This window comes from Mustela putorius, unplaced genomic scaffold, assembly GCF_011764305.1.
Source record: "Mustela putorius furo isolate JIRA1106 unplaced genomic scaffold, ASM1176430v1.1 tig00000460_pilon_pilon_pilon, whole genome shotgun sequence".
In the NCBI taxonomy this organism is placed as follows: domain Eukaryota; kingdom Metazoa; phylum Chordata; class Mammalia; order Carnivora; family Mustelidae; genus Mustela; species Mustela putorius.
Window position 1 is genome coordinate 23,292,188 of NW_025421389.1, and position 71,202 is coordinate 23,363,389.

General features: G+C 51.7%; 1 long non-coding RNA gene across 2 annotated transcripts; it reads right to left on the reverse strand.

Moving 5' to 3' along the window:
• Positions 1-7,250: 7,250 nt before the first annotated feature.
• On the reverse strand, positions 7,251-42,567 carry LOC101685276. 2 transcript variants are annotated; one of them, XR_001178990.2, is made up of 4 exons: positions 40,769-42,567; positions 35,668-35,783; positions 31,934-32,079; positions 7,251-9,511 (listed from the first exon to the last, which is right to left on the reverse strand). It is a non-coding gene; the product is annotated as an uncharacterized LOC101685276 (long non-coding RNA). The 2 variants fall into 2 exon arrangements; XR_006606900.1 differs by lacking the exon at positions 7,251-9,511 and adding an exon at positions 29,835-31,382.
• Between the last annotated feature and the right edge of the window lie 28,635 nt (positions 42,568-71,202).

Genomic DNA, 71,202 nt, shown 5'->3' on the forward strand with positions numbered 1-71,202 from the left:
AGTTGAGCTTCTCCTGAACAACCTTTTGTCTGCATTCTCCTCGGCTCTCTCCCTTCTGTCCGGCCTCCCGCTGTCTCCTTCTCCCTTTCCTCCTTCCCTCCTTTCCTCATCCTTTCTCCGATCTTACAGGCACGATGACCTGTGAGGGGGATCCATTCACCTTGGTCAGGTTGGCGGTAGGGCTCATCAGGGGAGGTGTCCAGCACCGTGAGCTCTGCAGGCCTCCGTTACCCTCATTTCTCATCCCCTGAGACCTTCCTTTTTTCCCCCTTTCCCCTTCCCGTTGGCTTCCAGCGGCGCGCGTCGCACTCCGTTTTTCCTATCTGTGTGAGCCACCACAATGCCTGTCTGGCACCAGGCAGATATAAGTAGGAACGTTAATAAATTAATTAATACAGCTCAAACTGTGCTGCACACACGAATTATGTTTACAAAGGAGAGCATTTACCAAGCTGGTACTGGAGAGCCTCCCAGACCATATGGACCTTGAGCTCAGCGTCTTGAAAGAGGCGTAAGATACAGAGCAGCAGAGAGAAGCTTTTAAATTCTGCCCCTTTCACCGAAGTCGGACCCAGCACCCTCTGCTCTTCTCTCAAGGACCCGCGGAGCTGGTCTCCCGGAACTTGGCCCGGTCTAATAGCCCTTTGTGAACTTGAAGGCATGGAATTTAAAAAAAAATAATAATAAGTAAATTGGAATCAGAACATTAGGAAGGTAAGCCCTTGAAGGAACCAGAGAAATCATCGCACCGAAGCCCTTCGATTAGCCTAAAGGAAATGAAGGACCAGAGCCGGCAGGTCCAGGTCCTGGATCACTTGGCCACTTTGAGCAGATTCTAGAGAGAATCCAGGGCTCCAGCTCCCTGCATGTCCACACCCTTTGTTGAAGCCCCGGAAGCTCAGGACTGGCCGGACCCCTTAGCCGGGCCCCTTAGCTGGCCTGAGCTTCCTACAGGCATCCGCAGGCACTGACTGTCTGTAAAACAGAGAAGGGCCAGTGGGACCGCCCCTCCCATAATCTCATCCTTCTGGGACGCTTCTGCCCAGGCAGGCCTTTGGGCACATTCCTTAGCCTCACGGGGGCCTTTGCTGCCTCACCTGTAAAATGGGGATGATAAGACAATTTCTCTCAGGTTGCTGTGAGAACTGAAGCCGCAAATGCATGTGAAGGACGTGCCAAGGCATAGGCACTCGCTAAAATGAGTTGCGACGGTGCTGGCGGTGGTTTGCTTGTCTTGGTTTACAAAGGAGACACAGCAAATGACAAGGCAGTCATTTGACCAAAGGAAGAGCAGACCTCCGGGGCTGCTCCAGAACTTGTACTTTCCCTGCTTGGAATCACCAGGTCGGGGGGGTGGGGGGGGTGGCGGGCGGACGGCTAAAGAGTGCAGGCGCTTGGATGTCCCATTTCTCGTTCCCTCCGTCCCCCATCTCCACCTTACCTCTGGCCTCCTCTGGTTCCGCAGCCTGCCGCTGCCTGCCAGCTAACACCCTCTTTAAGGATACCATCTGCCCAAATGCCAGCACCAACACCAAGATGCCTAAATCAAGGTTAATGCCAGAGATACTTACCAAGGGCAATTGCACCATCTCTTGGGGGCTCTCCTATCTGGGACAATTGACGTGAGATTCTGATCAAAGGAAGGGGGACGGGAACCAAGTCATTTTCTAGGCATCTCTTCAGGCTAAGGACTCCAGCGGTTCTGTTTTCTTCCATCCCAAGCTTAGGCATCGAAATCTTGTTTTGGTGCCTGGGGTAGAAGCAGGAACATCTGGAGCCCTTGCTGAGTTCGCACTTCAAAGCCTCAAAGCTTTGCCTCGCACACCAGCCTGAACTACTTTGTTCATGTCTCCTGCTCCTCGGCTTGAGACGTTGGCTCACGGGAAGGGAAAGGGGCAACCCAGTGGGGTAAGTGGACAGGAGGCAGGGCACAGCAGACCGCGGGTATTTCTCAGGTGCTCGAGGACTGCTGTTCATCTTTACAATCAGCGAAGGGGAGAGGGAAAACTGGCTGTTGCTTGGATTTTTGTGTTTACTTCATCGGCACCTATTTCCTGAGACCTGACTGCATCCACTTCCCCCACCTGACCACCCACCTCTCAGAACCGCAAAAGCTGGTTGTTTGCCAGCTTTTCAGATGGTCATACCGAGGGCCCAGGGTCCTGGACTGCTGAGTTGTCCTGCCCCAGGCCAGTATACACGGTGACGGACCAACAGTTAAGGCTATAAACCATGAGTGATCTTGGACTAGGTTAGACCCCCATCTTTCCCTGGACATCTTCCAGCCCCCAGGCAGCCTGCACACGAAGGTGCTTCCAGTTCTCAGCACGCTCTGCACTAGGAGTGGCAAACGGCTGCCGAGGAGTTTGGAAAGACTGTAACTCCATCCTGCTTGAGTCTAAGAAGCCCAGGGCAGCAGAGGCCAGCCTAGTTAAGCAGGGATGTACATAGGAGCACAGGCATTGCGTGAAAGGTCTTTAAAGGATGCAAACAGCCTGGCCAAGGGGAAGATGGAGGGTCTGAGAAGTCCGGCGGCAACCATTGCATAGGAGGCCCCGGACCTTACCTCACACCATAGACAAGATGCAACCCCAAAAGGTACATAGACCTAAATGCAAAACCTCCAGCTATGAAACCTTCAGAAGGGAACATGAAAGAAAACTTTCTGGACTTTAGGTAACACCAAAATCATGATGCATTAAAAAAAAAAAAAAAAAAAAAAAGGAAACATTGGATTTCATCAACCCTAACATCTTCTCTTTCAAAGATACTGTCGAAAGACTTAAAAGGCAAGTCCCAGACTAGGAGAGAATATTTCCAAGACACATATCTGACACAGGATTTCAATCTAGAATACACAAGGAATGCTTAAAACTCAACAATAAGAAAACAAATCACCCATTTAAAAAGAAAAAAGAAGTGAGCAACAGACATTTTACTGAAAAAGATTCACAGATGGCAGACAACCCCATGAAAAGACACGCAATATTTTTAGTCATCGGAGACATACAAATTACAATACAATGAGATACCACTGAAGACCTATTAGAGAGGCTAAAATCAGAAATACATAAATGAATTCCAGGCAATACCAAGTGCTGGCGAGGACGTGGGACACCCGGAACTTTACTTCTGTGGTGAGAATGCAAAGGATTGAGACATTTTGGAAAAGAGTTTGGCCGTTTCCTATATAGTTAAATATGTGCCTGTCATATGACCTAGGAATCCCGGACTGAGTATTTACTACGGAAGGAACTTCTGTGCACACAAACGTGTGTGTGGAGGTTTATAGAAACTTTATTCATTATCACCCTAAACTGGAAACAACCCCAATGTTCTTCCTCTAGTGAATAGAAATACAAACTGTGGTTTATATGCAATGGAATCCCACTCAGCAATAAAGAAGAATGAATTACTGAACAATGGGGATGAATTTCAAATATATTCCTCTAAGTGAAGAAACCAGACTCAAAAGACTATATACTATATAATGATATTTATAAGATATTCTGGGAAACGCAAGCTATGAGGACAAAAAACAGATCCGTGGTTGCCAGGGGCTGTGGGTGGGCAGTGGTTAAATGACAAGGGACGCAGGGGAACTTGGTGGGGGTGGTGGGGGAGGGGTTGATGGAATTGTTCTATGTCTGTACTGTGGAAGTGGTTTTATGCATTTGTCAAAACTCATAAATCTGTGCTGGAAAGAGATCATTGCACTGATGTAAATTATACTTCCATCAAAAGAAAAATCAAAGGAGCTCATTATTCTTGACCAACATAACGCGTAAGATGGGTACTAAACAGGATTATTCCCATTTTACAGATGAGGAAATAGAGGACAAGAGGGATGGATTTGTCCAAGGTCAAGAGCAAGCAAAGGGTGGTGCCGTGACTGACATCCAGGCTCCAGAGCTCTAAGGGGATTATGGTCTTGGCCACCAGGCCATACACCTCTCCCATTTGGGACTTTTCTTTATTCTTGACTACATTTTAGCTCAGCCATTGGATTTTATTCAATTTGGAGCTATTGTCTAAATCATAAGCCTCTTATTTGTATTTCAAATACGTGGGAATTACTTAGATATGTTGTATCCTTAAGAATAATCAAACAATAAAAGAATTCAGAGAACAGAGCGCGAAAGTCCCCCACCATCACACCTGCCCCTGACCATACCCCGCTCTAGGGATGGTCCGTTGACAGCTGTCGGATCACCTTGCACACCAGGGAAATACAGACCTACAGAGGCACATCACCTGCGTTTCCAGCATCCTACTCCATCTCCAGTCATGGAAGCCTGCTTGACTTGGGACTGATCAAAAGCCATAATAGGTTCAAACCCTCGCTTTGTCAGAGACTTCGCTGTAGGACCTTACCGAAAGTAGGTCACATCTATTTTCCTAAAATAATATCCATTTTTAACAAGGATGATTCCTCATCACATCATTCCACTCCAGTAAATGCTGTTTAATCCAAACATGTGGGTGATTGGATGCAGCGGACGGCCGCTGAGACTGGGAACACCAGGCTTCCATCCAGGCCACCCCACTGGAGGAAGGTGACTCTGTCCCAGGCATGTCTGCTTTCAGCACCTATTTTTTAAAGAATCCACGACACAATCCTAACAAGTCGTCTGGGTCCTATGTCACTCAAGGTATGACGGTGGGAATCGAAGGGACAGGAAATACTTAGCCTAGAGAAGCAAAGGCTCTTCGGGGATGTGAGCATCACTTTAAAGTATTTGAAGAGCTGTCATAGAGGGAGAGAAGGCAGATTTGTTCTCAGTTGCTCCAGGGCAGAGCTGGAATTAATCTGGATGCAGATTTTGTATCACAGAATGAAATTGTCCAGCGAAGGAGGAGGGGCCCGCAAGGCAGTGGGCTTCCCACCACTTTTGGGTAATCAAGCTGACACGGTGCGATCATCTGTGAGAAGAGCCAAGGCGACACCCCTGCAAGCGGATTTGGAGATCCTCTGCCACTCAATGCAGAGGTGCCCATCCTCAGCACACACGCAGGCATGCGTGAATCCCGGCAGTGGCAAGCGTGTCCTGTCCATCTTCCCGTCGTCCCCGTTAGCTGCGCCGGTCACGGGGGTAAGTGAAGTGCGTGCAACACAGGAACGAAGGTATGCCGTACAGAGATGGTTTCGTCGGCTGCTCCTGCCTTTAAGAAGGGGAGCAAAGGAGAGACTGTCCTGCCCTCCAAAAATGCAGACCTATTTGGATCTTGTGTGAGGTCCCTTGGCAGCTGACACACAGGCCCATCTGTCATGCTGGCACTGTGCCCCCAGCAAAGGGAGCTGGGCTGCCTGCTGGTGGGTGTAGGTTCCAGGTGGTTGCATATGCCTGAGGAGGGGGGAGCTCTGTCCCACCCGGCACAGGACACTCGCCACTCCTGTGCACACCTTCTGCCCCGCTGACCCCCGACCAGCCCCACTGGAGGCACGGAGGGACCCAGGGGTCGCAGAGAGTGGGAAGGGAGAGCCTGGGCACTGGAAGGCTTGGGGCTGCCAAATGAACAGGCCTCGCCGCATCCAGCACGTTGTGGAGCCAAGACCACCCAAGGAACAACCAAATGGGCACTTGGAAGGAAAGGCCAAGGTGCCAAGGGTACCAACTCAAAGGGCATCACGAGGGGTTTGGGCCCTTGACGGGGAGAGGAGATGTCACAGGATGCCTCCAGCTCTGTCCGTCTTCTCCAAGAGTGCAGAGGAAGGGCTCTGAGGAAAGGATCTTCATGGTTTTCTGCGTCTGGCCTGGGCCGAGGACGTTCACCGGTCTCGCTTTGGACCGCAGCGTGTGAGCCTGGGGTCGCGTCCGCCCAGCTGTGGGGCAGCCTGTCCGCCCCACGCTGGCTCGGGTGTGTGTCGGTGTGTGCAGGCCGGCATCGGCCCGAGGGCTGCAGTAATGGCATAGTGCTGATGCTGCAAAAGCACGGAAAGGCCGGCCGGCTAATCCAATCATTCATGCTTCCCTTGTTCCCACTCTTGGATCTGATAGATAAAAATACCCAGGCAAATGACCAGTTTCAGGGACTGTTTCCTCTTTTGTCAATACAAGGAATTGCGAGCTGTCATCTTGTCCCTCCTCTCCGGAGAGAGAACTCAAATATTTATGACGAGCTTTTATAACATTAATTGTATTTCTAATTATTTTTCCCTCTCCGCAGAGTCGCTCGCCTCACCCTGGTGATGCTGGGCAGTTCTGGGGTTTATGAAGAGTGGCTTGTCACCAAGGAAATTCAGGAGAGGTTCTGAACGAGGCGGCCACGTTTCCTGCTTAGTGGCCCTCCTCTGTTCTGAAGCGTGGGCTCTGGCTGGACGCCAAAGGCGCCGGACGCGTCCGCCGGGCCCTGCAGCAAAGACGGGCCTCCTCCTCCCCAGGGATCAGGAAGTCAGGGAAGCATCCAGGGCAGCTCCCTGGGCGCCCAGCATGGCCCTGCCTCGATTTCTTCATCTGGAACATCTCTCCTCCTTCCTCCCAAACTGCTTCTGCATTTCTTCTCGGCAAAGGGCCCACTCACTGGGGTTTTCTCTTAAGGCTGGAAACTGATGTTTAGATTTTCCGATCAATGAACGTGCAGGGATGAGAGAGGTATACCAGGAGGCGTGTTTGATAAAGAATTGGGAAAGTGGAGATCTAGCTAGTTAATTATTCATTCATTCATTTATACATCAAACATGGACGGGAGCCTCCTGCGTGAGAAGCCTTGCCCTGTATCCAGGGAATAGACCCTAATGCTTCCTGCACCCTTGAAGACCTCTTGCCTCTCAAGCCATAGCTGGTTCTTCTACAAAATGGAAGCAGACCCCCCCCCCCAAGACACTGTGAATCCCAAGAACATTGCATTAAAGAGCCACCTTTATGACATTCCAAAGGACAGCTTGGGGACCCAAGTAAAGCTCCAGACCTAGGGCTGGGGAGATTCTGTTTGCTTCTTTCTAGTTCATGACCTGGGACAAGTCACATGGACTTCTTAAGTTCTGGCTTCTCTGTCTGTAGGACAGGAATAAAAATAATCTCATACCCCACACTGATAGTGAGTAGATGGATAGCGCCATGAGGAGGGGGAAGGCTCTAGGTAAACTACATGTACAACTATCTAGAGAAGTAACAAATCAGGGGTGCCTGGGTGGCTCAGTGGGTTAAAGCCTCTGCCTTTGGCTCAGATCGTGATCCCAGGGTCCTGGGATCGAGCCCCGTATCGGGCTCCCTGCTCAGTGGGGAGCCTGCTTCCCCCTCTCCCTCTGCTCTTCCTCCCCACTCCTGCTCCTGCACTCTCTCAAATAAATAGGTAAAAGCTTTAAAAAAGATAAATAAGTAAGAAATCACTATTAATAATAATCAGAGAGCCCCAGCTAACTCTTCTGGTATCCCCATGCAAGGTATAAAATGAATAGAAGGAAATGATGTTGGAGGAGGATTGTATTGATTGCTCCCCCCTTTCCAAAGGAGGTAGAGAAATCTCTCCTAAATCTTGGAGCATCTCCCCTGAGAGTTGGATCGAACTCGCCATCCCTGCACAGGTAAGGGACTCAAGCTTGGAAGTAATTAGAATCACAGTCAAACAGAGTTTAATGGCTTACGGAACTCATCCTGGGGAGCAGTGTTTGGCTGTGTGTGAAATACGCTTCCCCAGCCTGGGGGAGCTAATAAGGGTCACAGAGCCCCAGATCTGATGCCCAGCAATGGTTCCAGGGAGCTGGTCAGTGAACTTCACGACCATCTCTGCAGAGGTCTTAAAGGGACAGATGCGGGAATGGCGGCTCCTGAAGGACTGTCCCCAGACCGGAAAAGGATATTCCTCAGCTGGAGAGGGAGGAGGTGCGGCAGCAGAAAACGCGATGGAGAGAGGGTGGCTACTTTCGGGGCCTTTCTGTGCCGCCTCCCGTCTGCCCTTCCACCAGAAGCACTGGACTTTATCGGTGATGATGGTCATATGGGAGAAAGGAAGTCTCTAAGAGGGTTTGCTTGGGAAAGAACATTAAAGCATCTCAGCATGGTTTGCCTAGAAAAGACATCGGGTATCAGCTATCCCAAATCCCGCCCTGGACAGAGGGACCACGATCTTGAACAAGCAGGGGTTGAATTCGGACAATCTGTGTGACCTTGGACCAGCCTCAGGATTTTACTTCTTAATTGGCAAATAGGTAGTAAAATACCAACTATTTCATGGGGTTATGTGGATCCCATCAGGTAGTACGACAGAAAGTCCTTCACAGAATGGTAAGGCCTAGAGGAAAGCATATGGGGCTTGAGGTCGCTGGACTTGGATTTAGGACTCTCCTATGCCCTCTGCCTGAGGCCTTAGTGAAGTCCTTAATTTCTGAGTGGCATTCTCTTTATCTGCAGAGTGGAAATAGTGAAATGATATCCACCTCAAAAGGTGATGAATACCAAGTAAGATCATCAAACCCTTTGATGAGCTGGAAATACACTTCAGTATTACTGATTGCCATTCTGATGAAGACACTGAGGGTCTGGGAGGCCCCCTGATTTGCCCAAGGCCCACAGCTACTGTGGAACCTGAATCGGCTCAGAAGGCAGCAGGACTCTGACTGCCAGGTGGTCCCCTGTTCAGCCCTGGCCCCCAGGGAGAAGCCTGCCTCCCCGGACAGCCCGAGCTTGCTGCACAGGCCTGCTGGCGGCCACCCTAAGCAAATGCAGTTGGGGTGGGGGTGCATTTTACATCGATTTGAATGCTGTTGTTTATATTTGTCTTCCCTCAGGAGTTAACTACACTCCTTCTAGCATTGATTAGCTCTATCTGGTTTCCTAATGGAGTAAACACAGGGCCCCTTGGATATCGACTAGAATTTAACAAATATACCCCTTCCAACACCAAAATTGGCCACAGGAAACAGCATTTACACATACAGGCCCCTTCTGTCTGAATCCCCAGGTGGGATGCCCCTTGACTTCCCCTGGGGCAGCTGCGGAGCCACTCCAAGCAGAACTCAGGAGTCAGTGGGACCGCTTACAACTCTTCCTTTTTAATCTTGAGGCGGGACTGAGTGATTTGAGCCTCACTGAGTCCAGAGACCAGTACCACAAGACATAGGAGGGGCTGAGTTCCTGCCAACTCTGGGCACCCTCAGAGCTGCTCTGAACTGGTTGGGCTCCTTCTGGGGACCTCTCCCCACCCCCATGCCAGGGGTCACTCCAAGCAGAGGTCTTGAACCCACACCTCAGGCACACTTGGGACAGAGCCTTCCAGCCTTCCCTACACCCGAACTCGAGTCTCCTTCTCTGCGGGTCAGCCTTGGACCTTGTCTCCCTCCGTGCTCCTTCCCCTCTGCCTCCCACCCAAGCCTGTGGCAGTCCCGGCCCCCTGTCCCCCCTCCCCCTGCCCAGCCCCAGCCACTGGCCTTTCAGCGGCTTGCTCCAGGCGGTGTCTTGGGGCTTCGGCTCTGCTCTCAGAAGACAGAGCAAGGTGGAAGAAGGCTGAAGGCTGGGCATCTGTCAGACGAGCTGGGGTGGTCTCCACTCTGCTCTTCTCGGCTGCCATTCACCTGCAGAGAAATTCCAGGTTAGGTCCGGGACCTATGTTCTGACCTCCCCAGCTTTCTGAAACCAATCATTTCTTCATTACACCTTTGAGTTGCTGGTGTGTGTGTGTGTGTGTGTGTGTGTGTGTGTGTGTCTGTCTGTCTGTCAGAATAGCAATAAAATAAATCAGCAGGGGGACCCCCACTATCAGTAGGCTGGGAGGAACCTTTGGCTTGACTTCTTCATGCGTTGGAGCTGAGCTGGGAGAAAGCAGCCCGGCTCTCTTTCAGGGACCAGCACGTGGCACCCATCCTTTCTAAGCACACACTCCTTCCCGAGGCCGCCTCCTCTCATTCGGAGCCAAGCTTCTCAGCACGTGCAGGTAGCCGGAGTCTCCTTCTGGAAAGAGGCACGGCCTGGAGGATGAGAGCAGGGAGGACGTTGGGGGGAGGGGGGGGCAGTGATGTGCACCTCTCTGCCTGCGGCTGCTTCAGCAGGGCCCCCCACAAGCCCTGCCTGGGTTCCCAGGTCTGCAGGCCCCCCGAGCTCTAAGCCACCCCCATGGTTTCCTGACGAGCCACACAATCGCTGTATTGAGCGGAGCTATAAATTTCAGCACGGCTGACCCTGGGAGGAGGCAATTAACTTCTGAGGAGGCCCCCTCGGGACTGACTGCTTTCCAGCACAAGGGGGCCTTTCATAGGCCCACTCGATGCTGGGCCACGGGTTACGGGGCGGCCCGTGCAAGGGAGGGTGCTGAGCACACCCCAGCACCCCTCGTCTCCCCGCCGGCGCACCCCCCACCCCGGCCCAAGAGGGCAGCGGTCACACGAACAAACACTTGGGCTCGGAAGGAGACTGTTCGGATGGCTGCTTCTTTGTTTCCCACAAGTTTTGGCCTCAGCCCAAGATCGAGTGGAGAGTGGAGGGAAGGATGGAGAAGAATAAATAAGCATATCACGCAGGCCTTTTTAAAGTTAGGACACACCAGGAAACGTGGAGAGAGGGGGAGGGGGAGAAGTAGGGGGGAGGGAGGAAGGGCCCCTTTCCTCTTTACTGGGGGGAAATTGCTACATTTTCTAATAACAAGTAACTAGAAAACAACTGAACCTGAAAACTTCAAACTTCAATCAAAGTCACTCTCAGAGAGGAGTGGGTGGTTTGCAAAGGCTAGGAAATAAGGAGAGAAAAAAAAGAACAATTGGTCTGGAATTAATCAAGATATTAATATTAGAAAAGGTAACAGGTCAGACTGGCCGTCCGAAGGTTGCTGTGGTGGGAAGAGCCCAGAGCTGGGCCCGGGTCTGCTCTGGGCTCCCCCAGCCAGCCTCTCTCCTTCCCCTTGGAAAGGTGCACACGTCAGGGCCAAGACCTCGTAGGGCGAGAGGTCAGAGCCATATTAAAAAGACTCCCCTCTCAACAGCCAGCCACCTTAGCCTTCCTACCCACGCCTCGTCTCCGCAATGACAGGCCAGCAGCGTGGGTGGGGACGTCTGTCCCCAGGGGCAGGTACCCATGGGGCCACGTTGACTGACAAGCTCCAACTTACAAAGGGACTTGTTTGGTGGGGAACAGGCGCTTGGGCTCCCCGTGGCTGTCAAGCCATTCCCTGGCTCTCAACACATTTAAACTAAAAGCCCGAGTATATTTATTCCCTAGTAGACCTGACACACTCCAGTGCTCCTGCCAACTTGCTTTGCAACTTTGTACACATCAGATCAATGTGTGCAATTTAGCAACAGAGAAATGAAGACTTTGGTGAGTTTCCGGGAGGTAGGGAGGTAGGGTGGAGGCAGACCCGCAGGGGGCTGGGCTCCCCCTCAGACGCCCCCCCTCAGACGCCGCCCCCCTCAGACGCCCCCGTATTCCCTCCTGCTAAAACTCACTTACCCCCACCCGCCCCGTGGTGATGTCTGAGCCTTTACAAGGAGAGGGTTTTTCAGCCGTGGACATGAAGGACGGCTCTGCCACGTTCACCTTGGCAAAGGGATTGGCACCTCTTTTCATGTGCCTCACGTACAGAACGTAACCGCGACCACAAGTTCATATAAAATCCCATCTGCGTGTTCTGCCCTCAAGGGCGCCACGTCAACTCCTGTCCCCACCCCCTCCCACCCCAAAGCTCCAATGCCTCAGCAGACACAGGAAACTTGGGGACAGGTGACATAATGTTGAGCAAATACAGATGCTATTTACCTTCCATCCATTTTCCTGACTATTCTTAGAGGACAAAAAAAAAAAAAGTTGAACTCATTTCTGTCGTGGAAGGAGGTTGCCGGATCCCCTGTGTTTCCGAGAGTGATTCTAGTGGCTTGGGGGTTCCTTCCTCACAGTCCCAGACTCTCTTTCACGGGAAGAACTCAAGGGGAGCAAATGGACTCTGCTCCGCCAGCTGGTGTCCGAACAGTAAGCGGAAACCGTATTTACCAAGTTCTGCCCGTCCACTCCCCCAACACCAAAGAAGAGGCTTTTGCCCACGGTCACGCACACCCTCAGCCTGAACATGTTCCTTCCCCCACTGAACTTGACCTTCATGCTGTCTTGGCCTGATTTCACTAGAACAGTGACACCAGGGAGTGGGGTGTGGTGAATTAGGCTGGGAGCGCCACACCCCTGCTAGGAAGGGCAGGAACACCTCCCAAGGTTTAGGCGAAGCAGAATGTATTCTGCACCTGCTGCGTCCAGGGCTGAGTTAGTGGTTTTGTGATCAATTCCACAGCCCTGCACCGGCATCACCTTCTCCACCGCCACCCCATCCCACGAAAGAACTGATGAAAACATCAGGAACCGGCTAGACTGGGTGATTTTCCCAAGGTCATTTCCACTGCTAGGATTCAAAACCCGACTCCCGGACTCCAACATGGGTGCTCATTCCCTGAAAGCGCCGTGATGCCGAGGAAAGAAAGTGGAGCTCGGGACATGGTCAAACACGGATTGGAATCCTAGGTGGAATCTGGTTCCAGCACTTGGTAATGGCATGACCTTGGACAATTAGTCTTCCTGTGTCTCAGTTTTCCCATCTGGAAAACAGAGGACATAGCAGCCATGCCCTAGTGGCAGTTGGCAGGGTCATTGGGCTTGGCTCCTGTGCGGTCTGGCACGGTGGCGGGCTTGAAGGAGGACTAACAGAAGCCCCTGCCCTTTCCCCTCGCTTTTCTCCACTTCAGATGTTTTAGGGCAGTTTGTTGAGGTGGAAGAATGAGCCTTCACCAAACGTACGCATCCATGTGCTCAGAAACTAGAGCAAGAAACAAAATCTTTGCGTTCCCCCACCTCCCCCTGAGGCTCCCCTTCCAACCCTATCCCTGCTCCAGGGGAACCCATCTCCTACGTCACGCCGTAGGTTAGCCTTCCGTGCTTCCGAGTCTTCTGCAAATGGAATCCTACCGAACGTTCTTTGTCGTGTCTGCTTGCTTTCGTTCTCCGTGGTAGCTGAGAGGTCCATCCACGCTGCTCTTGGGCCACCGTTCATTCTCTCCCTTCTAGGGACGTATCCCCGAGTGTGGGCAAACTCGCTGTACTCACGCATTCCACTGTTGACAAACACCCGCACTGTTTTCAGCACTTGGCGTCTAACACGCCGCGAGGAACATTTTGTGTGTCTTTTGATAAATGCACGAACGTCTGCTGGCCGTAGGATACGTGCGCAGGTCCTGCCATGCTGCCTTCCAAAGTGCTTGTCCAGTTCAATCTCCCGCTGGTCGTGTTTCAGGTGATTGTTCCACACCCTCTCCAGGACCTGCTGTTGTCTCTTTAATGTTAACCATTCCGCTGGAAATGTGGTGATATTTCAGCGATTTGAACTTACACGCCCCCGATTACCAAAAGTGTTGAGCACCTTTCTGTATGTTTATGGGTCCCTTGGAGACCTTCCTTTCAGAAAGGCCATTTCAAGTCTTTTGCCCATTTTCTCATTGAATTGTCTGCCTTTTTCTTATTGACTTGGATGGTGCTTCACATAGTCCGGATATGAGTCCTTTGATAGATACATGTTTTGCAAATACCTTCTCCCACTCTGCGGCTTACCCTTTTGCTTTCTTAACTTGTGTTTTTGATTAATTAAAGTAATTAATTTTAATGTAGTTCAATTAATCAATTTTTCCCCCTTATGCTTAGGGTTTTTATGTGCTGTCTGAGAGATCTTTATCTAGCCTAGGTCCTGAAGATACCCTCCTATGTTGCTGTTTTTTTGTTTTTGTTTTTGTTTTTGTTTTCCTAAAAGCCTTAATCAATGTACCTTTTTCATTTAGAACTAAAATATGTCCGTGTGGTGTAAGTTAGGGATTCAAATTCCTTTTGTTTGTTTTTTCTTTTTTCTCCTCCCCGTAAGGATATCTGCTCGGCTAAGCATCATTTAATGAAAAAGGTCCTTCTTCCCCCGTGATGCTGCAGGGTCCTCTCTGTCATACACAGGCTGCTGAGTACGTGTGGGGGCCCGAGTCTAGCCTGTGCTATGCAAATTTCATGGGTCTGTCTTCCATTCCATCTGTAGAACATTATCTTCATTATCAGACTTTTATGTAAATCTTGTAGATTTTTTTTTAAAAACTAACAGTAATATCTTCCCAATCTAGGCATTGGAAAAATGGGTGCCCCCTTCCGGGCCCCCGGGAGATGGTGCTGGTGCCGAACCATCTGGCCAGTTAGTGGGGCGGGAGGAGGGGTGCGGTAGGGAGAGAGCAGAAAAATACGTTGTGAAAGTTTCACTTTTTGACCAAGTCAGATTGGGGTGAGTTGCCATGTGTCCTTCATGGTGGGGAGAACCCAAAGATGTTAGAATGTTCACGAAGCGGTGGGAAGGGCATGGGCTCAGAATCAAAATTGCTCCGTTCTAGGCTCAACCATGTCTTCTACTCACTGTGTGATCTCGAACAGCCCTGTTCCTCTGTCTGGGCCTTTTTTCCTTCTTCCGTAGAAAGAAGGGATGAAATTAGACGTCCTCCAACATCCCCTCTATCTCTGAGAGTCTAGAACTGTGACTTTTAGCCAAGAAAAAGAGCCACTGATTTAGGAAATGACCCTCTAAAACCCTAAAGATACTTTTCCCTGAGAGCAATAAAACCTTTTCCTGTTGTCATTCATCCCCAATGTGGTATCTCTCTGGAGGCGTGGACTCTGCTGAGCCCGATGTCTCCCTTGTATTCAAGGCAGAGTTGTCAAGATGCCTTCCTCGGAGCTAGGATTTGGTCTAGCAGGAGACACGCGTGTGGTTGTGGTGACTCTGTAACTCACTTGCTCCTTGACTTTGGACCCCTCATTCTCCCTCTCTCAGACTCAGCTGTTCCGAATGTAAAATGGAGGCTAAGCCCATTTTCCTCCCTTATGTCCTTCTGCCCCCCTAGAAAACCTCCATCGGGACACACAACTGTTTATGAACTACGGGGTGGGGCTGTCGGACTGAAACTGCTGGTCAGGTATCTGGTCAACCTCCACCCTGTTCAGGGGCTTTACCGCTGTTCCTCCCCACCTGCTGGAGGCCAGCCAATGGTGGTAGCAACACAGTCATCATTCCCCAAGGTAACCCACCTGCTCAGAAATTACCTGGGTTTATTTTTGGTAAAAGTTCCCAGATACTTCCCTCCAGGCGAATGTGGTTACCAGTGTCTGTAAGGTCAGAGGAGGGCTACGTCATCACTCAGAGTATTCATGGAGGAAACGTGACTGCGTTCACCAAGTGCTGAGCCCAGGGCCTGGCAGACGTAATGGCATCTGCTGGTGTTTCTGTTCTTCTTCTTACACTTGTTAAAGGATTCTTTCTACAGGATTCCAGCCCTCCCCCTCCCCCACCACCAAGCCAGTGCTTGGTTCCAACCAAACTACCTTAAGTTATTTTGTGGCTAGGAGGCAGAGGAAAGGACAGATGGGGGGGTTGGGAAGATGTCTTCTCTCCTTTCCCTCTGTGTGGTGGTTCTAGGGAGCCCTTCCTTCCCCGTGGAAAACAGGGGTCTCCTGTAGCCTGGCCCTCCACACCTAGACGGTCAAAGTCCCCTGTGGCCAGAGAACGGGCCTCTGCCCCATCATTTCCACTGGTCAAGAAAGGGCCATTTTTTTACCTTCTCCGCTCAAGTAGCTACAAAGATGACTGCCTACTGCCGCACAATGTCTCTGCGCCAGGATTGCCCCCCAGACCCAGGCCAGCTGCCGTGGGGCCCTCTCAGACATTTCAGAGGCTCTGACTGTCTCCCCGGGTGGCTGGAAGGGAGCAGGCCGGGTGCACAGGCCCTCAGCAGGGTATAAGAGCAGATCTGTGCCTCGCAGGGGGTTCCCAGCACATTTGCTTGATCCGTGTCCAGGTTCTTCTCTTAGACATTTGCTTCTAAGCCGACAGCGGAGCATAAAAGCAGTCCCAAGTGGCTGTTTTCGGGTCTTCAACACTGGTTAGTCGCAGTTGGGAAATCTTCTTCCTGGTGCCCCTAAGTGAATTATCACACGTTATCCAGTCAGAGCTTCGGGGTGGCCAAGACTTGGCTCTGCGGCTTGTTTTCCGATGATCCATCGCCCACTGAGTGGGTCACAAAGATGTTCTCCGCCTGAGAGCCCACATCTGTCTGCGGCTGTGCTGTCCCTCTGTCGGGGGTGGGGCGCCGCGGTGGGGCACCCGGAGCTTCTGTCCCACTGGATGTGGGAGCCGCGTACTCTGTCCCACTCCCTTGGCCTGCCGGGGATCCCGGACCTGATCACCCATCCCACCTCCAGTCCGCACCTCCTCCCGGTCATGGCCTCTGCACCCACGCAAGCCACTCGAGAAGAAACATCTCCCAACCCTGGCCTCCCAGAGCCGGTGACGCCTGCCTGGCCTGGTCCCCCAGAGCTCATGTTCAAGGACAGACACAGCAGCCCCTCCCTGCCCCTCGGCGACCGGGTCACCCCTGCTGCCCTCAGCCTCTGGCCTGCAGAGGATTAGATCGCACATGAATAAGCAATATTCACTTGGCTCTGAGAGTCCAGAGCAAATCCCTTGAGCCGATACACAGGAGCCACGCAGAATTTCCCATCTTCTCCTCCCTCCGCTGCTTCCCCCAGCTCCTATTTCACTGGAAGGCCTTTGTTTTTTTCTTTTTCTTGGTATGTATTTGAAGGTGGGTCACTATATTAAACCACACCATCAAAACACAGCTTCTAGAGCAATAACACAGGTCCCTGGCCGTAGTCACCTGATTAACAATGAGAAAAGCTACTTGAGGAGTATCCCCCTAACCTCCCAGAGCCTGTCTCGCCTCTCCCTCCTTTGCCTCCCACACAGGCTCCCTGGCCTGCTTGTCATGAACCCCAGCTGTGGACGTTAAAGCCATGCTGGGGTGTCATAAGGGCCACGCTTTCTGGGAAGATCCTGCCCTTCAGAAAGTTCTGGAGAGGCAAGCACCCCTGAAGCAGGACATCTCCGTCAGCTCAGTTGCTATAACAAGATAGCACAGGCCGGGGGCTTAACCAACAGACGTTAGTTTCTCTCCGTTTTGGAGGGTGGGCGTCCAAGATCAAGGTGTGGACAGATTCGGTTCCTAGTGAGAGCCCATCTCCTGGTTTGTAGATGGCCACTTCCTTTCCCTGGTGCCTGTGGTGGAGAGGGTCAGATCTTTGTCTTCCTCTTCTCACAAGGGCACTGATCCCGCCAGGAGGGTCTCACCTCCTGACCTCATCTAAACTAAATCACTTCCTAAGGGCCCCTTCTCTAAAGAGCATCACACTGAGGGGGAGCGAGGAGGGGAAGGGGACAGGGGGAGGGTAGAGTTTCAACAGGGGGATTCTGCTGGGGACCCAAACACCACCCCACAACATAGGGAAGGTGACCGCCCCCCCCCTTTTCCCCAACCCATAGTGGGTATTCAGCACACACTGTGGAAGTGAAATCCTACCCCCCGCGTCCCAGTTGTGCGTCCTTAGGGAAGTCACTTCATCGCTCTTTGCCTCATTTTCCCCACTATCAGCTGAGAAATAATAACGCTCTTGAGTGACATGCTGGTCACAAATGTTGAGACACATACTTGACCCATACTACCTGTCCCTTCTACTCCTGTCACCTGGCCAAAGGCCTGCGGTTATGCCAGCGTGGCAAGAGGGGATGTTGGAGAGAGAACGTTTATTTTGTTGTCTTGGATGAAGAAGCACCCACCAGCCCTCTCGATGGTTCTTCCCCGGCCCTGGGAAATGCCTAGTAAACCCACTGGCCTCCAGCCCATGATGGGCGCTCAATCTAGCTCAGGAGAAGAACAGGAGGGAGACAGCGGACGGCACACACAGGAGGGGCAAAACTGAGCTCCCTGTATCCCCTGCACCACCCCCTGCCCCCAGCTCGCTTCCCCTCCTCACTTCCCTGTTTCATCAGAGCTATTATCATTTTCTATTGTCAGAGGCTAAAACCTCAGGGGACTTGCGACTCTCCCCGCTTCCTTGGCTCCCCTGGTGGAGCCGCCCACTGACTCACGGTCACTGTCCCTGTTTCTCAGACATACTGTTCTCCTTTCCTGGCTACTCTTGCGTTCATGGCTTCACGACCTCCCCTCCCCATAATCTTCCTGCCTCTCATCTGTGTCCCCACAACCCATTTTTTTCAATGCTTCCAGATTAATCTCTATAAAGCACCATTCCCATTGTATTATTCTGTTTCCAAACTTGACTGTGATTTCCCTTTCCCAGGGGCCTCCATGTCATTCCAGCCCCGACTTCTCTTCTCTACAGAGATCCCCCGTCCACCCTGATCTGTCTTCTCTTTGCCCAGGATGTGTTAACTGCACATGTATCATGAAGAATTTCAGTGAGATGCTAGGCCACCAGCCATATGTGGTTTTCAGGCACTCGGAAGTGTGGCCAGTGCTGCCAAGGAGCTGATTTTTTTTTTTTTACATGTTATTTAATTTAAATGAAAAAGCAGAAGAAATGTAAAATATTTTTTGCATTAGATACTTCTTTATTTTTTTGATAGAACCACACTTCACTTGAGCCACTGTATTCTGTAAGATATACTGTTGTACTGTGATACACGTATTGGGAAAATGCATCATTTCTAGCATTAAGAACGCACCACGGATCACATAGGAGTCAATGGATTGATCCAGAGTGACGCTTTTTGTTTTCGGTGTGGCTATATACCACTGTAATGTGATTATTTCAATATTTCATGCAAACGGCATGAGTTACAGTGGTACCTGTTCCTTTTTTTTTTAATGGCCCTACTAAAATATGTAAAATGCATATGTGGCTCCCATTATATTTCCATTGAATTGCTCCGTGTTAGCTCTGGGTGATATCGTGCTTCTGGAACTTAATAGCAAGGGAGGCATAGGAGGCAGGTATGGCCACCTTCAGAATGAACTGGCCTCTAGAAACCGGCAGCTCAAGGTACACTGTGAACCTTCAGGAAACCCTGTCGAAGGCAATAGGGCGTGTGGAGTAAGATAGGCTTGGCAATCACATGAGCACTGAATTTGAATCCTGGCTCTGTCTACTTGATGACTGACTATGGGCCTCAGTTGGAAAACTGCTAAACTGGACTGTTAAACATGGCCATGTCAGAGGGTCGTTGGCAGAATGACATGAAATAATGCTCTTAACCTGGTCCTCGTAGGTAATGAGTGCTCCGTAATGGTTAGCTACTAGGCAATTGGGTTTAATGGAATAGCAGCAAGAGGTGTATAAAATTACTTCTGAAGGCCTGTCGATTTCTCTTTCCTGATTCCCAGTCACATGGTTGCTACAGAGGATGACCTTCTGACTCACAGAGATGAGGTTCATTGCAGCAATAAAATCAGCTCATAGAGAAGTATTTTTTACCCATCGACTCAGCACAAAATGCATTCTCAAATGTCCATCAACTAACCACAATGACCTGTCCTTGCAAATCCCGTGATTAGCTCTGAGCTCCACCTCCAGCCTCTCTGAGAGGGGTGCAGGGTAGCAGGAGATGGGCTCTGTTTCTAGTTAGTTCCTGGGTTTAAAACAATAATAGGATGCCTCCCTGTCCTCCCAAAACGTGCCTCCAGGCTCTTTCGAAGTCAGCTGAACCCCCAGGCTAGTTGACACCAGAAGTGTGGTATGAGTGACTCCCCAGAGGCATTGCCAAGGAGAGCCTCCCCCGCCCCCAACCCCCGCCTTAGTCCCACCTTGCTCTTTGCCAAGCTGAGAGGAGGTGCTGATCCTGGCGCTACCAGGCAGACAGATCAACCATTCAGAGGCCTCTCCTGGGCTTCTGCCAGGCAGGAGGAAAGGAAGCCGCTGAAAAGCTTGAGTCACTGGGGCTCAAGTTCTATCCCAGCACTTCAGAGTGGAGAAGAGAAACAACAGTGATTTCAGACAACGCTGGAAGGAATGAGGAAGCAGAAAGCAATTCCAAGTTCTCTGCAATGTTCCGGGACGCAGAGCCAAGGGGAGAGCCACAGAGTCTTGGGTTTAGGACCTACAGAAGCAGGGAGCAGCTCCAAGGGCAAAGGACAGAGCACCACATGAACCTAGACAGGAGCCTGTTCTCTAGTTAAATTTACCCATAGGCCTCCGGGGTCTGGTAGCGTCCCTCGCTACCGGGTCAAGTGTGACATTGTGAGTACCCTGGGGCTCTGAAAAAGACCTCTCACTACCAGTGAGGTTCTCTATTTCCCCCATCGGTGTCACCGGGCGCTCTAGAACCGTTTTAGAGGAGAATATCACAATCCTTAGAGTTATGACTGACACTTTTTTAATAAAAGGCAGAAAAGAAGGAATTTATTAAAAGGATCCTGAATATTTCCCATAATCAGAGCTAAGATTGAATAATCAAATGGTAGGAAATGCAGAGATGCTACAATGGAACAGTTTCGTCCTTGTGACAGAATTACTCCACGTGGCAGAGATTACTAGTAGCCCAGCCCCACAGACATTCTTCCTTTCTTCCTTAGTGACAGAAACATAGTTTTATTGGACAGCATCAGTCCCAGCTCAAAGACTACATTTCCCAGGTATCTTTGCAGCTAGGCTTGGCCATGTGACTAAGTTCTGGCCAATGAGATGTAAGCAGATGAGTTACTTAAAAGGGAAGTGTAATTTTTTTCCCCCTCCCTTGAGTCCTTCCTACTACCTGGCATGCAAATAAGATCACTAAGATCCCTGCACCTTTATTGACATCTTAGATGACTCAAAAGGGGGACACTGCACGGAGGATGGAGAAGCAGAAAGAGAGAGTGACCTTGGAGCTCTCTGGCTGACCCTGCGCTGCCGACCTCTAGACTTCTTTACATAAGGGGGAATATATGTTTGTTTTATTTAACCACTGTTTTTTGTTTAGTTATTTCTGTAGCATGTGAGGGTGGGGTGAGGGGGGCGAGGGGGTTCAGTTAAATGCAGCAAATTCTATTATTAACAGATATAATACAGTTAGGATGTTCCCTATTTATAGCATCTTTAAGCAGAGACGATCTGACTAGCTTCCTCAGTCCTTGTTAAAATTCACGGACAGTTCTGATTGGCCGAGCCCTATCCCTAGACCAAGCAGCTGTGGTCGTGGGCACATGACCTCAGAAGGGCCAGGAGCTGAGTTGGAGACAGGACTTCTCCCACACTGGTCACTACCTGCAGAGGGAGGGGTAGTGGGTCTCAGGTGTAGACAACGCCCATGAATCTACTATTAGAAGGGATGGGTTTAAGGTTCCTTAATCTCTCCTTTTCCAGCACATATCATCGCTATCTATAAAGATAATACTTGACTTTGCATAAAGCTTTATGCTTGTGTGGCAAATTACAACATACAAATCGTTTTCACAGCTGTTACCTCATTGAATCGTCATCACAATTCTGTAAGGTGGTTATGCAATATCCCCATTTTACAGAAAGCAAAACTGAGACTGAGAAGGTAAATAACTCACCCAACGTCTCACAGCTGGGGAGCCTCAGAGCTGGATCTCCAGTCAGGGTGCATTTCCTACCACACCAATTAACATTGTAGCTAAGCAATTACCGAGTTTCCCTTAGAGAGAACTGGATTACAGGTGACATACCTCCTCTCCTTTCCCTGCTTCTGCTCCCCTAAAAAAAAAACACAGCTCTGTAGTCATGACACTTAGAATCCAACTGGCGGTGTGGGAGGGGCCGGTGCAACTATTTAAAATTACAAAACAGAAAAGTAACTGTAAATTACATAATGTCTCCAGGAGGGAGGGATGTGTAAGTACTTCCCTGGGTGTGAAGTTAGGAGAGTGGTCAGAGCCTCTGGGAAACTTGGCCGTGGTGCTCGTTTTAGCTCAGAAATCTTTGAACCTGGCCATGAAGCTGGGAGAGCAACAATATCTTCACTGGGACTTTTTTTTTTTTTTTTTTAAGAGCTTTTGATTAGCCTGAAATATTAGTGTGACTTATTTTCTCGGCTCCGGTAAATATTTAATTATCAAAAATAATGGTTTCTTTCTTTCTTTCTTTCTTTCTTTCTTTCTTTTTTTTTTTTTTTTTTACCTTTTTGAATCTAAATCACAGCAAGAATTTTATAAAGGCTCTCTTGGCAGTGAATGGTATCCTAGTGTGGCATCTTTTAACTGACATCCCTATAATTAGAAGGAATTGTCTTTTCATACCACAAATTTGAACTGGTTAATTACTCGATGAATATTTAGCTTGTTACATAGGCAAATATTGTGGGAAGAGGAGAACTTCAGTGAATGAGTATTCAACCCAGAAAACTACCCAGGAGCCAGCTGTGGCCTGTTCTAGTTGAAGTCTTCTCTACCACCCCTTACTCCCACCGTCACCCCCACCTCTGCCATCTCAGACACATATGCACCACATTCTGGCACTTCTGGGGGAAAGCCCATAGGATCTCTGGTTGTTGGGTGGATTTGCACATTTTGATTCTGTAGTAAAACATTTCTTAAAATATTTTAAGCATTCAAAAATTTTAAAGAAGGGTGTATAATACATACCCTTGTACCTACCACCTCGCCTAATACATAAAACATGATCAGCAAAGTTGGATACCTCCGTACCATAGCATCCCCTCCCTCGAAAGCCTCCTTCCTACCCTGTATTCCCCCTCTCTTGAATTTGACCATCTTGAATCTGGTGTTTATATTCCTATGTATTATTCATCAACAGTACATAGTGTGGTTTTTGCATAGTTTACAGCTTGTCTAAGTGGTATCACAGCATATATATTCTTTTGCAACTTGCTTTTTTAGCTCCATAGTGTTTTATGGGATCATCCACATTGATACATGTAGCTCCACTTCCTTTACTTTTATTACTGGAAAGAATTCCATTGGATGAATATTCTACAATATACTCATTTTCCTGTGGGTGGAAATTTAGGTGGTTTCCTCTTGTTTTTTTTGTTTTGTTTTTTGTGGGGTTTTTTGTTTCTTTGTGGGTTTTTTTTTCTTTCTTTTTTTTTTTTTTTTTTTTTTTGCTATTATAAACAATGCTGCCGTGATTCCTCTGGTGTATATCTCTTTCTGCACTTATATGAGTTTCTCCAGAACATATGTCTAAAGTAGAGTTGCCGGATTGTAGGGAAATGTATCTTCAATTTTACTAAATGTTGCCAAACTTTTGCTGCTCAGGGAACAGACAAACCACCCAAGAAAAACTGATCTTTTTAACTGGCCTTTGGAGGACTATGTCAGCATTCCTTCCCAATATAGTCCCCATGGCTCCAGTCACTTTCCAGAAGCTTCTGTGGTGTTCTCTTCACATGATGCTAGTCTGGGTGGACCGCCTATTGAAGGCACAAAGCCACGGCCCCAGGGAGAAGACCAAGTCGTCTTGACCTGCTTCATTTTCAAGCTGGTGTCTGAGCCTTCAGAGACCTGGAGCGGGCGGAGGGGCACCAACTGCCTCTGAGGATCCTAGACGCGTACCTCAGCTTCGCGGGAATTCCGCAGGAACCACGAGGCCTTGGGAAACTCAGAAATAGCTCCAAGGGGGAATATCTTGGTTCTACTGTCCTAAGGGAAGACTGGAGAAGATAAGGAGTTCCCTTGTCCAGGGACTTTCCAGATCAAAGGAATGAACAAATCTCTTCTGAAGGACGAGCAAGCACTGTGAAGAGGGGAGTGGGGGAATGATTTAGGGGGCACAGGCTGGCCTGGTTCCCAGGCATCACCTATAAGAAGGTGCGGCGCCAGTCCCTCATCAGACTCTCAGGCACGCAGAAAAGGGGTTCCTATGTCTGAGGCGTCTGTCTGGTCTTGTTGTGGGGAGCGGGGTGGCTGGGCCCTAGGCAGCTGGGAGGCAAAGTGGTGCCCCTAATCCCAGGCCTGGCCACCAATTCTGGGAGGACTGGTTCCTCACCCCTTGAGCACACTGCCAGGTCCAAGTCTACCAAGGAACTTGCTCAGGCCTCTAGGGCTTTGGGGAGCTGAAGGCCACCCTTGAATAAATCAGCCTGCTCTCCAACACTCCAGGCCAAGAAGGAAACAGCCAGGGTGGACCCACTCTGGGGGCCTCCCACATGAGGTCTCCAGGGAGCTTTGCAGCCTTGAGACCCTCCCCCGACACATGTCTCAGTGTCGCAGGCCCTCATCCTTCCTCCTGCCAGGGTGATCTCTTTATGGATCTGGTGACCTCACATGTAGCTGTCTCTTTGTAAGCCTGGTGAGGCCAAGGCAGAGCCCTCCGTCACCGAGTACTTACTTCTGCTCGGAGCTTGGTCCTCATCTGGTCCTTCTGACCGGCGCAGTGAGGCTCAAAGCAGAGGCCAGTTCCCAAGCCATCGCTGTGTCGGGATTTGCTATCAGAGCCCCCTCTACAGAGAGAGGAAGGTGCCAGGGTACTAAGCACTAAACGCCAGGGGGGTAAGCGGAGCCAGGCGCCACCCCTGGCTGTGCGGTCCCCACCCCCGCTTGGTTCCACAACAATGCCTGAACTCATTCCATCCAATTCTACTTTAAAAAAGAAAACCCGGGAAATAATTACTTCAGTCAGACATTATTTACTTAAGTAATTCTTTACTCAAACGTCTTTAGGCTTTATTTTACTAATACTACATAATTACGTAATTGTGTAATTAGGAGGAAATTAAATGACAAATGTTTGCTGAGAACAAACGGAAAAAAAAATAGATCTTTTATTTCCCTGAGTGTGCTTGGCTTAGTATGTTACATCTTCTTCCCCCTCCTCCGGGCTCTGCCCCTGGTCTCCTCAGCGCCCAGCTGCCCCACAGCGGGGGTCTAGCTGGCAGGGGGGGTGTACCTGGGCAGGTAGCAGCAGGGGAGGGTGCCCCGAGCCCGGGGCAGAACACAGATGCCTGTAGAACCAACCCGTGAGTCTCTGCACAGGGCCTGGCCTCCCTCCCATGGTTGGAGGCAGCTGTCAAGCTTCCTCTGCTTTCCTGCTGTCTGTCTCTGGGCCCAGGAGATCCATGGGGTTCCAATCCACAGCAGTGCGAGAAAGGCAAGTGCACCTTGTCCCGAGGTTTACCCTCCTTCAGTAAAGGCCGATTTCCCTCACAGGGCGGCCGGCTTCTTAGGGTCCACCAGGAAAGAGGGGAAGGAGCACCTTGTGCCACACACAGTGTCTGCCTCGAAAATCTACCCAAGGAACAGGCATGGTCGGCACTCCAGGGCTGCCCTGCCCACTGGGGGACGCATTCACACGGACCACCACGCCTCCTCCCCTCCTTCCTTTTTCTGACCTCGGCAGCTGTGGAAGCCAGTGGAGCTTCCCGCAGGTACGAAATTCAATCAATCCGCCACCCACCCAACACCCATGGAGCGTGTCTTTTGTTCCAATTCTGAGGGGGACACAAAAGAGCAGGCCACAGTGCTACTCATTAGTACGTCAGTGCCTTAGAACTTGGCATGGACAGCAGTGCTATTCAGAGTAGAAAGTTTCCTAGGCCAGCTTGCCAATTTAAAAAAAAAAAAATCACTTATAACCATCCCCAGCATCCAGTAGCAAGAAGTAGGAGTCTGAGCTGTGCCCAAGGTTGTGGGGGTCCGTGCCCTCTCTCCAACATGTCCATGCTGTGCCCCTGGACAAATGACTGATCCTGCTGTGTCTCTATTTTCTCATCAGCAAAATGGGCACAAGGCACACCTTCCAGATGAATGTGACGATGAAACGAATCGGTAGCAATAAGGCATCAGAACAGCACCAAGTGTCCAATAAGCAATAACCCCAGTTGTCAAATGGAGCAGAAAAATCAGTGCTGCGGGGAAGAGAGGGCACTGCAGGGGAGAGGCCGGCCCGCCTCCCCTCCCTAGCCTCATCTACTCTCAGCTGATGATGACTCATGATCTTGGAGCAGGGCCACAGAACAGAGAAGCTGGGAAATAATAATAAAAGTATTAAAGAAACTCAGATCCCAGGGAATGGGGCATGGATCCTGGAGAGGGACTCTTCAGAGAGGCTCCTGCCTAGGGGCCCAATTGCGGAAAAAGAAAAAAAAAAAAAAAGCCCTGTTTTCAAATCCTTGCAGAAGATACTTTCTGAGATTTTCTTTCCCCCAAAAAACAAGGAGGGTTGAGGGATTAAAGTGAAGTCCTCCAAAATCTATATTCATTAGTTTCACAAGAAACAGACAAAAGCCACACATGATCACTGGTGGTGGGTCTTTGGTTATCCATTAAGGGGACGTACTTTGCACCAAGACCGAGAAACCAAGCTCTGGCCATCACAGGCCAGAGGTGGGACTGGAAGGGTAGAGAGGATGACCCCTGCGGGCAGGGTCCCTAAGCCCTTGTGACTCCAGGAGGAGAAGCCCAAAGTGATTCTTCCCTGCTCCCCACATCACTCCAGACCTTGGACAGGTTGTCTCCCCAAGCCCCATAAATACATTAAATCATCCTTCATCAGATAGTTAGAAGGATTACAGGAAAAAAAACGCATTTTAAAGCACTTAGCTCAGGGGCCTATCACATATGAAGAACCTAATAAATTGTCATTCATTCATTATCATTATTATTTAATAGAACGGTTATTGATCCTGCTACCACAGAGCCAATCCTGGAGACCATGTCGGATTTGGAAGCCGAGGGAAGAGGCGGGTCTGGGCCACTGCCGGCAGTAGGCAGGTCTGCAGAGAGGGGACGGCGGCCCAGGGAGGCGGGGCATTAAGGGACATTCTAAGCAGTTGCAGAAGACGGGGCAGCTCAGAACCCCAAGGGTCATATTGTCCCTCTTGGTCAGATCCAAGAGGCAGTGAGATGAAGTGATTTCTGCATAAGACAAACCTCCACCCAGCAGGGAGAAAATTCTACCCTTCTTATTTTAGGCGCCCCTTTGAGGTCTTTAAGTTATAATCCACTGGGGTAAGAGTCACTCATTCTGTGTCAGAGGACAGCCTCGGAGAACTGCATTTTTCCAATTTGCCTATACTAACGCCCGGCCAGCCCCGTGGCCTGCGCCTCACCCCACTGCCCTCAGCCCCATTCAGTCTGACAGGCTCCTGTCCTCGGGGCTTGGGCCAGCTGTGTTCTGTATGAGGCTAACCAGAGCTCTTGCTCAAGCTAGGATCTAACCCTAAATTTGCATTAAGGCTGGGTTTGGTGGCCTGTCCATGCTCTCCCAGCCCCTGTGGCTCCCAGCCTGGCCATTCTTTTGCCTTTGCTGCTGCCTCTCACGGTGGACCAGCGGGCTCCCAGAGGCTTTACGGACCTCCTAGCTGAGGGAAGTCCTCCCTCCCCCCACCCTGTGCTCTCCTCCTCCTCAGTCAGCTACAGGCTTGAGCAGCAAAGGATCCAGGGAAGCCAGAGCAAGGTCAGCACCATCCTCTCCCTGTAGGTACAAATTCAAGCTGAATTCCGTGCAAAGGATATTTATAGAGTCTGTAACATGGGAGAGCTCAGAGCCAAGTGTGTGTGAGTGTGAGAGCGTATGTGCATGAGTACTAGTGTGCATCCGTGTGTATGTGTGTGTCCTGGAAGGGAGTCTTCCGACGGGATAGATGGAGAGCCACCTTTGTCCGCTCATCTCATATTCTTCCAAAATCGAAATTCAGCTCTGCTTGGAATGTTCTATAGAACACACAGCAGCCAGTCCATATGGACCAACAAACGAATTGAATTTGTGAAGCCAGGGTTTTTGCACAAGTTTGGGTCCCGAGGGCCCAGAGGAAACCCTGCCCCACTGGTCTTCAGCTGCTCCCGGTCTCCTCACGAAGCCTTGGCTTTGGCTCCTGTGGCTGCCGGCAGAGAGCTGGTAGTAATCAGGATAAGTCTGCAATTAACAAGGGCTCCCTCCTCGTCTAACCTTAACAAGGACAGAGACAGCCAGCACATAGCCTGCCCTCGCCGCCGCCTCCTCCTCCATGCTGTTTGTTAGCCTCGCAGATTATTATTAGAGGCGCCGTGGAGCTAATCACCTCCCTGGTGGACACCCCGCCTCCCCTTGGCTCTTGCTCCTGCATCGTCTGCATTTGACCTGACTTCCCAGGGCTCCCGGGCTGTCTGCTGGCAGCTCCCGGGGAGGAGCAGAGGTGAGCCCACCTGGGCAGGACTGGGGGGACTGTTTCCCCCAGGAGGGTGACCTCTGCCCCGAGCCCCCAAGGACAGGGACTGGTAAGGCAGAGGAGCGGGAGAGGGAGGAGGAATTTGGGAGAAGCACTGTGAGCTAAGGCTGCCTTGACACTTACTCATCTCTGGTTAAGCCCTTGTTAGAGTATCCAGAGGGATGCACGGAGGGAAAGGCAGACCAGGGGATGGCAGAGCTCCCCTCCTGCAAATCAATGCTGGGTAATGGAGGAGAGTCATTAACATTTCTCTCCTTCCCCCAAAGACTGCAGAAGAGAAAACAAACTAAGATTCCAGCAGAAGAAATTCGAGTAGCCCAGAGGAAGAACTTCCACAGGCCAGGAGGCTTTGCTTCCCTGGGTAATCTGCAGCAAGCTTCTGCAGCCCAGCTGGTCCTCACCAGCCTTCCCCTGCTCGGCCCCGCTCAAGCCCTCTCAGCAGCCTCCGTTGAGCTGGGAGAGGTAACAACACAGGGGCCCGACGTTCAGGCCAAACCTCCCACTACAGGAAACTCTTGGCCCGCCATGCCCCACTCTTCCTGCAAAGCCAGCTCAGGGCGGCTACGGCCATGGCCACAAGCGAGAGCTGTCCTCCTCACTGCGGGCTCACCTTCCCCTGGAACCCTGGCTTCCGGGGTGGGGGGGTCGGGAACGCTGAGCCGCCCCACACCCAAGTTCACTATCATATGCAGAAAATGCTCGACAGAGGGACACACTGTTCTTACCACAACAGACGATGTAAGTCCTGGTGCTGTCACAGGCAGGACATTACAATCGGAGCTTTAGAATAACAAGGGAAGAAGAACAAGAGACGGAATCGTTAATGACCACAACTGATGACCTCATTTCCTCCCTGTGACCACCCTACTGGGCAGGCATTAGGAGTCCCATTTCATATATTTGCAAACTGAGGCTGAGAGAGGTCAACGGCCCAGGGCCACATAGCCTGTGAGAGGCAGAGCTCTGGGATGTGGGGAATGAGGTCTGACCCCACAGACTAAATTCCTGTTCCCATGCAAAACTCCCTTTGATGTGAGGTCGGTTTGACTTAAACTTCTTTTATTATTGTTGTTGTTGTTGTTATTTTAAAAGATTTTTATTTATTCATTTGAGAGAGAGAGAACAGAGGGAGAGGGAGAGAGAGAAGCAGGTTCCCCACCGAGCAGGCAGCCCCATGTGGGGCTCGATCCCTGGACCCTGGGATCATGACCTGAGCCAAAGGCTTAACCAACTGAACCACCCAGGCACCCCTGACCTAGCCTTCTAATAAAGAACTCGAACAGGATCTGCTAAAAGGTATGGCACACGGGATATCATGTTTCACATCACATCGCTATCCACACCCCCTTGTGGAAGAATCTTATTTCATTTAGTGATTTCTGGGACTGAAAGGTATTCATTGAACAAGTGTCAGTAAGTAAAGTGAGTGCATACTCTGTGCCAGGCTCTGTAGGTGCCAGAGACAGCCCCAGCCCCCACAGCAGCCAGAACTCGGCCCTGCTAGAGGCTCCTGGAAGTCATGGTCAGGTCTCCGCCCAGGGAAGTGAGGGACCCCCCTCTGCTTTCAACCCCCGGATTCTCCCAGGCAAGGGTTTGTTGGCTTATCACAGATCACCCTTGCAGGGGCACAGGTGGGTGCGTGCACACGGGTAGGGGCCTAGGAAAGTGCACATGGGCAGTGTCCTTCCCCGAGGACTGCTCGATCTAGCCAGCTGCCTGCAGGCCATCACACAGCCCGGCCTCTCCCCAGAGGGCCCACCTGGTGCTAATTGTGTGCTGTTCTGCCGCAGATGCAGCTTCCCCACCAAAGTCCTCTCTGTCCAGATGTTGTCATCGGCCAACCCCATCAGGCAGGGCTGGCCTGGGGTCTGGCACTCGCCTGTCAGTCCTGACATCTTCAGTGGATAATGGAACGCAAGGATGTGAGAGGCAGAGCAGGTGCATGCTAATGAGGAGATCAATTTTAATTATGATTTTAATTAAACACCCGATCCAGTAGGAAATATGACAAGAAGTAGGCTGGGGCTATGCAACCTGGGAGGAGGGAGGGGTACAGGGGAGGGAAGGTGCCTCCAGGCCTCCTCAGGATTTAGAAGAAGGAAAGGGCAGCACCGTTGGGAGTCACAGAAAAGCCTGTGCAACCTGAAATTGGCACGGAGAAAGCCTGGTCCTCTAAAGAGCGCTCAGGCAGTGGGACTCCCGAAAGAGGAAGTCTTAGAGATGAGGAGGCCTCGGAGGTCAAGGGGCCCTGCCCCTCCATGCACATGAGAAAACTGAGGCCCAGAAAAGAGTGTCTTCCTCTCCTCTGCCCCCACAACGGACTGTCCATGCCTCTCGCTGAGTACTTACCACACGACACAACCATTACCTCTTCGCAGCCTTCCTATCAAGTACTCATCCAGTCAGAGAGTCGTTTGAGCAATGCCAGCCCTTCAAGGGCAAGGCCACCTCTGCAGAGCTCTCTGTGCCCATCGAGCAAGTAGACACCAAAGGGGGTCACCGATGCTCACAGTGATGGTGCCTCCTCTCACGGCAAAGGAACTGTATATAAGAATGGATCTTCCCCAAACTCTGTACTCCACTAGTGCTCTGAACAATGCCTAGCATGTAGTAGGCATGCAGGAAATGTGTATACAATATGTAATCACAAGAAGTCCCTAACGTTTCATGAGAAGTCAGAAGCAACGCCCAATTAGGCAGCTGTTGAGACAAGCCATACGCTTTCTCTACACTGTCCTGACGGAAGAGAGTGATGTGTGTGTGCTCTGTGCCTGTGGGCCCATGCACTGTGTATCCGCAATTCTGCAGGTCTCTTGATAACAGCGGATCACAGAGTTCACGTGATGGCCTAAGAGGAAGCCGCCTTAGAGATGAGTGCTGTCCAACAGTAACGCCTGCAGTGCAGGAGATGTTCCATAGCCATGTTTTCTGACACAGTAGCCCCTAGCCATGTGTGGTTATGGAGCATTGGAAACGTGGCTCATGTGACAGAGGAGCTGAATTTTTAATTTAATTTAATTTCACTTCATTCAAATTTGAATGGCCACATGGCACCAGTGGCGACCATATCGATGTGGATCATCTCATCATTCTTTCTTTGCTTGGCCCTGGAAACTGAGGCCCAGAGAAGCAGCCCTTGGACGTCACCCAAGCTCAGATGTTGGCCTTCACAGGCAGCTCATTAAGATTCAATCCTGTTATGGCTTTCTGGTACATAAACAGCGCCTGTAAGGAGCTTCCACTTACAAAAATGTTAACAGAGTCCCTACACACGGCCCGAGGACAAAGGCCAACGATTCTCCCCAGTTCCCTGGATACGCTTGAGTCACGAAGAGCTGGAGGTCTGGCCAAGACCTCGGGTAATGACCCAACTACTGCTTCTGCCTGTTCCGCGCCCACCACCAGTACCGGGGCACGCGGGGCCCATCTGGTTCTTCCCACCTCGCTGATGTGAGGTCTTCCCAGCCTCTCTGCCTACAGCTAACGTCTTGTCACTGGCGTGAACAGAAAAGCGGAGATTAAAGATGGTGGCAGAAGTTAATTGGGATTAGACGCGCATGTTCCATGGTTAACAGAAGCACAGATGCTCCAGCGCCGCTGCTGAAGCCAGATCGTTTTCTAAATGCCCTCCCTCCTTCCTCCCTGCTTCCTCCCCACCCGCCCACCCCCTGCACTCCACCACCCGCACCCCCAGGTGCCCCAGAGAGTATCGATTGGGCTGTTTCTTCTTCTTGCACGTTATGACTCCATATCAGTTAAACCTTTTCCATAATGAATGAGGTCATTTGTAGGAGGAACAGAGAAAACAGGCACTCCTGGCCTCACTCCGACACACCTATCTCCCCTCCTCTCTTCTCTGCTGTCTGCTTTGTTCTTTGGGCCACTGATAGAGGAGGCAAGGTCAGGGTACCCACACATCACCCCTTATCATCACAACACAAAGAATACCCATTGTCCAAACACATTTCAGGATCCCAGACGGGCAGGGATAGAGAATCAGGGAAAAGCACGAGCACTACATCCCCCGAGAAATTCCCCAACCTACCCCAAGGCTCCTCGCTGTTGGGGCAATTGAATTCCAAGCTTCAGAGGAGCTGTGGTTCTCAGACTTGGGGAGCTAGCTCACCAGAAGCACCCTCTCAGGAAAGATGAGTTCAGAATTCTCTGCTCCTCTCCAGTATGTAAGGGATCCTGAAGGACAGAAACATAAGCAGTTTCCATCTGTGATTCAAACGCACTTTTCTTCCTCATCCCCAATCTGAGGGGTTCCCTATCAGCCACACCCTGGACAGTCCCCACTGTCCCCAGAGTTGACTCTAATCCACGCATTCAGGAACCCCCGAGGAGGACAAAGGCAGCTTCTCAGTGGACACAGCAGTCATTCCGGGAGGCAGGGGCCCTGCCTGTCCACAGCCTGTTAGCTGAAACAGACATAAATATGAGAGACTGCCTCCTGACCTACTGGGGAGACATGCTGGGGTGAGAAGCGTGTGGGGCAGGAAGGCAACCTCCCGGTGAGGTGGGCTCTGTAGCCAGCAGAGGGGGAATGAGCCAGGGAGAGACAGGGCCAGTAACCTCACTGAGCTCACCCTTTGCACTCCAAGTGGGCTCTCGGTTGGAGAAAGAAATTCTCTTCGAAAGAACTGACAGGGTGGGTTTGTAATTCCCAATCGGCGATTCCTGGGGCTCCTTTCTTAAGGAAATTCTCCCAGAAGGCAAGCCGTTGGAGCACTGGAACCCAGAGCCTGCACCTTCTTCAGTCCCTGTCAGCAAAGTCCTTGAGCCCCTACTCTGTGCTTTCTTCCTCTTTCTCTTCTCCGCGAAGGACCTCTTCCCTTGCAGGAACCACACCTACTTCTCTTCGACCAGGACTCCACCTCCGGAGAATCATGCTCTGGGTCGTGAAGGAGGAGGAGGAAGGAAGTGGTGGAGGTAGACATTGAAGCCAAGGAGAGGATGATGGTTTAGGTCTCTCCGTTGGTGTTCTGGCTCTTGCCTGACTTGGTTTCGTCCCCAGCATTAGCCTGTCTCCCATAGTGCAGCTGGCACTGGATGACCTTGAGGGTCTCTGAAGGTGAGAGCGGAGTTACAGGAGAGCTGGCTCCCCCCAGCTCACTTGCATTGACTTATTCAGCTGGAGAGGACTCTGGACCCCAGATGAGCGCCAGGTGGGTACGCCGGCTACATGTTTCCAGGGCGCCACATTCAAAGCTGAACAAACCCAAGACACATTCACTGTTATTTTGAACTGCATGCCCACACAGCGCTTCTAGGGAGCATCTCGGATGGGCAACCAGAGGAGGGGACACAATGTCAGCCAGGTAGATGAGGGGACCCACGTCCTGTCATGGAATCTGCACAAGCACGTTCCTTCTCTACCTCGATCTGCCTGCCCGGTCCCATTCTTTGCCCGCAATTAGCAAGCCCCAGCCAACATACTAGAACCTATTAGCACTGATCCCCTCTCCCATCAAGCCAGGCCTTTCTGCCCAAGGTCAGCTCAGATCCTGCAGACGGGAATCCCCTCCTGGCCCACTCCTCGGGGTTGTGGGGAGGGCTGGATGGAATCGCTCCTCTCTCAGATGCAAGATGTTGCCATCCAGGCTCGGAGCTTAAGGAAGATGCTGCCATTTAGAGAACAAATCCAGGGGAAGCCTTGGCAGCCTCACCCTTGAGCTTTTCTCATATCTACTGACTCCCACAAATCTACCAAGCCATGTTTAGTGAATATCTATTATGGAAGATCCCCCACAGAAGACTCATGGGTGTGTGAGTCTTCTGCCCTCCTTCCTGCCCTCCGTACTTTTGTGAGGAGACACATCTGGGGCATGGCAGCAGCTACTGGGGTGTGAACAGAACAACTCCAGGGCACATGCTCGTGGGGAGCACAGCACATGGCCCTGGGCCTCATGCCCAAGACCGTGTTACTCACAACTGGAGGAGGTTTACGCCAGGTGCTATATAAAAATGGTGGGGTGGGGGGAGATCGGGGTTACTGTGGGACAAAGGGATGGAAAGGCATCACCAAATTCAGGGGCTTGAGTTTAGCTTAGAGGGATTTGGGTTTAGTTGAGAGGAGATGGGTACGGAAGACGTCACAGGTGGGAATATCCCATGAGCCGGGAGGTGTGGTCAAAAAGGCCCAGAAAGTGCTCAGGAGACACTGCACAAAACCCTTTGGTGGGGAAGGAGAGCTTGTGTGGAACGACAATGGGAAACACCACTGAAGATCCCCAGGCTGAATGCTGTCCTATCAGAGAACATGGTTCTAGCTCTTCCTACAGGAGAGAAGGATCTCGGGTTTGAGTTCATGGAAAAGGTTCAGACCCAGATTTGTGGCAAAGCACCTCCAAGAGGGGCCCGCCCTCCATGGGCAGCAGAGCTCCATCCCATCTCCCTCCCGAGGACCCCTCCCCATTTCTCCTCAGTCAGAGCCTTACCCCCACCACATAAGCAGGACAGGAACACGCGTTCCCTTTGAGCGCACATCCACGCTGTACAGAAGAGCCCTGCCCCTCTTTCTGCCTCCAAACCCCACCCCTTCCCTGCACCTGTGCCCGTCCTCTCCTCCTACCTCCCATTCCAGGGGAGGGAGAGGCCAGTCCTCTTACCTGTGCTGCTGATCCCACTGCCTCAAGACAACTTCAAGGGCCTGTTGCATTGACTCTGTCCTCTTGCTCTCAAGTTTTCAACTTCCCCTCTCCACCTGGACTTCCCCGTCATTTGACTATGCTCTAGAATCCCCCACCTTAAAATCAAAATCTCCATAGGCCCCACACCCACCTCTACCCCCCATCTCTCCATTTAGTCTTTCCCCACCAAGCTGCCCCCAAAGGCTTGTATACAGATGCTTTTCCCATGTTTTTACACCGGTCCATTCCTCTGTGTCTGCCACCACCCACCTGCCCACCACACACCCTACATGTCATTGACACTGCTTTTGCTAAGACCACCAGGGACCCCCAGGTCACTAAATCTCCTACACCCTCTCTGGCGTCTCCACCGCGTCTACCAGTCAGCCCCTCCCTCCTTCCCAACGCATTCTCCCTCGGCTTTGGGTGAGGTCACATTCTCTGGGGCCTGGTCCGCATTTCCTCTAATTCCGTTGCCGTGTTAGTTCGCAGCCTCCTCCTGGCTGAATGACCGTTATGGACTCCTCATTATTTCTCCAGTTCCAAGCGCATTATATTTTTAACTATTTTCATTCTCAAAACAGTCCTACGTTACAGATGCTATTTTCCTCCTTTGCAGGATGAGAACGCGAAGACCCATAGAACAACGTTCCCCTAGCTCACTGAGCTAGAAATCCGAGCGAGAGACAAGAGTCAAACAGACCTTTTGGGTCGTGATCTATGCCGCCGATCACTGTATTACGCTGTCTGTGTACCTGACTGTATTAATAAGGGTAGGAAAGACCACACAGCCATAATAAACAAACCAAAATCTCAGAAGCTTCAATAACAAGCTATTATTTCCATCCTGTGCTCTGTATCCACGACATCTCAACAGGGAAGGGGCCGCAGGTAGTTACTCAGAGACCCAGGTCGTAAAGGCTCCACCATCTTGTAAGTGCAGGAAGGAAATGGAAAGGCAGAAAAACCATACATGGGCCTTCCCTTGTCATTTTTACAGACTGAGTGTTATGGCCCCTCTTAACTATAAGAGAGGAGAGAAGTACCAGGGAGCGAATGGCAGGTCTGCTGAGATAAGCCGTACAGACAAGAACAAACTTGAAATTGGGAGCTTCTCCAGCCTCATCCTGTGTCATTCCATACTCACCCATTCCCATGGCTTTAGCGACTTTCCAAATGGATGTCTTCAGCCCAGACCTCAGCCTCACTGTCGAACTCCCATCTTGTCGGCGTAACTGCTTCCTTGACATTTTTCAAGAGCTTCTGAAATTTGAAATATTCAAAACAAAACCCTTGGAGTTCCCCCTCATCAAAACCTCTCCCGTCCCTCAACCTGTCCCATTTCAACAAGTTCTACTTCCATCCATTGAGCCACTTCTGCCAGAAACCTGGGAATTTTTCCTGCCTCCTCCCCCTACTTCCATATTCAACCTATCACCACGTCTAAATGAGTCTATCTTCAAAATAATGTCAGATCTGCCCAGCTAGTGCTAGCCCTGTCACTCTTGTCAAAGACACCATCATCTCTTGCCTAGACTACTGCCACTGCCTCCTTCCTGCTCTCCAGATTGCCTCTTATTGCCTTCTAGAACATTCTCCAAAGCACAGATCAGATCACGCCACTCTTTTTCCCACTCAGTGGTTGTCTACCTTGCGCAGGGTTGTGTCCAAAGTCCTGAAAGGGGCCACAAAAATGCTCACCACAACCTTGCCTCTCCAGCAACAACCTGTGCCATTCGTCCCCTCACGCACCATGTTCCAGCCACACATGTCTTCTGGGAGGTCCTTGGCTGTGCTTACTCTTACCAGATGCAGGCTTTCAAACATGCCATTCCCTCTCCCTGAAATGCTCATTTCATACTCTTCGTCCACGAAGTTCTTCTTATGCACGACTCTCTGGCTCAGTGTCACCTCTCAAGAGACCATTCATGAAACTCCCAATAGAAATGAGGCCCTCTTGTGTATGTTCCCATCACACCCTACTCTTCTGTTTTACAGCGCTCGTGGCAATTTATAATTATATATCTATTTGGGACTTTTTGTTGGGTATCTGACTCCCACAGAACCATAAGCTCCATGACAACTATGGTGGGATACTTGTTTGCTCACCATTGTCTCTCCCACACAAAGTATCTGGTGTAAAATAAGTCACCAGCCAAAACTTGTTAAGTCCAATGAGAATATAACCTCTTGGCCCATATGGCTTCCATGATGAGCAGCTTCTGCCTGCAGAAGAACGGCGTACCATGCCCCAACCCCTGGCTCCCTGCCAGTGTGATTACGACCAAGTGACAAAGATCTTCTGTTTCCAGGTTTGTTCTCCAAAGAACATACAATCTTGGCAGTCTGGAATAGACCGGTTGTGCCTTCTCCTGAGGGCACTTGGGTAGCATCTCCTAAGGCTGAACCACTCTGGGTCTCAGACAGACTCAGCAGAGTCGAGGTCTCCTTATCCATTCTTTAAAATGGATTAATCAACAACTGAACTCCAGAGTCCAGCATGCAGGGCCTTCCTCAGGCTGACCCATTCTGCTTTCCGACTCCGTGGCTGCGAAAACCAGTTGCCACAAATGTAGAGGCTTAAAGCAACGCAAATTTATTATCTCATTGTTCTGAGTTCAGAAGTCCAAAAGGAGTCTCTCTGTGCTAAAATCAAGATGGTGGCCAAGCTGCATTGTTTGCTGGAAGCTTGAGGGCAGAATCTATCTCCTAGCCTTCTCTAGCTCCTAGAAGCCGCTTGCACTGTTTGGCCAGTAGCCTCATGTCCCCATCCTCATAGCCTGCGACATCAGTGGAGTCTTTCTCTCATGCCTTCTTTCTAGTTCCTTCTCTTCTGCCTCTGCTTTCTACCTACGAAGACCCTGGTGATTTCACCAGGCCCATCTAGACAAACCAAGGTCGTCTCTCATCTCAAGGTCAACTGATCAACAGCCTTAATTCCACATGCAACCCTTTTGCCGTGTAACCTAGCATATGTAGACTGGTCAGAGACTAGCCTCGGGGGACCCTTTTTCTGCGTACCGCCAAGGTCACATCCTTCCATCTCTCACCCCAAACTTTATGTTTGAACCACAAGGATGGCGAGACTTAGAGCTGTTGTTCCAAAGAGCCAGGGTTATCGGCACGGGGATCTATAGGAAATCACAAGTTACCTCTGGAAGATTCCCCAATACACTCTGCCTCTGTTATCTCCTCACGCGGCGGATCGCTAACTCTCCTGCACTCCCGATTTTCTCTCCTGAAAATGAGGAGAAGGAGGCCCACCTCTCTGGGTTGTTGCAAGGATTAAACAGGTTACATGTAGACAGTGCGTGGGAAGTCGGGCTGATGCATGAGAAGGAGCATGCGCTCTGACTTCCGAAGTCTGGGTTCAGCTTTGATTCCCACCACTTAACAGACTTGTGTGGTCCCAGAAGAGTATTTAATCTCCACAAATTCCCTCAAAATCTACATTTTCTCCGCTGTAAAGTGGGGGTATCAAGAATACCTATCACAGGGTTGCTGTAAGGATTAAATGAGATAAATTATGCAAAGTGTTTTGGCATACAGTAATTGCTCCATAAGATTAGGTATTATGATTATTATACTAGAATCCCTGATAAATGTAGCTGTTCTTTGTTGTGATGTTTTAGCTCATTTTTTTTTATCTGACAAACTCGAAAATCTCAGCTTTAGTATCACACCTTCAGAAAAGCCTTCTCCTTCCCTCCTAGCCAGAAGCGGTCAGCTCTTCCTCCTGCTGTGCTCTCCCATAACACCTAGCCCATGTGTTTGTTGAAGAATCTGTGCATATGTCCTTCCACCACCCGCCCCCCACCAACACACACACACACACACACACACACACAGGACGCCGTGAGCGACTTGAAGACAGGTTCCATGGCCTGTTCATCTAGGTACACCGGCCCCTGAGTCAGGGCCTAGGAGTTATAATGTTTAAGACATGTCTGCAGACAACCGTAGAGTCCTAAGCCCATCCTTAGAAACTGACATTTCATAGAACAGTTGTTACTGTATTTGTCGCAACACACGTGTCCCTCTACCCGCAGTCCGTACTCGGGTTGGGGAGGTAGGTATGCACTTCTTTCCTGGGAGCTGCTTTCCTTGGAGTTCCAGCAGAACTGGCCCCCCAAGGGAGCTGCAGCCAGAAAGCAAAGAGCCCCCCCCCCCACTCCGCTTGCCGCCAGTCCCACTCTCCACCTCTGCCTCCGCCACCGCTGTGTCCCCAGGACCGCCGCTGCCTCCTGCAGCCGCCGGGGCTCTCCAGCCCCACCTTCAGCAAGTGCTCCGTAGACCCTGAAGCAGAAGTCTGCCCTGAGCAGAACCGGACTGAAAATCATATTTTCACGGGATGTCAAACCTCCTCTCCTACCTTAAATGAAAGATATTATTTTTGAGAGGAGAATGTCACACTCTACCACCGAAATTCTGCTTCCTCGGCAGAAACCCCAGCGGCATCTCGGCATGGCTGGCGGCTCTTCACGTAGGGCCGGTGCTGGGAAATTCAGCAGGCCTGATGCAGACCGTGGGAGCACGGGCTGCTCTGCGATTCAAACAAGGGGGAGCACACTCAGGGGGCATTGCCTTTGCGGGGATGGTGGAGAGGCAGGGGAGACCTGGTCCACACACACACACACACACACACACCAGCCCTGGACCCACCGCAGGCCTTTCTCTCTCCTTGGGAAATGCACCCATCACTTTGCCAAATAAATAAATCATCCCCCAGCTCACCCACCTCTGGCCCTGCCTGTAATAAATGATCTCCCTTCGGCTTCCTCGTTGGCATATATAAAAATATACCCTCTGTGCTGCCAACAGCCTCTCAGTCCCTTGTCTCTCAGCAATTCAGGCGAGACTTGAGACCTCTTTCTGATTCACCAGCCCTGATCCGGCCCTGGGATCCGAAGCTTTGCGTGGAGCTCGGAGGGCAGGGAAGGTGTCAGGCTGTGAGTGGGACCACGTCCAGGGAAACCGTCCGCGCTTTCTAATGAGTGAGAAGGCGCTGGGGAGAACAGGTCAGAAGCAGCTTTCTGTCCCTGGAGCCTCCGGTTATGTCAACTTCTGTGCGTGTGGCCTGGGGGCTGATCGCTCTCGAAGTCCCCAGGAGTCCCAGAAGCACCAGCTGCTTACCTGGCTGCCGGCTCTTAGCAGGGCCACGCGGCCACGCGGATCGGGACCTTATTTATGCTCTCTGGCCGCTCCCAGAGGCTCCTGCTCCCTGTCCTAGACGGGAGCCACCTGTGAGCAGCACCCAATGACCAACCCAGGTGTTCTGTGTCTCCTGGGTGCCCTGTGGCTGGACTCGGTGTCAAAGACCCCATTTTCAGGGTTCAGGGGGCCAAGTGCTCTCCTCCAGCCCCGCAAGCCCCTAAACCAGCAAGGGGCACCAGCATCTCCTAGAATGCTTTCCTCGGGGGCTCATCGCCTCAGGAAACTCCCCGTGACCATGAATGTCCTCCTCACCAAGGACTCTCCACTCAGAGATCCCGGCCTGTCCCTCCGGTGCCTCACTCAGCTGCAGGACCAGGGCTGTATGCAAACATTTGCTTTGATTTGTAAAATGATCCATATAATTAGGGAAAAGAGTTAAATAAAGGGACTGATTTCAGAGAGCAGGCTCTTAATGACACTAATACCTGACAAAAGGGGTCATTATGATGGGCTAATGGGCCTTGCCTGGCGTTCAGCTCTCTCAGGACACAATCCAACACACTCAATTATCTGCTAATCAGGGCCATTTTGTCAGAGGTTACTGCCCTGAAGTATCAATTATAGGAACATTATTAATACTTTATGGAGAAACCACTTGCATGAAAGTGTTAAACTCAGGAGGCGAGCCCGTCACCCCCCTGTCCTAACGGGGACCCGGGATATGCCGTCTCTTTGTGGCCCCTTTTGACTCCCCAACTGGGGTTTTCCATGACCTATGGCGTCTACTGGGAAGGAGCCAGGGCCATGATGATGTTCCCAATCCTGTCACCTGTGACCGAACTGGCACGTCCAACTCTTAATGCCACCAGCTGGCGATGGTGACTTAGCCCAAAGCCAAGGCATTCCTGACTGGAGATGCCGGAGGGAAGCAGGGAGCCACAGGGCTCAGGAACAAGCCGGCGTGTGTGTATGTGTGAGTGTTTCCCCCTCTCCGTCTCTCTTTTCTCCCTCTCCTCCCCTCCTTCTTCCTACCCATCTTTCTCTGCCTCCCTCCATCTTGTCTCTTTCTCTCCCTCCCTCCCTTGCCCCCTCACCTCCCGGTGTCTCCTCTCTCCCCTCTCTCTCTCTCTTCCTCTCTTGCTCTCTTCAATGAGATCCCGCTGAGGCAACAGGAAAGAGACGGACAAGAGACGTTTCTTCACGACGCAGCCTTTCCGGGATGCAGTCTGCGTTGCTCCCTAGCGTCCACTCCTCCTCCATGCTGGCCACGTGGATTTTTCACTTCTAGGGAGGCACCAAGCACCCAACACAGAAACTGGAGGGGCAGCTCTTAAAAATGGTGTGAAGTAGCGGTCAAAGTAGGAAAAGAGCTTTAGAGTCAGAGCCATGAGAATTCAAATCTCTGCCCCATCAATCCCTGGCCATGGGGTCTCGGGCAAGTCACTTAACCTCCTGTGGCTTTCGAAGTAGATCCGTGACTCAGAGTAGCAGCTGGGCCCCTTGCTTGTTGTGCAAACTCAAGCAAGTTATTTCCCCTTTCTGAACCACAACGTTCCGCATTCAGGATAGAGATGGTCATATCCACACGCTAGAGCTACAGGAAAGGTTAAATATATAGGCACTAGTCCAGCGCCTGACCTAGTCTACCCAGAATGAGCATGATATCTGTATCACAGTGGGGCACGAGGTAGAAATACCTGTTTCTATATAATGAGTGTAAGTGCTCAAGAGAAGTCAATCCTCTCTGCCCCTCTGACCCTGAGTATCTAGACAACTTCCAGGAAGAGAAGGGATTTTTACTGGAGCTCAAAAGGAGAGCAGTTAGGGACCCTTTGGAACCGCTTCCAGTGCTCTGGTGCCACTGTGCTCTGAAGAAGCTGTCTGCTGAGAATGTGTGGAACTCTCCACTTCTATGGCCCAGTTGGCCAGAGACTCGCCCCTCACAATCAGGGCTACCTTTGTTTGGCCCCTCGCCATCATGAAGGAGAATCAGTGCTTCATGGAAATCTCCTACCACGTGACTTACAGACAGAGTTCAGTCTCGCGGGGGAAAGGTAGGAAGAAGGGAGGGGAGTTCGCCCTGGTGCTCAATGGTCTCCCTCGTGCCTGCAAACCCTACTCTGTGGGTTAGAAAAAGAATAATTAGAAACATGGTTGTGTTCACGAATCCACCAATAGTTGCGAAGGACTTAACCGTAGGCTGGGCAGGGCGATTGCAGTCCAGATCGCAGACCCAACTCCAGGACAGATCCGTTCTACTAGAGTCTGGTGTACGTCCTAGTATACAGATCTGTCTGCCTATGTCCAGAGCTTCCCATAACTCCTGGTCAAGCTGAAGGACAGGGAGTTACTCTACCTTCGGAAGCAAAGCCCGAGAACAGGAGTGCCCAGAAGCACTCAAGTTTTAAAGAATCATCCAAAATTGGTGGTCATCCCCTACACAACTGAGTACAAACATCAAAGAAACGACTTTCCGCCCATAACTATGAGGTTCTAGATGAAGCATGTTAACCTAGAAGTAGTCAAAAATGCAGGAACCTGCCTGGGCACCTCTTCCCCGGAGTCCAGAGAGGAGTCAAGACATTTGGTGGACTGAGGGAGAATCCAGTTCGGAGATGGCCAGCGCTCCATTCTGCTGCCACCGAATGCAGGAAAGAGGACAGACACTTACAAGCAAAAGGCTCCCACTTCCTGCTTGGGGCAGCCTGACCGGCGGCTCCGTGGTGAGAAGCGTTGGCTGAGGCTCAGAAGGTGCCGAGAACCCAGCCCCATGATCCTTGATAAATAAATAAATGGTGTGAAATCTGCTGTTCGGTGGGCCTGGGTAATTAGCATTTGCGGTAAGCAGTTACGGGGTTAAGTGCTACCAGGGGTTTGATCTGGGCTGACAGAGTCGGAGCTACCGAGTGGGGTGGTTGCCTAGCAACAACACCTGTAGCACATTAAGCAGCCAGTCAGCTTTGTCAACTTCTAGCAGGGGCTTTGTAGCCCCGGAGATGGGGGTGGAGGAAGGATTGGGGGCACAGAGGTGGAGAGCCGGACAGTGGGTCTCAGGATGGAAAAGGGGGGCAGTCAGGTGCTCTGTGCACCCCAGAAAGCTTGTGATGTCTACTTCCTTATGCAGGAAGCAAGCAGGCAGCTCTGGGGGTGAGTCCTGGGGAGGCATCCCCCCTCTGACTCTGGTCTCCGCCAAAGAACCTCACACCAGCAGCGAGGGGATGTAGGAATCCCCTTCCCACACCCGAGCCGTCTTTTAAATAAGGCATCTAGGGATTCGGTGATGGGGGGCGGTGGGGAGAGGAGGCGCCTTTGTGATTTTGTTCTCAGATCCTGGAGGAACAGGGTTTCCTTCCGCAGACTCGTCTTTAAGGAAGGGACCAGAGAGCATGAAAGCAAAGACCCTGACAAGACGGAGTCCTTCTCCCCACCTTCCGCCCACACCTTCCCATACATCGCTCTGGACTTCCTCCCATGCACGCCTGAGTGAGAGAGAGGGAGAGAGAGAGTGTGCTGGAAAAAAAAGAAAAGATTGGAGGAAAGGCACGAGAAAACATTGTTGCTGCTGTCTTTGTAGATTTCATGGTCAGCGAGCCCGCCTCGACTTTCCCCAGCATTCCCACCCTGCCTCTGCGTGGAGGTGAGGGGCGAGGGTGGAGAGTGAGGTACCGAGATAAGACCGCAGCCCTGGCGATCAGAACACTCGGGGTCAACTTCACGTCTGTGACTTGTAAGCCTTATGGCCTCTGGCTCATGCCTGTGCTGAGACTCAGTTTTCTCATCTCTAAAGTGGAGGGTATTATACCCACCCCGCTTGTCTTACGGGGACCAAAGAAAGCAGCTACAAATGCTGCCCCCCCTCCCACATGCGTGGCGTTGGTAAAATGAAAGGAGATGCCAGTCTGTCAGCTGTCTTGGACGGGCCTGAGCTATTTCCTGTTTGGGCCCCAGCGGAGGAGAGAGGAATGGCCCTGAGGCCATGTTGCTGGGTGACTGGCTGGTAGCCCGGCCCTCACTGGTTCAAATCCAGCCCTAGGCCAACAGTGACTGTAATCACCGCGATTGGAATTCTGGGAGTCTGACTTTCAGAAGACCTTGTGCTTATCTACCCCCGCCACCCTGAGTTCTTACCGAACACTTCTGCTCGCACCTACAGGGGAAACCGAGGCAGGCTGGCAAACCCAGCTCAGGGCCCCAGGTGGACATCTCCTCGCCCTCCCCTCCTTCGGGATTATCTGAAGAGGCAATCCAGGGTCAGGAGAGGGCACAGGTCATCTTTCCGCTGGCTCAGGAAATAAACATCAGCAAGCTGAACCCCCAGGGGACACTGCGGGGTGTCCCACTCCAACCGTGGTCCCCTCCCCCAGTCTTAAAAGTCAACGAGTCTCCCTTTCCACACCAGAGCGAAGACGGCGGCGTCCTCCCCATCCTGGAAGCCACACCATGTCCGCTTAGAAAAAAGGAGACAATATCCAGCCGCCAGCACCCTCAAGGCCCAGCCAGGCTGTAGGCGTAACTCACCAGCCCAGAATGCGTCGAGGTGTCTGCGTGTGTTTGTGGGCTCTCCGCCCCAGTGGCCAGGGGTTCTGTGGCCGGCCCGCCACACCCAGGGGGACAGAGAGCGTGACTGCGCGTGAGCCACTCCTTCCATGGCTTCTCCAAGCCCCGTGTTGTGCCGTTATTTTCATCTCTGGGTTATATTTAACTCAAGTCATAATATTTGGGGGGTTGGAAGCCTGCTGTTTCACCAAGAAAGGCATTTGAATATTCTCCGTTCCAGAGAATTCCAAGGGCTCTGGGAAGAGAGTGAGGCGGTTGCCCCAGATTTGTCTGACACTTCGTGGTCACGTGGACTCCATTAGCGGATGACTGAGGCATGGAGCAGGGTAGCCTAGAGGAATGTTGTAGAAATGATGAAGAGGCTCCGGTGAGTGATGTCAGCAGGAGGCTGATGCCTCCGGGGGGTCCCAGGGCACTCGCCCCCCACATCCCCACAGGGAGGGAAAGTCTAATTGGCCGCACCGCCTGCCTTGTCACCACCACAGCTCTCGTCCCCGGTGTCAGTCTGAGGGGGAGGCAGAACCAGGGCCCCAACTGATGGGAGGAGAGGAGCCATCCCCGGCTGAGGCTCTCCCTCCTCGTGCCTCTGATGAGAAAAGAAAGCATCCAAAGGGAGTGCCGTCCTTCTACTGGGAGGCGCTGTTTTCCCCCCCAGAAGCCCCCACAAGGGGAGCAGGGGGCAACGTACACGTCATACACAAAATGTGGAAACGTGCACCGATGATGCTGTTTCATTCCTGACAGCAGCGAGATGTCCTTGAGGACACACAGAGATGCACCTGCTTCCAGATTTTACGGACATTCCGTACATACAACTTGCAAATCCTGAGTCTCTGAGCAGAGTTTTGAAGGTTCTTTCGTGGTGGCATTAGACAGGAAGTGTCCCCGGGAAACCATCCCCCAACTCTTTTTGCACCACTTCCCTGAGCCACGAAGGACAGTTTGGCAGAGTCCAAAACACACTGAGGTGGGGGTCGTGAGTGAGGACAGGAGGGCTTGACACGTGTTTTTTATTATGGTGTCTAGACACAGGCAGGTCTGAGAACTCCAGGTGAGGAGAAAGAGATGTGCGGCTCCCAGGGCACCAAACACTCTCCCGTCTGAGCAGACTTGGACCCCCTCAGTAGCCAGAGCAGCTGGCAGGAGACCTGCAGAATGTCCTTGAGGACAGGTCCTACTGACCTCACAGAGTGTGGCCGGGGCGGGGGGATTGGGGGGTGTCCAGGAGCCGGCCACTCAGGGAGCAGGAATGCAGGGGACCCCGGCCATCGGGGGCTCTTGTGGTCTCCAGGTGTTGAGGGCACTGTCTCATCTTCAGCCTGAACTAAAGCACTAAAACCGGCATTTGCTTCACATTCATGGGAACTGACATATGGTATAATTTTTTCTAAAATCTTCCAAGTTCCCTAGGCAGCTTTGACGTGAATATTAATACTAACATAATTTCATGATGATTAGAGAACACAATTAGGGGCTATTAATAATGACACAAATAATGACATTTAAGGCCTCATTTTAATTTGAGTAATATTCTGTCTGGTGGTATTTAAACAGCTCTGTCTAGCACAATTAGTATACTGTTAGGGTGCAGCCACTGCTCCCAGAATCCACCAGGCCCCCCTCACGACTCACCTCCAGAGCAGAGGAGATGGGTGGGGGACCCTGCCCCAAACCCAAGATGTGCTCACAGGGAGCCTCCTGCACTGGCCCAGAGCAGACTCTCCATGTTTGTTGAATGACTGAATGACCGTATGGCTGAGGGTTCTGCCTTCTATCCATTGGCACATGTTTGAAGCTGAAATCCTATTACCAGCTAACACGTGCTGAGCCCCATACTGTACTTGTTGGATGTTTCTGACCAATAGCAAACATATGGGAGAGTACTGGGCTGTCTGGGGGGACATGCGCAGAGGGGACATGTCCGTGATATGCGCAACTTCAGTGGTAAAGCGGGTCGAACCATTAAGATTTTAAACAACCCAAAGTCCATGACCTGTGCATTAACCAACTGGCAGCAACACTTTGTGATCTACTTTGGAGTGGTAGCCTAAATTCTGAATGGAGAGACTTGGTAGATAAACCTGGACTTGAAGCTGGGTTTTCTACCAATTCAGGTTTCTGTAGCAGAAGGGAGGAACCAGACTGTCCACTTCTTGATAAGTGAGGATCTTGAATAAATAAATGGGAAGAAGAGAGAAGAGGAGGAAAGAGAGAGGAAGAGGAGGGAGTAGGAGGAGAGAGGAAAAAAAGGAGGAGGAAGAAGGAGGGTAAGAAATCAGTTGAGGGGCGCCTGGGTGGCTCAGTGGGTTAAGCCGCTGCCTTCGGCTCAGGTCATGATCCCAGGGTCCTGGGATCAAGCCCCGCATCGGGCTCTCTGCTCAGCAGGGAGCCTGCTTCCTCCTCTCTCTCTGCCTGCCTCTCTGCCTACTTGTGATCTCCGTCTGTCAAATAAATAAATAAAATCTAAAAAAAAAAAAAGAAATCAGTTGAGCATTTACCCTGTGTTGGACACCGGGTTCTTAACACCCAGTATCTTCTTTGATCCTTGCAGTAATCTCATGAGAGATTTATTATTATTATTATTATTATTTTCATTTCCCAGATGGTGAAACTGAAGTTGAAATGATCGTTCCAGGTCACACAGCAGTGTGTGGCTGACCCAGGCTTCAAACCCACGGCCGTCGGACTCCAAAGCCCAGACCATAACCATCCACAGTGCCAGACAAATGACGGTGGCAGAGGAGAACTTGTGGGATGCTTGCCAGAGGAGAGAAGTGGACATGGAGAGGAGGCAGCCTCTTGATGTCACTTCCATAGATGATCCCGTCAGGTCTGCAGGGCAGAAATTGAAATCCACTGGCCAGGACCGGAATAGGCAGCCCAGAGCTGACGAGGGCCAGAGTCTGGACTCCCCCATCCCTGGAGCGGTGGCACGGGACATGTCTGAGGACAGGCAGGCAGCTGGCTCCATCACAGGCCGTAGGAGCTCTAGCCGAGGCCAGCATGGTTGCAGAGGCCCAGGCAGGGTCTGCAAATAGCAGGGGAAGTTAAGTAGAACCTTTCTGGGTAATTGACTCTGCCTGTCCACAAGACCCCCTGCCAAGCCGAAGCAGACCCGGCCTGACAGCCGGCAGCCTGTCTGGGGTCTGCTCCGCAGAGGCAGAGCGCCTGGCTGACAGCAGGCTGGTAATGCAGTTGGAAGACTCCCTCTTCCACAGGCAAGCCTCGTTTTGTCCGAATGGCTGATGCCTAAGGCAGGGAACCATTCAAATCCACAGCAAGGCTGGTGGTAGCAGCCAGGGGGGGATCTGAGGGAGGCTGGAGGGCTGGTGCGGGGCGGGGTGGGGGGCTCTAGGCTAAGTGCCCCCTACTTACCAGAGGTCACCTACCTTCCCTCAGGACCCCTTCCAGATAATGAGTTAGTACCTGCCACCCCTCACAATGCCACAAGCACACCATCAGACAGGAGCTCCATCAGACAGGCACAGGCTCGGGGAGTACAGGAGGACACCCTGTGTCATATCCGGCGATTCTTGCAGCAACACAAAGCAAAGCCCCTGAAAGCCACAAACCTGGTCACTCACCCATTTCCTCCGCCTAAGGCAGGCTTGTATCATACTGCTACCTACCGCTAACCTCCAGATGCTTCCCTCTGCCTCCCAGCCACACACCCTAGGGACCCTGATCACCCATTCTTCATAGCCAGTCCCCCCCCCACCCCCCGCCCGAGGTGTCAGAGCAAACTGGCCTGACCTGAGCCAAGCTCTTAGGGCAGCAGCTGTACAGGGCATGCGGGGAATGCAGATAGGGCTCGGAGGAGGCAGGAACCCAGGAATCAAGGGCAGCGTGGGGATGGGAATTCCCAGGACCCAGGGATGCAGAGGAGCAGAGCAGCCACATGGACTGAAGCCAAGGGCAAGGCTAGACTCCCTTCCCAGTTCTCCCCTTCCTGCATGTGGTTGCTCCTCTCTCTAGATTAGCAGGTGTAAGCCAGATTTCTCACCTTTGCCCACCGTGGGGCCCAAGAGCTTCTCCCATGCAAAGGCCTTTGCTGGCCCTGCTGCCCTCCCAGCTCAGATCTCTGTCTGGCCACTCCTGAAGGCACCCCACCACCAATCGGAAGCAGAGTAACGCTGACCCTTCCCCCGCCCCGTCCTCGTGTTTCTCTCCCCTCTGCAGTTCCCTCCCGACTACTCAATCACTCAGGGATGCCCTTAGACCCTCTTGCACAGCCCACTGCTAGAGCCTCCCAGCTAAAATCTGGGCCCGCCTGTCTCTCCCCTCCAATACAGAACCGTTGTCAGAATTGCATTCCCAGAGGCTCCCAGCCTTCACCAAGAGCTCACCATGGGCCAGACATTAAGCTCAGCCCTTCACACATACCATTTATTTGGTCCTTACGACTCCAGGAGGTGACTACCGTTGGTCATCCTCGTTTTATAGATGAAGGGACAGAGGCACAGAGAGATCAAATAATCCGACCACGTTACAGAGCTGGGAAAGCCGTAGCACCAGGATTTGAAATCGCCTCTGTTAATCCTAAATCGAGATTAGCAATGATCCCCTTATATTCCCTCTCTCCTCCAAAACTTATAGGGACTCCCCACTGTCTGTGGGAAGCTAACTCCTTAGCTTCCGCGCCTTTCCCAAACCGGTGCGAAGCCCCCTTCCTACTCTGTCCCCCGCTGCACGTGCACTCCTTCCCTGAGCAGCCCCGTCCAGCCTGGGTACCCGTGCCCTGGGCACTTGTCTCAGCCATTGCTACCTGCCCCATTCCCTCCCTGTCCACACCCCACCGCAGCCTAAAGCCACTCTGCCCTTTTGGAATGCCCCCACCCACCACCTTAGGAAAGCAGATTATTACAATAGCAAAAGTACTGGCCTAAAATATCCTCGGATAAAATGCTCATTCTCTGTCACTCCAAGAAAGCAAATTCACCTCTCTGAGCATCCGTCCCCTTGCCTGTACAAAGACAGTGGTGATAATAGTACTCACTTTCAAAAATTGTTGTCATGATTCAAGAAAGTCATTTGGGGAAGGTATCTCACTCCTAATGGACTGTCCGTCAAGGTCACCGTTCTTTCCCTCCGCTTCCTGACTGCCCAGCATTTACTTCTCCCTGCCGTTTGAGCCGTTGGGGCCGTTCAGGTGCTGAGGGACCCGGAAGTCGTGTTAGGAGAGGTAGTAACCATCAGTCTGTGAATTCCCCTATTCACCCTGCCAAGGGCGAGACATTGTTCATGTTCACGTTCAATAAGTGTTTTTTGTATCAATTATTCCAAAGACTTACCTAAGATCAGGATGTCATAGAGGGGGATTCACTTACTAAAGAGGGTAGATCCAGATGACTTCTGGGTTCCCTTCTACCTTGAGAGTCTAGAATTCAAGAAACCTCGTCTCTTGAGAGAACTTAACGCAACATGCTGACTTCTTCCCCCCTTCTTGCCCTTACGGTTACGGACGACGTCAGCCTGAGGTCACACTGACTTTTCAAACTCGCTTCCAGCCCACTTGCATTTTCCTCTCCCAAATGACTTTTTCCAGGGGTCTGGCATTTCCAGTCCACACCAGGAGTTTTCTGGCAGCCCCCAAAGCACGGCCGCTACTGGTGGAGAAGTCAAACCAGCAAATAGAAATGTCACTCAATCATTTCTCGGTGCTTTCTTCTCATTGGCCTTCCCCCACTGCATATAATGAGAAATTCTTTTGGCCGAAATATTGTTTGAATTTCAAATACACAATTTCCCCGGGGGGTGACCAGATGAAAAGAGAAATCTGGTTTGCAACATAAGACCTCTATGTGGAAGTTGCATTGAGCGAACACCGAAACTAAATTTTTATTGAGCTCCTTGAAATGACAGAAGCACATCAAGGCAACCAGGCTCCCTTCCCACTGGGGTGTGCTTAAATTATTTTAAGTGAACACCAAGGAAGCACCCCTCAAGGGGTGAAGAAAGAAGGAAAGGATTTTAAACACAGTGGGCAAAATAAAAATCCGCTCACGGTATATGAGGCCCTCCCGACGGCCCCAGCATGGGCCTTCCTACGCGTCTCTCTGTACAAGCACTGACTGTCCGCAGCTGGGGTTCCTAATCTGAGCAGGGGGGGTCTTAGAGGCCCTAGGGTGGCAATTCTCAATCCTGGCAGCATTAGAACCTCCTAGAGTGTTCTAGAAAAAAAAATACGAATGCCCAGATCCCACCCTGGACCAGTTAAGTCAGAATCTCTATACTTTAAGGCCCAGACCCCAGACTTTTATCAAAGTTCCCTGATGATTCAAATGGGCAGCCAGGGTAGAGTGGGTCCATGGATGTGGAGGGTCTGAGCCCCTCCCCCCAAAATGTCACGTGCATTTTTTGTATGTGTGAGAATCTAGGTGTGTTGCTGCACTGAGGCACCGTTACTTTCAGACAATCCCTTGAAATATCCACCACTCCAAAGAGGTCTACAACTTGGTGTCTCAGGTCCCTTCTGGCTGAAAACGGATACGTACCTAGGATGTCGTCGCCATGGGCCCAACGAAAGTCAGGTCCCTGGTTTCTTGAGGAATGACCTTGTTGCTCTAGATCCCAAAGGACAAGCAGCTGTCACTGATGGAGGGAAAACCCGCTGAAAACCAGAGGGAGACCTTCTTGCAAGAAAAACCTGGACGCTCGGTGCAATTAACTATTCAGGCCACCCTGCCTGTGACTCAGCTTACAGCTGTGCCCAGCGTGGCCTCTGAATTGGGACAGCAGAAGCCAAGTCCGTGGAGAGGGACGGGTGCCCGGGAGCTCCATATTCCTGGCTGATCCGTGCACTCCATAAAGCCATCTGAGAACGAGCTTGTTTGTGTGTGCTGGGGGACGAGAGGGAGGTGGATGCGGATAGGTCAATAAAGAGAAGGGCTCAGGCCCCTGAACAGGACCCAAAAGGCTAACGAGGCTCCTTGGAGTCCTGGGTACCAATGGGACGTGATTCCAATAAATCCAGGCGGGAGCCTAAGGCTTGCCTGCAACTCCGTGAAGGAGGCTACAAGGGCGAGTGGGACAAGGTGGGGAGCAGTGTGTCCTCCAGGCACCCAAGGCCATTCTCTTAGGAACCTCCCTTGCCACCCCGCCTCCCGCCCCAGGGCCCGGTTGGATCTCAAGCATCTGGACTCTGCCAGGGTACAGCCAGGCCTGTCTGGATCCCTACCCTTGTCCCGCATCAGCTGCCTAAGTGCTCAGCCCCGATCATGAAAAGGCCCCCTCTTCCTCTCTTTTCAGCCCCGAGCTCTAATTTATCCTCCCCTTTGATAACCAACTCCAAACACGTTCAGCCGAGGCCAGGCCATCAGCGCACAAAGGCCTGTGCTCTCCCGGCTGAATGAAGCACTTCACTCTTGGGGGGATTTCTATAGAAGGCAAAATCCACCAAACAAGTTATTACACTTAAATCAGACAATGCCCGAGGTGACGGCAAGGAGCCTAGCGTTAATGACTCGGCTAGCAGCGGGCTTCTCTATTTGGAAGCTCTGCCACAGCATGGGACAGCAACCCGCTGCCCTACCCAGCCTCTCAGCCATGTCCCTCTCCTCCTGCTCCCAGACTAGAAAGTTGACCCTCTGTCTGCTGGCTCTCTGAATCCTGAGGGCTGAGTCCTCCTAGGCCCCCGTACACTGACTCTTGGCTCCCTCTTTGCCTGGGAAAAAAAACGGAGAAATTAAGTCTGGCCTGGCCCCTTTCTCTCTCCTTTATTCCGAAGATAAGAAATCCAGGCTAACCGGGGAAAGTCACGCAGTCAGCTGGCGGCAGAGCCAGAATTAGAACCCTTGTCTCTCGCCTCGCTCAATTCATACAGAAATGAACATAAATTAGATGAGGCCCAGAAAGCACTTAGCATCGCTGCTGGCACACGGAGGCATCCCCGAGTGTCAGCTGCTGTTCCTTGTTATAATAGTAGTAGCAGCGTTTCTGCGGAAGTCAGTCAATGACTCAAGGAGCGGCTGGCCCGAGGCAGCAGGCGGTCTTCAGGGAGCCCGGCAAGAGCCACCAACGGTACAGCCCCGCCCTCTTGGAGCTGATGTTCTGATGGAAGATTCAGATGGGTCAACAGGCGATCGCGGTACAGGGTCGTAAGTGACAGACTGGGACCAGCGAGGCAGGCTTTAGGAGCTCGGAGGAAGGGTGCCTGGTAGATGGGGTGGGGCTCGAGAAGAGAAACTGGTGTCTTATGAGGGTCTGAAGGCTAACCTGGTGAAGAGACGTGACCATGGCCATGGGGGGGTGGGGAGAGGTGTGCACTTCTGGAAGGACGGGACCATTGAATGTGCAAAAGCCCGTGGGGCCGTGAAGGTGAACGAAGGACAGATGCACGTAAGGAAATGATGAAATAGGGCAGTGCAGGTGGGAATGCAGGTGGCTATGAGATATGGCTCAGGCCATATGGGGAATACGGCTCAGGTTATATGGGGAATCACAGGTGAGCCACGGAAGGGAGCCTGAATGGCATCGAGCAGTAGGAGGACAATGAGACCCCCCAGGCGTGGTGAAGACCCCCGGATGTTGTAGCAAGCGAGTGGGAGGGGAGCCAGGCCAGCAGCAAGGACACCGGTCAGCAGGCCAAGCCCCAGTTCAGCCCGTGGCCCACATGCAGTTTCAACAATATTACATGCTTCTAATCTTAAATCACCGAGTAGATTGACCCTAAAGGGACTTTCAGAAGAGCAAACGATCTGAAAGGAGAGAACTGTGGCCTCAGGAGCAGAGAAGGTGAGCAATGGCTTCCCTGGGTTGCTCAGATCCTTACCCCTGAAGCCTGGAGCATGGCATGGTGTGACCCACCAGATGGGCGACCGGGGACAAACTCCGTCTCCCCATCTGTACAATGAAGACATTTACCAAGGAACCGGTAATCAGCCTTGCAGGTCTCCCAGTCTGAGGTTCTAGTATTTTGAAATACGTATCATATATTTTTATTCTAAGATGCCTTGCTTTGCATTCTAATGCTGATGAAAACAAAACAGAACGATTTGCATTTCATAATAGAGGTAACTCAGCTCATCAAACTCAAGTGTCCTGCGCAATGATCATGGACATTGCCTCTTCTGGGTTCTCAACATCGAGCCCGAGAAAGGCCCAGCTTTGACCCTGGCCAGGAGAAGAGGGTTGGGAGCTGTGCTCCGGGGCTGTCTGGCCTCGCCTTGCTGCATGAGTACAGACCCATGGACTTTAGAAAACCCTCTTCCCTGGGAACCCTCCTACACTGTTGGTGGGAATGCTAGCTGGTGCAGCTACCCTGGAAAACAGTAGGGAGCTTCCTCAAAAAGTTGAAAATAGAGCTCCCCTACGACCCAGCAATCGCACTACTAGGTATTTACCCTAAAGATACAGATGTAGTGATCCGAAGGGGCACATGCACCCCAATATTTATAGCAGCAATGTCCACAATAGCCAAACTATTGTTATAATAGCCAGATGTCCAATAACAGATAAATGGATAAAGAAGATGTGGTACATATGGACAATGGAATACTATGCAGCCATCAAAAAACCAAAATTTTGCCATTTGCAATGATGTGGCTGGGACTAGAGGGTATTATGCTAAGTGAAATAAGTCTATAAGAGAAAGACAATTATCATATGATCTCGCTGATAAGAAGAATTTGAGAAACAAGACAGAGGATCATAGGGGAAGGGAAGGAAAAATGAAACAAGATGAAACCAGAGAGGGAGACAAACCATAAAAGAGAGTCTCAATCTCAGGAAACAAACTGAGGGTTACTGGAAGGGAGGGGGGTGGGGGGGATGAGGGGGATGGGTGATGGACACTGGAGAGAGCATGTGCTATGGTGAGTGCTGTGAATTATGTAAGCCTGATGAGTCACAGACCTATACTCCTGAAACAAATAATACATTAAATGTTAAAAAAACAAATACAAAAACAAACAAGCAAACAAAAAAATAAAACCCAACCCTCTTCCCCAGGCCCTTTGGTCTCAGGAGTGTGGTTCTACAGAGAGCCACAACACTTTCTTTGTCTAATAGCTCCGGCACCTGCTGATATGGAGAACAAAGCTACAAAGATTTTGGGCAAGTGAACCAAAAACAAAACAAAACAAAACAAAAAAACCCCACAAAATCAGGTTGAAGAGGGAGAAGAAAAGGCCACCTCCGAGCGGTTTTGGCTGGGAAGTGTTCTCCGTCCTACGGCTTCAGGACACAGACAGCATGGCCTCCAGAGGCGCACAGCTGCATGGAACAATTGAAAAATTGCCTTGTTGGACGACAACGTGCCAATTTTTCAAATCTAGAGCCATTTTCACTATTATGGTCTGCACAACCAAAGCCAGGAGAATTTTCTTCTGGGAGGGAAAATTGATGCCTAGGTTACCATTAACCTCCATTAGCACAGCATGCTCCATTCCAAAACTGTTCTTGGGATCCAAGGGGGCCAGAGGAAGCTATAGAGGCCCATGGCGAGGTTGGTGCCCAACATCACAGGTGCTAACAGCTAAAGTCCATTAGCCCCATGTCTCAGAAGGGCAAGAGAGGGAGAGGGAGGGAGGCGGGGAGACAGGAGCATAAAAGGATCTGGGTATGTGTTTTCCCCTGGAATTTCTGGGGTTTGGAAGTTTGCCGGCACACCTCATTTCATTTGGGCGGATTGGGAACTTGCATGAGCTGAATAGCAAGAGCTGAGGCTCACACCAGCAGAGACCCTCTTGATCTTGACCCCAGGGCCCTCACCTGCCACGGCCCTTTCTGACAGGGGTCAGAGCCTGCGTGGGGAATGTTCTCCAAGGAGCCGGCTTGTGGGTGCCCCTCCCTTCCCCGTTCCTTGTACCCAGCTGCTCAGGGCACACGTCTCTGCAGACACACTGCTCTAAGACAGCTGGCTCTGTCCGCCCGAGGTGCCCTACGTGGAAAATCACTCCGAGTCTATCAGGAGCCAGCAGTCTGGATCACGGGGTATGCTGTGACATTCGCCTCCCCAAACATACAGCAAAAACCTACCAGCCCAGCACAGAAGGCAGCAGTGCAGAGACTGCTGCAAAGCCAGGAGAGAAAGACAACTGCGGTGACAGAGGGGAACAGCAGGCCACCAAGGAGAGCAGCACATCTCTCCCGCATCATTATTTTACACGCTGATGACATAGCCGTGGGCACTGGTCCTGGATCCTGCAAGCCCAAGTCTGAAATCCAGCTCTGCTACTTGACCTTGGACTTGACTTGTGCTTTCTGAGTCTCTGTTTCTTCTCTTACAGCCCTGGAAGTTAAAACAACCATCTGAATGATTCTGTAAAAGTTGTTCCACAAAAATGCATGTGCATGTATATGTATGTATACACAGCAAATATACACACACACACACACACAGGTAAGTGTGCATGTGCGTAAAGAACTAAGGAAGCCCACCATCCATTCGAAGCCGTCTCTGCTGTTCATAGAAGGCCTAGTTTCCTTCTTCCCATAAGAGTTTGCTTGAGCCTGCAAATTGTACCTACATGGCTTAGCAGCTCTGAACTTCCAAAGTTCCTTTTTCCCCATTTCCCTGCTCCTCCTGTAAGACTGCCATGAAACCATCCCTCCTTCCCCATCCCTCTCTACAGATGCCACCCGTTCACATGGCTGTCCTCTCCTCACTGGAGTGACCAGTCTGGCAGAAGAACATTGTGAAGCGGGGCCTGCTAGGTGTTGGGGGTGCTGGAGAGAGGAGGGCCCTCGTGACAGTATGTCATTCCTTCAGTCCACAAACACTGGGATTACCTACCACGTGTCAGGCTCTGTGCTAGGCACTGGGAGTACAAGATGAGCAAGATGTGGTCCAGTCCAAGCCGTCTAGGGGGCCAGAGAAGAGGAGGCACCAGCCCCATAGGCAGCCCGATACAACCACAGCAGGGTGAGTGCAGGACAGGTGCCCAAGAAGGAGGCGGGACAGAGAGGAATCATACACAAGGAGGCCTAAGGAGGGTGCCCCTGGGGGTGGGCACCGGCACAGCGATACTTTGTGTTCCCTGCAGACACTGGGAAGTTGACCTCTCTTAGTCATCTGGTGATCTGTGCGGGAGGGGAGGAGGGACGCAGGGCTAAGTGCTGACGGGACGTCCCTGTCAACACAATGTTCCGCCTGGCCGGGCCTTCATATATAAAGATATTTAATGAATTAGTTAATTAATGAGAGGAGTTTGATTGATAGATCATATGGCGCTCACAGCAGGGTGAGTCTGACCCTCGGTATCGCAGCCTGGGCTGCAATCCGTCCCCCTCATTGGTCGAGAGAGCGTGGTCGCTCCGGCAATTTGCATGCATTTAATGTAGCTCTTTAATAGGATGTAATGTTAGCGAAAGCCAAAGCGCAGCAGCTGTAACTTAAAAGACAGCCCCATTACTGCAAGCCTTATAATTAGGGTAAGAGGGAGACTCGGTCTGCCATATGTTAAACTCTTTTGAGGTTAATAGCTCTGTAAGATTTTTGCAATTTAAAAAAATTACACTTGAAGGATGATGACAAGGCTCATCAATGAGGCGCCTCTCCACCGGAGGCAAGGGACAGGAGGGTCCCATGTCCCGCCAAGGCCTCTGCCTCGGGGCCGTGGCGAGGTGGCCCCTCTCCGGCCACAAGTCGCTCCTGTCCCCGCCAGCTTCTTCCACCCCGGGCCCCAGGAGCGCAAACGGGCCGTCTAGGCTCAGCGGAGCCCAAGATCGCCCCACCTGGCCCAGCGCAGCGCCCCCCGCAGCACCCCCCCCCCCCGCTTCCGCCCGCCCAGCGTCCGGCCTGGGCTGTCGGGCGCCCGGCTCGAGGTGCGCACCCGGGGCCAGGGAGGCGGGCGGCCAGTGCTTACCTTGCAGGGTCCTGGCTCCGGAGCAATAACCCCGGGCCCCGCGGGTTACGTGGCGCTGATTGCGCAACCGGGCCCGAATCCGGGAACACGCAGCAGGCGCTGCCCGGGGTAGGGCGCGGGGAGGACAGAAACTGGAAAATCGCTGGGAATTCGCTCGGTAATTACCTGCCACAAGACCTTAGTGGTGTCTGCCTCTCCTGTGGCCCAACCCACGAGGCGGGAGGGGACTGGGGGGCGAGGGGTCGGTGGGCCCTGGAGCGCGGCCCGGCTGCACTCCTCTCACTCACCGAATCCCGAATCCCGCGGGGGCTCGGCCGCAACCTCCCGGCCTCGGGAGCCTCCCCCGAGTCTTCCCAACCGCCCAGGGTCTTCGTGTGGGGGGCAGGCATGGGGAGTCTCTGTAGGGACAAGAGATGGTCTGAGGACCAGAGTAGCCTCCTCCCGCTAGGTCCCCTCCCCCAGCCTGTGCCCCGCGGGGAGCCCAGGGGAGCTGCCCACACCGCAGATTCTCTCCCCCAGGCGGTCTGCCTCCTGCATCTTTCCCCTCTCCCTGGTTTTCTCGCGCGGGACCAAATTCCTGATGACAGACACTCCAGACAAAACAACACAAGGGAGAAAAAAGGGAAGAAATCCCTCTTATTTTTTTTTAAAGGGGGCTCTCGTTAAAAGGAAATTACAGGAGCGACGAAATTACCACTAATTGCACAATTATCTGATTATCTCTGGTACCCAAAATGCATGAGATCCTTTTCTCTGACCAGCCACTCAAAGAATTCTCAGGGACATCTCTTGGGGAAGGATGCAGATCTCTCTTGCCAAAATCTTTCCAAAGAGAAAAGGGGGTGTGTGGATGGGGGTAGCAGAGAGAAGATTCAGGAAGGCTAAAGTGCCTCCCCAGGGAGGAGGAGAAAAGTTTAGGGCAGGAAGGGGAAGAAATGCAGGGATGGGGAGAGATCACAGAAGATGACAAGAGTGCACCTTCCAGTGAATAAAGGCAGAGCTATCAAGGCTAAAGAAAGAGAGACCCAGAGAGATTCCATCGCTGGTCCAAGGTCTTAGGAGCCGGCAGGTGTGGCGGGATGAGTGTGGGTGGATGCTGGCAGGGGAGTAGGGAGCTGGCTATCCAGACCCTGGAAGTCCTCATTGCCTTTTTGGGACGTAAATTATGGTGGGTTTCTGTGACCCAGGTAGGAGATCCTTATTTGTGTTATAAATCTTGATTTGAAATGCTTCTCGTTGGTAGCTGCTAAAAGCGAACACAGCAGCGACAGCTAACTTTCATGAGTACTTTGTGGTTTATAAAGCATTTTCCCATCTGCTTTCTCACATGATTCTCTCACCTATCCTGTTCTTGGGAATCCCCGTTTACAATGGGCTAACCAAGACCCAGGCAATGCAGAGAACCCCCCAGGGGGTCCCCACAAGCTGTCACTGGAACACCTAAAGCCCCAAGCCAGTGTCTTCACACTGTATCTCATCTCAGAGTCTTGGGGACACCCACCAGGGCTAGAGGGATTTCTCTGCGTGAGACTGAGGACATGCAAATAAGGTGTTGAAGCTAGGTTTCATTTCCTCTTTGCATTCTTTTTTTTTTTTTCTTTCTTTCTTTCTTTTTTTTTGGGGGGGGGGTTGTTGTTGTTTTTGTTTTGGTGCCATATTTGTAAGGTATGAATCAGGGAAAGAAAACAGGTGCTCAGGGCATTGTGATATCCAACAATGTGAGTCGAGGGTGTTTGTAATTTTTTTTTTTTTTTTTTTTAGTTGAAGTAGAGTTGACACAATATTACATTAGTTTCAAGTGCACGGCATAGTGATTCCATACACTCACTATGTTTTTAGGTCAATGGCTCGGGTACTCTTTCTCCACTTGGACATGGCCCAGTCCTCTGGAGCTGTTTTCCCACGGGAGGGGACTTCACTTGGCACACCCACTTGAAACATCACTTTCGGGTCACCAACAAATGCCTGAGCTCCTTGATGGGAAAAGCCCCTGGTGGGTCCTGGATGGGGAGTCCACTTCCTGTTCTCCCTCCCCCACCTCCACCTTATCAACCAATCAGGATAAGGAACAAAACCCTTCCTCTCACTCCCCATCCTCTGCTGCCAGGAGCTGGGGAACATGGAGGTTCAGAGGCTCCATCCCCAAGATCCTTGGCAGTGCCGTGCAGAGCTGAGGACTACCACAAGTTCCCAGAGACGCCTTGGCAGTCAAGGCCATGCCTCCACAATCACCTGGTCCCCACCACTCGCTCTCCCACGGAGCATGGATGGCTGCTTCGGAATTTCCATCTGCAGATCAATCCCAGGGCAATTACTAGACCTTGCAAGCAAGCAGCGGGGCCTCACTCTGGAGGCGCGTGGGGGAGCATGCGGATGCATGGGGGCCCTCTGTTAGGGCAGGCGGCCTCCAAGGGAGACCAGAGCAAGGCTGGAGGCCCCAAGGACCGGGGACCTAGGAGGTGTTCGTGGGAGCACGGCTTTGCCCTGAGGAATGAGTGAGGAACAGAAGAGATGAAGACAGCCTCTCTGAAGAAGAGGCTGACCCCACCCCATCCATCCATGCACCCTGCTCCCAGCAGCCTCCCCCCTGTACCCCAGCCCTGCTCCCAGCAGCCTCCCCCATGCCCGCATACAGCCCACTTAGGAAAAGTTAATGAAAAGTAAACAAACTGAGTTTTCCCATCAGCTGCCTTTTGATAGAGGGTCCCGAGGGTTGAGGGGTCCATCTGCAGTCAAGCAGCCCTGCAAGACCAGAGCAGGCCCAGGGCTCAAGCGTAGGCTGTGTCCTGATAAAGGCGGGCCTGACCAAGGGCCCGACTGTGAGGAAGCCCCTTTACCCAGAGGCCAAGCCCTCCATGTGTTCATCCAGTGCAGTCCCTGCAACGCGGAGGCCGAGGGGCGAAGGGGAATCAGACTTGATAACAGTTGTGGTCTCATGCAAGAGAGCCATACAGCTGCTGAACTTGGAGAACATTCAACGTCTCCATGTTCAAGAGCCTCAAATCGTAATGGGGAGGAATGGGAGACTGCGAGGGAACTGCATCCACCAGGTCTCCGCGTGTTGAGGGCTGTCACAGCTGGAACCTGCTGCCCTAACTCCCAGTCCAGGGCTCTTCCCCCGACGAGGCAGAATGAAGTAGGAGCTGGCCCTGTCACTCCGTCCATCTTCCTTGCTTTCGCCCAGGCCCAGCCCTCGTCATCCTCCCCACCCGCCTCTTGCTTCCAGGACGTGCCATCAGCAGATGCTCTTCTATCCTTCCTTCTTTCCTAATCAAAGGTTTGCTGCTTTGCTGCTGCCCCGCCCAGAAATGGATAACGTTTACATTATTCAATTTAAAAAGAAATTTCCTCAATACCCTGTATTCTCAGGCAGGAGAGCCTTGGCCAGGACAGGACAGAGGGAGACTGGGGACAGGAGGAACGGGAGACACAGGTTTGGGAAGAGGGGTCCGTGGACCACTGCTAGAGTCATCTCCTGGTCACATTTTTCAGAGGATGGGGTTGGTACTCCTTGCTGTTCTTTTGCCATGCCAGCCAATCTCCTGCCCCAGGGCCTTTGCACTGGCTTTCTTTCTATCTGGACTTCCCAGATATCAGCACAACTTACTCCTTACCTCCTTTATGCCTTTGCCCCCAAGGGGTCATGTCAATGGAAACCGCCCCTGACCTCCCCACTTGGCACTATCATACCCTCTCCGGCTGTCACCATCTCCTCACCCCGCTTTCCAGTTCCCCGTAGCGCTTAATGACAGCTGGCTTCTTTTATAACTTGGTTATTCATCACGTTTTGTGTGAGTTTCACCTCTGCCACCAATAGACAGCAAGTGTCCAAAGGGCAACAGATTCCCGTGTTCTGTTCACAGTCACTAGAACACTACTTAGCCCATGGTAGACGCTCAATAAATAATGGGCCACGGAAGGTCTTGAGTAACAAAAATCAAGAGTCTTCAAACAGGTGAGTTGAGAGTGACCTTGAAGGCGAGCGCATCTCAGCCCCTGCATCTGGGGGTGGGGAAGACAGGAGTTGCCGCAGGTAGACTCAAGAAGGTGGCGTGTAGACCAGACCTTCTTTCCTTTCTCTTGTTCCTCTTCCTCCGCTGTTCTGTTTTGTTCCTGGGTTTATCCATTCTTTCACTTATCCGTTGAGAAAAGATTTATTGGACACTTACTACTTGCTAAACACTGTGCGAAAAATAATCATATTTGACATATATTGATCACTCTGCCCCATTTATCTTGGTTGAACAACCCGAGAAGCCTGGTACATCATTATTCCCATTGGGCCATTGGACAGACGATAAAATTAAGGCTCAGAGAGATTAAGTGACCTGCCTAGTCACACACCAGAAAATGTGGGAGGTGAGACGCGTACCAAGGCGTGTTTGACTCTAAATTTTTGCATCATGCTGCTATGTTTATCCCCCCTTCCCTCTTTTTCTTTTTCCTTCCTCTCCCTTGGGCTAGACTAAATGGCCCAATTAAGGTGGCGGGAGAGTCAGGCAAGGTCACGAGAGCTGGAGCCCGTGTAAGGCAACACACTCCTGCTGGCCTGAATCCCCCCACGAAGCCCCTTGTCCCCAGCCCATCTGCACTCCTTCCTGCCGCTGGCCCAAGCTCGGAGCCCTGCATGCAGACTCCGGTGTGATTCACAGCACCAAGATCGGTCCCTGGGAAGGAAAGAGGGCTCATAAAAGCTTACGGCGGTTTTATAACGTCTTCTTAGCTTTTACAGGCGAGCTGGGCGGCCAAGGCTGGCAAACAGCAAAGTGTCTTGGGCAGATGGGTGGGCCCCATAGATCCAGAGCCAGTGACAACAGCTGCAAGTGTTTTGTGAGGACAGCATCATCTTTTAGCTGCCTGGACAGGGACAGGCAGTCCCCGAAGCAGCCATTTCCTCAGCTCTCTCTAGTTGAAAGAGCACTTGGACACCCAGGCCCACCAGGGATTTGCAGAGGAAGAACCTGAGATGGAGGGGTTGTGCAAACCATCTGGTGGCAGACCCAGGACTCCGAGGCCAGCTTCCCTTCTGAATTCGAATCTGATTCTCTGTTCCTGGGATCATGTGGCATGGCCCTGACTCTCAGGGTCCTGTGAGACTTCCATCTGCAGAGACAGGTCCCAGGCAGCCTCCTGCGTGAGGTCTGAGCCCGGCTCCGTCAGCAGGGTGTCCCCGAGCAAACTCCATGTACCTTTCTGCTGCCAGCTCCCATGTGTCGGGGATCTCTCACCCATGTCCATGCCCCTGGAGTCCCCCTTCATTCTCCTTCAGATCCTCCCTCTTCTGTTCTGCAAGCCTCCCCTTGCCCGTCACTTGCAGTGCAGAGCTCTCGTGGCCATTTGACCGGGGTGGGGGGGCTCCCCGGGATGACAGTGCCGTGTAATCACCTGCACCTCTTATTGATTTGGGTCCTTCCTGTATTTTTTTAAAGGTTTTTATTTATTTATTTGATACAGAGAGAGAGATCACAAGTAGGCAGAGAGGCAGGCAGAGAGAGAGAGAGAAACAGGCTCCCTGCCAAGCAGAGAGCACAACGTGGGGTTCGGACCCAGGACCCTGAGATCAGGACCTGAGCCGAAGGCAGAGGCTTAACCCTCTGAGCCACCCAGGTGCCCTCATTCCTGTATTTTTAATGGAAAAAAAAGAAAAAGCCAGGTGGATGCTGTGCCTCTTCTACGGATGAGGAAACCGGCTCAGAGACATCAAGCAGTTTTTCCCACGTCACACAGTGGGGGACGGTGAAAACTGGCATCTGAATCAGGTCTTCTTCCCTTCTCACAGGTGAGCTTCAGATAGTCTTGGCTTGTTCCTAACTGTTCAGTCTGGCAATGTTTGAGACTCCGTGTGGTTCTTGCTTCCTCCCTAGGTAAAAGCTAGAGTTCTTAGCAACTTTGGCTCAACGTGTCTGGACGGTTTTGAGCTTGTGGTTTTTCAAATATTAGGATACTATTCCATAGTGATTGAACCCCAACACCAGCCCCCACTGAACCCCACTGGGACCTCTACCATCTCTCTACTTGGGCTCCTTCCCTGGAAGCTTCCCAGTGAGGCTTTTCCAGACTTGGCTCTTTTATAACACCCTAAACCCCTTCCTATGGTGAACAAGTCCCCCATTCTAATCTCACCCCTCCTGCCCCCCCCAGCCCCACCCCCCACTCCCTGGTACTACCTGCAGCCTTGCAAGGGCTCCAGGGAAGCCCCACACTCGCCCACCCATTCACCCCACGCTGCTCCCTTACTCCTGCGCTGCCCTCCTACCCGGAGTGCCCTTCCAGTTTATTTCCTGTCAATCGCTGACCCACTCAGCAAGACAGGGCTCAAGGATTCCCTCCTCCATGAAGCCTCTCCTGATATATACTCCTCTTTCTCCCACGAGAAGCCACCCCCCCCCCTACTCAGCCTTCACTGTGCACTTGTTAAAGAACTTGCTAAATCTGTGAGCGTTGGGAGAGCAGGGATGCTGCTGGATCTCTCTCGTAATCTACCAGGCTTGTCAAAGATCCTGGTACACTGCAGACGTGCCGCAGGGGCTTACTGAACACATAAACACGTGAGTACGAAGGGGAAGGGGAGGAAAACCACAATGTCGCCGGGCTTAAAACTTCACCTGTATGTCCACCCGCGGATGAATGGAAAACAGAACATGATAGACACTCGCAATGGACTAGTCCTCAGCCTTAGAAAGGACAGGAATTCCGGCACAGGTTACACCGCGGATGAATATTGAGGACATGATGCGCAGGGAAATATGGACAAACCCCGTGTGATGCCTCCTGTGTGAAGTACCCAGAGTTGGCAATGCAGACACAGAAAGGGGAATGCTAGTTGCCAGGGGCTACAGGCAGCAGAATGGGGAACGACCAAGAAGGCTCCCTGGAGGGGAGAACAGCAGAGGGGGTGTTCAGGGGTTCCCTAAAAGCCCCCTATGGTGTGTAATGGTCTTCCCCTCCCCTGCAACGCCAGAACGTGGGGGTCTCAGGTCATCCCCTAGTATTAAGCAAGCCCGAGGTGGGATTATGCTCGCCCTCCCCTTTCTCAGTATAACTAGTAAAAAGCTGCGTCTGGCCTCTGTCTCTCAGAGGAGTGTTTGAGGGATACACGTACATACACAGTTTTGATCCTTGACATGCACAAAAGCACCCCTACTCAACAACTTGCAGGCTTTGCGGTTCTGGGCTGCCTTGCTCCACATGCCTCAAACCCTTTGGCCCCTGAGAATGCTGGGAAACCAAAATGGCAGCAGATTTCTTCGCCTGAACCCATGAATCCTGACCAGGGTTTCCTCACACGCAGCCTCTACCACTCCCCACCTTCTGGCCATCACAGAGGCCTGGGCGCTGGCTCAAGACGGTGGGAATGAGGCGAGCCTCCTATCCAGGAGCACCATGGGAGAGCTGGCACGAAGTCTCTCTTTTCTGGCACAGGCCATGAGGAGATAGGACACTTATGGACGGAACTCAAGGACAGGCTCTTCATGAAGAAAGTTTCAGGGGCGCCTGGGTGGCTCAGTGGGTTAAAGCCTCTACCTTCAGCTCAGGTCATGATCTCAGGGTCCTGGGATCGAGCCCCGCATCAGGCTCTCTGCTCAGTAGGGAGCCTGCTTCCTCCTCTCTCTCTGCCTACTTGTGATCTCTCTCTCTGCCAAATAAATAAATAAATAAATAAATCTTTAAAATAAAGAAAAAGAAAAAAAGAAAGTTTCATATGCGGAGGTCCTGCCAGAAAAGCCTGACCTTGAAAGTTCAGGTCAGTGTGGTACCTGGAAGGCTCATTGAGCTGAGCGCCTTGATTATCCACAGACTACAGAGCCCACAGTCCAATAGGGTAGATGCCTGGGACCCAACTACTTGTAAGAGAGGGCAGAGTGTCAAGAGATGTATCCCAGATGCTGTAAGGGTACAAAGGGAGAGCAAGGTACTCAGACCCTGGCCATGTGTCCAACCAAAGCAGCCTACCCTGTGAACAGCTTGGCCGGGGGGATGTTTTTCTGAGAGAGTTCAGAGCAGACTGGATCTATGGCGGGAGCCACTGCTCTTTGGCATAGAAGAAATTATAGCCACGAGCTGACTACCTCTCCCCAGGCCTGTAGCTGGGGCTGCCCCAAGCCTTGGAATGGCAAGGAAAGAAGATACTGATGCCCCCAGTCACTCTAGAGAACAAGAAATAGGCTGGGAAGAAATAAAGTCAGACTTCAGCATTGGGTTCAATCTCAGCTCTTCCACTGACTAACTGTGTGCCCTTGCGAAAGTTACTGAACCTCTCTGAACCTTAGATTTTTTTCATCTGGAATATGAGGATGACAATCCTTCCCTCCAGGAAATAAAGCCTCTCACACAGACCTGGGGCGAAGCAAGCGCTCAGGCAATGGCCGTTGGTATAATTATTAGCCCCTAGCTAAGACGAGCTTGGATGTTCCTTTGGGCTACTAATGGAAGCGATTCGGTTTCCAGGTAGGCACGGAGCCCTAGAAGTTTCCCAGCGCTGTTGGGAGATGCCTTATTTCTGAGCTTAGAACTTTGGGGGAGATGCCTCTGAGGTTGCTATCAATAATTGATACAACATTGTCTTGAGGGTTACAGGAGCTTCCATATGTAAAGAGCATCTAGCAGTGCCTGGCACAGGGTAAGCGACAGGGTGGTGTAGAAGTGAACAACAAAGACTCTGGAAGCACACACTGGGTTCTAAACCCCAGCACCCCTAGTTTCTGTAGGTGGGATCCTGGGCAAGTCACTAAGCTCTCTGCGACTTGGTTTCCTCATCTACGCACTGAGGATAGTAGTCCTACAGCTCATCGCGTAGAGTTGTGGGGATTCAACAAGGCAATAGACACAGGGCATGCAGAGAAGTCGCCGGCACCTAGTAAGGGCTCCGTGAGTGTTTGCGCTCCTGCTTTTGAAGTCCCCTATGGGTTTTTGCTGCTGCCATTCTTGTAGCAAGAGCACTGGATGCGAGTCCAGAAGAGCCAGGTTGCACTCTGCCCTCAACAATAAACAGCCGTCCAACAGCAGGCAGATCACTTCATCCCTGAAGCTCTTGTCTTGTCTCAAAACCCGGGACAAGAACTCCTGTCCCACTTGCTCTGACAGATTCATGTGACAATGAAGGTGTTTTGAAAACTGTAAAGTAATAAATTAGAAGAGACAGATGGAAAAATAAAGTAGTATGACGCTGTTAAAGTATTCTTTTTAATTTGTGCAAGAGAGGAGAATATGTAGATAAACATGCTTGTTTATCTTGCATGGGAAATTACTCAAAAAATAACTGGTGGGACCTAGGAGATGAAAGAGTAGGCTTGGGGACTTTTACTTTTTCCTTTAAACCCTTCTGTACTACTTGAATAATTTTTTTTTTAAAGCAAGCATAATTTCCTTGCATAACTTAAAATGAAAGCAACATTTTTCTGAACATTCTGGATTATTAGTGGATTGCCTTCGAACTTCGGAACACTTTGCATTCTTGTCTTGACGCTGACGTAGAAATGAACCCAGCCCTCTCACTCATGACCTCAGTCTTTCCTTCTGTAAAATGGGCGTAAAATCCCCCTTTCACCACCCCCACCTTTACAAAAGCTATGAGGAAGATACAGAAGTGCTCTGTCTTAAAGATAAAAATGAAGAAACTAACTTCTTACCTCAAACTTAAAAAGCAGAGCTTCTTGGCCTGCTCCAGGCAAAGGCAGGCTCCACTCCCCGCCCAACAGCCTGAGGGAAGGGAAAAGTGTCTATTGTTTTGCCCTGAGGCTCTCCATTAGTCCATTAGTGATCACAGTGCTTTTGACCTCTCACAAAGCCTGAGCAGGCTTGGCCCCTACCCTCTCCTCCAGAAGGACAGAAGAACCAACCCTGTAAATGGAGACCCAGGAGTTTCCACTTTGGAGGAGAAGGTTCTTTTTTTTTTTTTTTTTTTTTTTTTTTTAAAGATTTTATTTATTTACTTGACAGACAGAGATCACAAGTAGGCAGAGAGGCAGACAGAGAGAGGAGGAAGCAGGCTCCCCGCTGAGCAGAGAGTCCAATGTGGGGCTTGATCCCAGGACTCAGGGATCATGACCTGAGCTGAAGGTCAAGGCTTCAACCCACTGAGCCACCCAGGCGCCCCTGGAGGGGAAGATTCTTAAAGGAGCAAGACCCTTACCCAAGACAGATTACATCACTTCCCGCCTACCAAAGACACCAAGACATCAGGAGCTGCTGCCACAGGGGAGGAGAGAGGAAGCCAGGCTGTGGGGGACCACAGCTCCTCTGTCTTCCCCCAGGTCTTCCCCCCTCCTCTCTCAGGGCCCCCCAGAAGCTGGCCACACTCCCTCCCCTGCCTTGAGGCAATGGCAGCTCTGTAATTCCCACTGTGTGTCATTGTGGCCTGTCTCCATTTGGAAAAGTCTCTTTCTGACCTCTCTGTATCTCTCCCTGCCTTTGTGGGGGGGAGAGAGGGAAGGGGAAGGGAGAGAAAGATCATCTCAGCATTTACTCAATTAGTGGTAATTAGAAGGCAAGGCCCTGGTGCTCTCCTCACAGCTGCTCTGAAGGCCAGGGACAGCTCCGGAGTAACTGCTAAATGGCCATTGGACACACTCTGTCTGAGAGGGGCCTCTCCAGCCAGCTCCTGCCCCTCTGCTCCCGACGGCAGCCCCCACACAGCACACACCACGTTCCTCTTCCTCCCCACACCTGCTTCTCCAGGGTAGGATTTCTGGGGTTCACCCTGAATTCTCAGCCCCCAAAACAGCAGGCCTGGGCTATGTCCTTCAGGCCATCTTTTGGTGCCTTTGGCCAGCAAGGGGCCTGCTCCCGGGGCCTGCTTCCCAGATCCTGACTCCCCAGGCTGACCCAAGCCCTGCCCCTGAGAAGAGTGGCCTAGGGCCTTCCCTTTCCACGGGGCACCCCCACCCCTTGGGTTCCTCACTGGGGCACCACGGTCTGGCACAGAGACTCCTGCGATGCTGGGCAGCTGAGCCCCGACTCCAGGCTCCTGGACAGATCACAACAACTCCTCTTCCGTTCCCATGGGCCCAGACACAGGTTCAGAACCGTAGGAGAACTGGCTCCAGTCTGATGACATGTCACAGGGTCGGCTTGTCCCTCGGTCCTCAGCTGCCAATCTCAGGAGGCGGAGCCGGAGGAACTGAGAAGCCATTTTTTCTTAGGAATGTGGCACGCCCTGACCCCAACGTTAGGCACCAGCTGCTCGGTACCGTCCATCCTGTCCATGCTTATTAATGATTCTGATTAACCTCTTTGCAGATCTATTATCTCGATGCCAGGGAATATACTATTAATTCCCATCTGTGCCAGATTACCTACAGCTAGTGGCTGGTACTTTTCCATGGTCTCCCAACACATCTTAATCAGATGGTGAGTGGGTTTAATTAGCCGAAGTATAGGTTTTATTTTTTTTATTCATATAACTACTTCATCTAATGGAAGCCTATTATCTGTGGCTTTTTTCCCGTGCATAATGATCGCAGTTTTTAATTGATGGTGCATCAGGGGTTGCGGCTACAATATGGCAGCTGCAACACCAAGTTGCCTTTCCCCAGAACGAAGGTGGAGAAAATGAGTTGTCAGTGAGGCATCAGATTTCTTGTTTTCGCGGAGATGCGAGCTCCCTCGTGAAAGCTGCTGGCTCCTGCCAAGAGAAAGGAAATGTGGTTCTCGGCTGGGCGACCCCTGGGCTTCACTGTTGCACAAGGCCCTCCAGGAGCCCTGGGGCTGGAGCCAAATCAGGAACAGCTGGGAGAGATAGCTATTTGTCAATCCAACCAGATCACAAGCAACCCCAGGGCAGGGACCCGGGCTTTCTCTTGTTCTGCTTCCTCCATCCCACAGGCCCTGGGACCGGCTCATACACTGGGCCTAGCCCCCCACACGCACGTGGTGAGTTAAGCTCTGAACTCAGAGAGTGCGGGAAACCCGGACTCTTGCAAAGAAAGTCCTTTGTCTTGAATGGGGGGTGAGCCTGAAGTTCTCCCCACAGGGAAAGAGAGGGGTCCACTTTCACATTTGCACAGGGGCTCCTGTCCAAGCTATAGAAAGACCACCCTATAGAAAGACCATCCTAACTGTTCCCGTTGAGAGAGAAGACCCTGGTCCTCCATGGGATGGCTTGTCTAAGTTCCGCTGGCCATCGGGGACATAGCGGGATCTCCAAGAACAAAAAATTGTCCCATTTACCCAGATGAGAAGAGATGGAAGGGTGAAATGATCTGGTCAAAAGTAGGAGTCCATTCATTTTCCAATGAGAGGTGGGTGTTCTAGAAATAAGCTATCTCAAGGGATTGATAAGGAACCTGAGAGCCAGTTAGCTAAGCTACCAGGTAACCTCAAATGAAAGGGTTTCAGGGTGTTTGATCAATTTTCAAAGTATTCGGGCTGAGCCGAACAGGGAGACCAACTGACCCCCAGAGAGGATCCCCTAGTTCCAGGACAGAGAATACTGTCCCTCCTGCTCTTCCTCATGTGCAACCTCACCTACACACACACACACACACCAATCAACCTCTTGCCTTCAGCTCTCTCCAGACTGTTAGCTCCAGTCACAGGAAATCTGCATAGCTGGGTTCAAAGACTTACTTCCCCTCTTGCTTGTCTCTTCCTGTTAAATAACGTGACACCGAAAGGAGGCCACGGATAGAAAGGGTGCTGGAGCTTTCTGGTTGAGCTGTCTTTGGCAGGAGAGTCGGAGTAACTGGGGCTAGTGGTGTGGACATTCTCTCCCAGCTCACGGCCATGGGTGGGTGGGTGGGGGCTCTTGTGGCTGATGGCATGGGGTTTATTCCTTCCTTCCCGTTTTGCAAAAATATTTGTACAGAGACTTCTGTGCCTGACCCACAGTCAGTGGCAGACAGGAGCCACGGATCCCTCCTGCAGCGTTTTACAGGGTGACGGATCAGATAATGTACACTTAGCGAGTGCACAAATAATGTGAATCAGGGTTGGCATAGTGCAGTGAGGTGTAAAAAAAGCAATTTGAATTGTTCTAGGGAAACGCCAGAGCTGCTCTGACATGCTTGCTTGCCAGAATGCTGCCCTGTGCCCCTCCAGAGGCTGAGCTCTAGGCTCTGGTCGGAATGGCAACGATGCTGCCCGGAGGGGAGCTGCCCCAGACATGAGAGAGGCTCTGCATCCATGCGGGGAAGGGAAAGGGCACAAGTGGCCAAAGGAAACAGAGCTCCAGTTCATACTGGAGTGGGCTGGACCCACTGGTCTGCGTAGACTCTCTTCGGAAGAAGGGAGGGAAAGAGTGAGACACGGAGTGTTGCCGTTGGCGTGGCCACGGATGTCCACTCAGGTAGATCTATCCACAGTCTGCTTGGACTCAGAGAAGTCTTCTCGTCCATCCCCCCGCCTCCAGACGGAGCTGTGCCTCCTCTCCCACGCAGCAAATGGGTTTCGGGTTTATTTCAAAGGTTCCCCCAAGGAAGAGGTTTCCCAGCCCCTCTTAGTCTTCCGTTCCAGAATCTCATCACGCCTGCCCTCCGGAAGCTCTTCGTATTCAGTCTAAGTCAGACCGAGAGGTGGTCTCCGGCTCACACATCTCCACGAGGGTCTGGATACGCTTGGGAAGTGCATGGCGTGTGAGCGGGTGTGTGCTCAGGCACACACCCGGCCACAGGGCCGTGTCTCCGCTCTCCCGGCGAGGGCTGGGGAGGTGATCAGGAAGCCGCTGGCCCATCCTGCGGGCCAGCCCCTTCCCGCTGCCCTTTCCAAGCCCGGCTGCCCCAAGCCTGCTTCGTCAGGATCCCGCTGCTCTCCGGCTGCCCAGCGGACTGCCTGGTGACACTCCACACGTCGACAAGGCTGATCCCCCGTCTCGTGCCATCCTGGTCAGCCTCTGTCCTCACGGCCCCTCCTCCCAGCACGCTGCATCCACGAGACTTCCTGTCCAGGGCCGAGACAGGCTGTTTATCGCCGTGACACATGCTGGGCAGGCCCACCTCGCACAGCCGCTGTCTCCGCAGCCCTTCCCGCCCTCGCCTCCCCCGGCCTCAACGTCGGCTCCCGGCTCTCTGGGGAACTGAGGCTGTGCGCACGGAAGATGGTCAATAAAATGGTTTGGATTTATTTTTCAATAACAACAAGCAGACATTGCCAACCTCCTCCATTAAAGTCCCTTAGTCAAGCCAAGCTCCAAACCTGAAACTCAGCATCTGGGTGTTTTATGAGATCTG